The sequence below is a fragment of the Pongo pygmaeus genome, chromosome 12 (genome assembly GCF_028885625.2).
Source record: "Pongo pygmaeus isolate AG05252 chromosome 12, NHGRI_mPonPyg2-v2.0_pri, whole genome shotgun sequence".
In the NCBI taxonomy this organism is placed as follows: domain Eukaryota; kingdom Metazoa; phylum Chordata; class Mammalia; order Primates; family Hominidae; genus Pongo; species Pongo pygmaeus.
Genome location: NC_072385.2, coordinates 112,812,853 through 112,884,941, shown reverse-complemented (window position 1 = coordinate 112,884,941; position 72,089 = coordinate 112,812,853). Strand labels below are relative to the sequence as shown.

General features: G+C 37.9%; 1 protein-coding gene and 1 long non-coding RNA gene across 3 annotated transcripts in view; both read left to right on the top strand.

The window, feature by feature from the left end:
* The first annotated feature begins 12,231 nt into the window (after positions 1 to 12,231).
* On the top strand, positions 12,232 to 38,815 carry LOC129030319 (uncharacterized). Its single transcript, XR_008500618.1, has 3 exons — positions 12,232 to 12,387; positions 37,359 to 37,517; positions 38,687 to 38,815. It is a non-coding gene; the product is annotated as an uncharacterized LOC129030319 (long non-coding RNA).
* Positions 38,816 to 68,019: 29,204 nt separating this feature from the next.
* The window catches only part of TDRD15 (tudor domain containing 15), a 20,298-nt gene continuing 16,228 nt past the window's right edge, over positions 68,020 to 72,089 (top strand). For both annotated transcript variants that reach the window (XR_008500617.1, XM_054475523.1), the window contains exons 1-2: positions 68,020 to 68,165; positions 71,565 to 71,675. The gene's annotated coding sequence lies outside the window, so the exon portion shown is untranslated. The remainder of the gene's footprint in view (positions 68,166 to 71,564; positions 71,676 to 72,089) is intronic.

The following is a 72,089-nucleotide window of genomic DNA, read 5'->3' as shown; positions in this document are numbered from 1 at the left end:
ATGTTATATCTTTTTTTACTAGGTGGAATTTCACATTTTTAGTGGAAATGCTAACTTCTTATTTTATAAAAAATTTGCTTTTACTTCTCATTTGGTATCTTTATATCTTCAGTGCAGTTTCTGCAGAAACTTTGAAGCTTTCAAATTATTTTTTCAGGTAGGCTATCCTTTCATCTCTCTTTAACATCTATGTAAAACAAGTAATAATCTTCTCACATAATTTATAAAAAATCATCCAAAGCATAACTATGGGATAGCATTTGTAATCCAATCAAAAATATCCACGGTTGGGCTGAAAGTTGAGTTACCTTAGAACCTCCTGAATGGCGTGGGGGATGAGCAGGGCTGCCCTGGTCATCAGTATCCAGGACCCCAGCCTCCAATCAGGGATGGAAAGTAAACTCTCACAATAAAGTCTGTTAGAGAGTGTTCTTAGGTTAAGGAATTCAGAGCTGGAATTCATCATTTTGTGAATTGTTACGGTAGGGAAATACTTTCAATGTTTTAGTTTCATTAAAGATGAATACTACATGACAAAATGCCCCTCCCATTCACTAATCCAATCAGTTGTTCCAAACCTTCTCAAGGCTGTGACTCTCCCAGATCTAGCTGTGGCACCCTCACAAGGAAGAATGGACTTTCAGCCCTTGGGGAAGTCTCTTAGTGTCCAATAATCTTCTTTACCTCATCCCCCAAGTACAGGGGTTTAATTAAGTAAGCCAAGATTCTTTAATTTTTATTCCCCCTCCTCTCACCCTCTGAATTCTACATTAATTATTTTCTGACCGTCACAACTCTTTTAAAACCACACTATCATATCATTCAAAAGATGTCCATTATAGGGTCTGGTTTCAACTTATACATATGTTCTCAATATATATTTATGGACTGTCAAGGTTTTTGTATGCCAGGTTAAGGATTCTAGATTCCCCATAAAAAGGAAGATTCCGTGAGGGATTTTATATATGGAGAGATGAATCCTGCAGAAACAAAAACACTTAGATGTAGGACAGGGAAAACAGGAACACAGAAAAGAGAGGCCCAAGAAGTAAGAAAAGATACAGAAGAGAGTTGGTGGTGCCCATCTTGCCTACCCCAACCCTCTCTAGGTGGAGATGGCCATTGAAGGCTCAAGTCTAGGCTCTGCCCACCTGGGCTCTGAGCCCATGAGACCAAGGCTTACAGGATCTGCCCATGAGACACCTCTTCCTCACTAATCAGTCAAGCCAGTAGCGAGTCTTCCTGTCCTAAACCTGGTTCCACTGTGCACAGAGAGCCCCTGAGTCCCATGTCCTAAAACATGTGAAGGTTGATTAGACAAACTGGGTCACTCTTGTCATACTGAACCAAATAAGACTCCAGCGGCCAAGGGGAAAAAGCACTTGGGGCACAAAGCACCTGCTCCAAGAATTAAATTTTCTGCAAGCCCGGCTGCTAAAACAGCCTGGTGCAACCCTAAGACCAGTTTTGCCTAGTAGCTGCTAAAACAACCTGCCTCTAAGACTAATTTTACCTACCACTGTCACTCACCAGTCAGAGCCTGCCAGCTCCCATAAGCTTCTCTAGTGCCAAAGAGTTTTCTTTCAAAACAGTATGTGACATTTCTCTTTCTGATAAAATTTCCAATCTTCTTTTTGTTCTTCAGACCTAGGGAAGACCGGGCAGTCTGTGTGTTTGCCTTGAATTGGAATTCTTGCTTCCCAAATAAAAGGTTTTAAATTTGGAGATTTGTCTCTGTATGTTATTTGACTTCAGCGGCTACAGTCTCTGTGAAAGCAGTGGTGCAGCACAATGGTTGAGAACTGTGGCATCTGAAACTAGCTGGCTTGGGCTTGAGCCCTACTTAGGCACTTATTAGCCATGTGATTTTGAGCAAGTCACTTGACTTTCTTATGCATTAGTTTCCTCACTCTAAAGATGGGAATAAGCACAGCCCTACCTTATAAAGTTACTCTTGTGATAATAATTAAATGAGTTAACATGGCCTAACAGCATCTGGCAAAAGTAGGTAAGGACTTATACAACCATTAGCTGTATACATTGTTATCATTGTCACATTGTTACGTGTGCACAAATCATGGTTTGCAGGACATCTCCACTTACTGGAGCTCCCATGGCTGATGCGCTGCCAAGCCCTTGCTAGCTCCTCTTCTGTTGCCCTCTGCTTCAAGCAGGATGGACTTTCTCTGGAAGTAAAATGCCAGCACCTGTCTATTAGTTTGAACCATATATGACATTGCCATTTTTTATAGGTCACAAATTATTGAACATTGATGATTTTCTGTGGTTTAATCTAAAATAGGTAATGCTCTTGGCATAAACCTGCAAACAAACAACTGCACTTCACACTCTGAATTATGATCTTGACCTCCGTTTCGAGAACCAGCTTTAGTGTCAGTTCTTTGAGTCCTAGACTTGCCCATTTTGGGCTTGCTACCTCCTCTGTTAACCCTGGCTGAGGAATGATAATAATGATGATAATAATAGGGGATCCTCTATAGCTAAAGGGTATATATGATAGTTGTAAGGGGAACAGAAATCACTCCAACTTAGAATAGTGTGGCTGGTATATTTACCCTCAGATTAGAGTAGTTATAACATAAGACATAGATGGCCACATGGTAGACTTTCACCCCATCTGCCTCATAAGGATCCCTAACTTCAAAAGACTAATGTTAATTAGTAAGTGATAGTTGTCAACTTCTAGTTTAACATTAAAATATTTATATATCACGAGACTACTTCCTAGGCACACAGTAGATACTGTCACAAAAAGCTGTTCTTTCCACACCAACAGAAACATTGGCGAAGCATATAAACAGACAGTTCCCGTTAAGGGACATAACTCTTAAACCTGTGAAAAGGTGCCTATTCTATCTCATAATAAGAAAAAACGACCAGGTGCGGTGGCTCACGCTTATAATCCCAACACTTTGGGAGGCCGAGGCAGGAAGGTTGCTTGAGCCCAGGATTTCAAGACCAACCTGGATGACACAAAGTTACAAAACGAAAGTTGTTTTGTTTTTTTTTAAAAAAAAAAAACAAACAAAAACAAAACTAACTGGGCATCGTGGCACGCACCTGTGAGTCCCAGCTCCTGGGGAGACTGAGGGGCTTCAGCTGCGGATGTTGAGGCTGCAATGAGTCATAATCGTGCCACTGTACTCCAGCCTGAGTGATAGAACAAGACCCTGCCTCAAAAACAAACAAACAAACAAACCAACAAAAAATCCTGCCATAATTACACTGAGTTACACATGACAAACTTCCTCGGAGTTGGAGAGTGATACATCCCCCCAGTGAGATGTGAGGGAGGAGGGGACTGATATTCCTATTGACTCACTTCTCTGGACCAATTTCCTATTGTTTCTCCAGACTCGTTTCAGGTTTGAAGATAAAGCTTCTTTAAGAGGTCAGTTACAAAATGCAAGATCATCTTGTGTTTATGTGCCATATGCTCTCTTTTCATGACTCTCATTCATCTCATCTCATCTCGTCTCATCTCATCTCATCTCATTTCATCTCATCGGTCCTGTCCTGAGTCCTGTTGAGTCCTCGGTGCTGTGCTAGCCACACAGGAAAGACATACATGACACTATCCTTGCCCTCTGAAAAAGTCAGAAAGGAAAACAGTAAGTAGAAGACAATGTTAGGATCCCGATGCATCTTCTATGCTCCTGATTCAGGATTCAGGGGCTTATTTTCCCCCAGTTTTTGGATAAACAGCCAAACAGTTGAATCTCACATTCTAGAGGGAGTGGAGAGACATCACCTTGCCATAACACACCAGTTTTCCTGGGAGTAAAGTCAAGTTAGAATGTTATCTGTCAGCGGCAATTCCACTGGATATATCAAACCCGGCACCTCTTCTCTCTTTTTTTTGTGGTGAGGATGATGGAGTAAATATCTCCTTGGTACTCTGAGAGCCTGCAGAGAGAGGTGTTTGCATGAGGAGGCAGGAACCTATTCTATTTGGATTGAGAACTTTTTGCAGTCACAAGTGATAAGTGATAGCAAAAAAAGTTATGAATTATAGTTTATTATTTCCATTACTCTTCCCACCTCCCCCTGGGCTGAGAACTTCTTTCCTGGGCAGAGACAGATAGCTTTTACCTGTCTGGCTCTGCTTGTGGTGTGTTAAGAGGGCAGCAAGTTGGCCTCTAAGGGTTTCTTTCCATTCTGTGATTTGTATATTCCTGAATTTGCTGACATGTTTCAGACCACAGACTAATTGCTCTGCCTGTGTTGTTCTCCCTCCTGCTTTTGAAGGATCTTATTTCACATGTGGTGCCCTCTCTCTCGTATCTCCAGATTCTGCTTGTTGGCAACATGGTCGTTCCAAGCGTCGGAATTAGGCTTGGGTGTACATTCTGCTTCAGGTCTCAGTGATTGGGATGGCAATAGGCAAATTGTTTAATTTCTTAGAATCCGTTTTCTCATCTCTAAAAGGTCAATAAGAACCATCTTATTACTGCACAGATTTTGAAACCAGACCTTTGGTTCCATTTTGGCTGTTTTTGGTTCCATTTTGCTATTTCCTAGCTGTAAGCCCTTGAGATCAACTTTACTTCTCTGCCCCTCAGTTTTCTCACCTGCAAAATGGGGGTGATGATACCACTAACTTCATAACGGTTGTGAGGATTAAGTGAAGAAATAAATGTAAAGTGCTTATAACAATGTCTGGCGTACATTAAGTACCCAATAAATATTAAATATCATTATTATCTCTCAGGGTCATTCTGAGGATTAACTAGGAAAACATGTATAAAGTGATTAGAACAGTGCATATAAAGCATGCTATGTTGTTTCCATATGAATCTTGTCAAATCCCTACTACCTTAAAAATATTTTTTTCAACCTGAATCACTAGCTACTCCTCTCTTTATTCCTCCTGAATTTTCCCACAATGTACTTCTCCAAAATGTAGATCACACACGTTGTCTCCATTTTTCTCACTTCCATTCACTTCTTAGCTCAATGCAATCCAGTATAGGCCCTCTCTATCACTCAAAAACATGGAAACTGTCCTATTAATGTTGCCAGAGCTCATTGAACAAATCCAGGGCAGCATCTGAATCTTTATCCTGCTTGACCTGCCTACAGCTTTTGATGCTGATGTGCATCGCATGCTTCTCGAAGCCCTTCTCTCCTCTGGGTTTCATGTCATCACTTTCTGCCAGTCCTCCTGCCGTCTTGCATGCAGGACTTTGCAGGCTGTTTTACAACGGTTGCTCTCCTACTTCTTTAAACATCAGTCTTCTCCTGGGCTCTGTCCTTGCTACTCTTTATTTCACCTATTCTGTAGCTTCAATTTCTACCTCTATGCTGAGAGCTCCACATTTATAGCTTCAGCTCAGTTTCCTTCTCTGAGCTCCTCACCTAACAATATAATGGACAAACCCAGCCAATTGGATGTCTTGGAGGCATCTTAAATACAAAGTGTTTAAAACTGAATACGTCATCTCACCTACCCTTGACTCTTAATAAGTCTCTTCCCTGTGTTCCTTCCTTGTATTAGTAAATGGTACTGGTGTCCTTCATATGTCCAAGCCAGAAACCTAAGAGTCATCATAGTCTTTTCCATTTTTTTTTTTTTTTACTACTGCACCCCATCAATCATTAAGGCCAAGAAGTATGCTTTTTAAATATCTCCTCCAACCCTTCTCTACTGCCTCAGATCTGAACATGGCTCTCCTGTGTTATTATAATAGTCTCCTTGCACTCCAGTTGCAGCTACACAAATCATTGTGTGGTCCCCTGAATATTTCATGCTCACTCATGGCTCTGAGTCCAGGATGATGCCTATGTCTGCCTGGAATGGTTCCTTCCCATTAGTTTGAAAAACAGAATTAAAATCTTCTCTAGCATTCCCTGATGTCCCTGGCACATTTAGTTGCTGCTCTGAATGCTACCCATGGGCTTTGAATGTATTTCCAGTGTGGTAATATCTAATTTTACTATAACTGTTCACTTGGCTGTCCACCTATCCATTACTATGAACATCTTAAAAGTGAAGGCAATGCCTTTTCATTTTTGTCATCTTAGTGCCAGGCACACCAAAACCTTTCCACCTGGATGTCCCACAAACATCTCAAATACGACATGCTTGCTGAATGACTGAATGAATGAATTTGTTGAACAAATCTTTTCTATCTTCTGTGTCTTGAATGCGGAACACAACTATCTTCCTCACTTTTGGTGACAAATATTTCATCACCTCTTGGTTGATAGAGACGTTAACTAACACTAAAACATGTCAGTTCTCATCGGCCATTTATAACTTGTCTTTTTCTCAAGCCCCAGCTACCTATAAGAAGTGATAAATGAAAGTTATCCAAGGTAGTTCCATTGTTCCATAGAAAAAGCATCCTTTGAATTAAAGCACAGCATTGATAGGAGTGCTTCCTGGGTGCACAGTTGGATTTGAACACGACGTTGATATTCAGAGTATAGTTTTCTTTTTACCTGGCATGTATTTTGAAGGATTAATAAAAACACATTGGAGAATTATTTGCAGGTCACTTTTTTAAAGTTCTGTATACAAACACAAATACACACACATATATTTCATTTGCAAATCTAGAAACATTTACTGAGCTACCGTATGATCCATCAATCCTACTTCTGGGTATTCATCCAGAAGAACTAAAATCAGGATCTCAAAGAGATATCTGCATTTCTATGTTCATTGCAGCATTTTTCCCAATACCCAAGATGTAGAAACAGCCTCAGTGTTCACTGTCTTGACAGATGAATGTGGGTAAAGAAAATGTGATGTATGCAAACAATGGAATACTATTCAGCTTTAAAAAAAAGAACATTTTGCAATAGGTGACAACATGGATGAACTTTGAGGACATTAAAACCAGACACAGAAAGATAAATCCAACATGATTCTACTTTTAATAAGGGATATGAAGTAGTCAAATTCATAGATTCAGGGTGGGAAGGTGGTTGCCAGGGGCTTGGGGAAAGGAAAAATGGGGAGTTATTAATCAACAGGCACAAAGTCTCAGTAAGGCAAGATGAGTAATCTCTAGATATATGCTGTACAACGTCATACCTATTATCAGCAATAATGCATTACACACTTACAATTTGTAAGAAAATAGATTTCATGTTAAGTGTTCTTGCTACAATAAAGTAAAACAAAATACTTACTAAATATCAAAGGAAAAAATTTCACATCTTAGTGCAGTAGATGATTTTTAGCAATTTCTACTATCTGTTGGGTCACACTTAATATAGAGAATGCTCTTTCATTGTGTCTTGTGAAATTTGTTCTAGCTCTACACTTTATAAAACTGTTACATTCTGAGAAAAGGCAGAGTCCACTTTTTAATTCTTTTTTATGACTCAGTAATGAGATACAATTTTTATTTTAATGAAATTCTTTGTGATTTAGAATAATGAAGTAGTTTCAAATTGGAAATCTGAACTCTCTGGTACATGGACCACCAGCTCACTTCTTAAGCAAAAGAACCAATCAGTTAATAACAATGAAACATAAAGCTATGAAGGGTAGAATATATTTATCATTTCTCAGCTATCTGAAAAATGCCACCGTGCCAACTTTCATCATCTTTCCCATTATCATCTAAATGTATATTTGAAATACAGCATCATAAACTAAATGGTTGTTTTTAAGTTGTCATGTTAGATTTTCACTGGTCATAAAGCTGGCTGATATTATTTTCTATTATCTGAGCAGCCAATCAGGGCTTTTTAAATACAAATCTTATACAACTCTCCAAAATCAATGTTACGTAACTAAATGCACCTAGTGTGGTTAACTGTTAACTTTTCCTATCCTTTATTACTCAATGAGTAATGAATCAGTTATGATAGAGACAGTTATCAATTTCGAATATTAAAAAGAATAGAGGACAACATACTTTTTCTAAAGCCCAACTTTTTCACTTGTTGTCAGATCACTGAATTTAGTGAATGAATTAATTTTGCTAATGTTAATTATCTGTAGGAAATGTATTACCCTAAATAATCAGGATTAAAACAAGCCCATGGTGTGGCTTTCTTTTTTTTTTAAGTTGAGGTATTATTACACAAAGAAAAAGAAGCAATTCTAAATTATGTATGGAATTAACCTTGGTTGGACTTGGGTAAGCCACAAGCTGGGAAATTAGGTGACAGTTAATCTTCTGATAAATACATCTGGATTTAGACTACACAATTGTTTAGAAGTTATTTGGTAACTTAAAGGACAATTCCTCCAGGTAAACTGTTTCCCCTAAGTTCCCAGCAATGGGGTGATTCTGAGGCTAAAACAAACCCCTCAAGCCCCCCAAAACTGTCTTACCCACAACAAAAGAGGAGCACAACAGCCCAATAATTTTAAAGAATAAAGCTAGATCTGCTTAGATGCAAATTTTTAAAAATCAGATGGTATAGACACAATATGATCAAATATACAATTAGCAAAGATAAGCCTCTGAACTGCAATAAGCCAACTCAAATAAAAAAAAAAAAATACACGATGGCCCAGCCGGAGATAAAAGAGTCAGCCCAGTGTTTTCTCTCCATGTTTTTAATAGCAGCAATTATAGTGACAGAATCTACCACAGGGTGATCTATGCTCTCCACACCAATGACAGAAGTGACATTCACTGCATTGCACAACAAATTGTTTTCAGCTTACTTGTTTTTGGACATGCTGCTGCATCGGAGGGAAACTGGAATTCTTGTACACACCTTATAAGAAGTAACATATGACACTGCATTTTTCAGAAATTCCTTTGGACCTTAGATTTGGTCAAAGTACTTTTAGATCCCATTGAAGTGGTGATACTGTGATCCTGAGAATCTGCTCTGACCACTTGTTTAGTAGATATTAGGGCAGTAAACCATATGGAAGGTAGATTCTGTCACTCTAAAGATTTTCTCCTCCTTTTCATCCAGGGTTATATGACTATTTTTCTTACTACAAGAATGGCAAAATTACAGTGGAGGAAACTAATCATTAATTTTTTTTTTTTTTAACCACAGAGCTCTTTGATCATCTGGTAAGAGCTAACGACCTCTTATAGAAATCTACAAATGCCCAGAAAATTTTGCACAGAACTTCAAGAGGTTACTCAGCTGCTGAAATCCATCCATGGACCCCCAAAACTCCTTAATTAAGATGTTTACTGTGACAACTGGAGGATTAGGTTCATACCTTACTCTTCTCTGTCTGTGATATGACTTTTACCCCTGACCCAGAGCCTTCAATATTGCCCCAGAGACCCACCTTGCCTTACAGTGTCTTAATAGTAGAGCCACACCAAGTTACTCAGGCAGGATGTGTCACTGATAACTCCTCAGTGCAGATATCAAGTTTCTGTAAGAATGTCCTAGTGGCAAAAGTTCACACTAAGCACAGTACATCAAGAATACAAATACAGCAAGTCTGGGGTGACAGATTTTCTACATTGTTCTACTTTCTGCCTCTCCCTCTTTCCTGGTTTGTAGTTACCGTGCATAGTGAGAGGCCAGACAGACAGACCACACTCCCCACTTGGCTCAGACTCTGTCCTGTGCTCTGGTTCCTTCTCTTTTGTTTCTCCATGAGCCAAATTCTTTAGGAATTGCTTTGAATGAACCTCCTGGAAATCTCTAGGATCCCAGCTCCATCTCCCCTTTGTGATGTCTTTGTTACCGACGAGTAATTAATTGTTACCTGGTGTGACATTTAAATATTCTTAGTATTCTGTCATTGTTTCTGACCATCCTCCTTCTGTAGCTAGGTCCTTGAGAGCAAGATGTCTATGGATACTACTCCTTAGAGCTGAGAAATGGATCAGTTGAGATACGTTTCGATACTGGATTGAACTATCAAAGCATTAGGCAGGTAACAAGGCTGAATCAAAATAGTTTTAGGAACATTGGAATAGGAAGGGCATGCTGTCTCCTCTGCATTTTTCAAACTTTTTGAAAGTGATGCATTGTAATAAATCTTTTCCCCATTACAATAGAGTATACAAAATATGTGTAACAGAGACAAAAATTACCTGAAACAAAACTTACGCATATTACATGTGCTGCACTCTATTTTCTATTCTGTTCGATTTTATATTAAAAAAAAATAAGAAACACTGTTTACTGCCCATTACATGGATTTCATGACCCACTAATAGGTGGCGACTTGTTTGCAAAACACGGGCTTATCCCATGGGATTGGATTAAACTTGACAAGGAATTCTGCTCTGCTTTGCATTCTTCTCTAAAATCCATAAAAAGGTTTTTTTTTCCTATTTATTAATTTATATAATATTCAAAGAGAATCTTTATAACAGTTCTGAACTGGGTTTTATATTAGGTTTCACAGATAACAAGTGGCAAAACTCAGCGCCATAACCAGTCTTAGCATTTCAAATTGAGGGCTATTTCCACCTTATCATGCTGCAATCTATCATCTGATTTTTCCCTGTCTAGACTCCCCACCTTGGCTGGAAGTACCCAAAAAGCTAGCAATGTACCTTAGCCATGCTAGGTACCCAGGAGGCACTTAATGAATATATGATAAACAGAATGGAATAGCACTCTTGGTCAAAAGCCCTGTCTTGGCTTGGCATGTTTTGGGACATCTTTGTTCCAAAACCTTCTATAATTCTTTCTCTTTCTTTTTTTTATTGTACTTTAAGTTCTAAGGTACATGTGCACAACGTGCAGGTTTGTTACATAGGTATACATGTACCATGTTGGTGTGCTGCACCCGTCAACTCGTCATTTACATTATGTATTTCTCCCAATGCTATCCCTCCCCGCTACCCCACTACCTCACCACAGGCCCCGGTGTGTGATGTTCCCCGCCCTGTGTCCATGTGTTCTCGTTGTTCAACTCCCACCTGTGAGTGAGAACATGTGGCGTTTGGTTTTCTGTCCTTGTGATAGTTTGCTTAGAATGATGAAAACCTTATGTAATTCTTAATAATCATACTTTCTTCATACTCTATGTGCCATTCATTAATGGGTTGGCACTAGAAACATTTCCCAAGCTTATAAGGAATTCTTCAATGAACATAGAGGAGCTACTGAGAGCTAAACACTGTTTGATTCCTGCCTGTGGTGAGTTTTTCCCAGAGCTCAAAGAGAGAATTTCAGAAAGGCCAATAAAAGCCCCCAACAGGAGAGTTTTTGTTTTTGCTAGTTTTCCCAAACAGCTGGCTTCCCCAAGGCTGTAATTTGTAAGCCTGGTTTCTACCAGACTCTAAATCCATAATCAATGATAACCTATCAAGCATATGCCCTAATTTATGTTACTTTGGGCCTTTTCTAGCTAAAACCAACATCCCTGGGGAAATACCAAAATACATCTGTCCTAAGGCAGATACCTTATGTCTGGGGAGGTATGGGGTGGACAGCCAAGACTTGGTACTGAACAGGCACTGAGTAATCATCTAATGAATGAATGAGTGTATGGATAATCAAAGTGCGAATGCCTGCTATACATATGTAGGCATTCAGAATATTTTATATGCATTTATATGAGGCTCTTTTCCCTGATGACCTAGGAAGGGAAAAGATGGCAATAACATAGTCCTGTGGGTACTTGGGGAAGAAAAGTCAGGTGGAGAGAGAAACCGAGGGGAGCAAACGGGAGGTAAGGAGAGAAGAAAAAAAGAATGAGAGGGAAACATCTGGCTGGAAAAGCAGGAAGGCCAGCAGCACTGAATGCGGATCACAATCTTTGTTAGTCATCTTTATCTTACTGGTTACTTTGCTGGACTCAAAGTACATGTTTCCTATGGTGGAAGCTCCCTTGTTTACTTATTCTTCCTGACCCAGGTTTAAAAGGCCTGCCTAACCATCTCAGTAGGCTTTTCCTAACTGATATCCTTCTGAGCTGTGGTAGAGAAAGGGGAAGCAGTGCCCTTATGGCTCCTGGATTTACAGTTCCAGAGGAAGAACTGACAAATAGAGGAAGACTTCCCTAATATCAGATGAAGCAGAACCTTCTAGGCAGAAGGAAAACACGTGATGTTGCAATGACAGGGCTCACCTTTCCACCTTGTGTTTGATCAGGTTTTGAGAAAAGAGCCACATTCTTTCCAAAAGTCAGGTCAGAAGCCTTTCCACACTTTGGTTTCCCAATTCAGCACCTGCAATGTCAAATAAAACGAAGGCCCTTGCCCCAAGTGAAGTCATCAGCAAATATCTCTTTGCTTTCCGGGGGACTGTGCTCTCTCACAACATCTTTTGGAATTATCACTTCATACTGAAACAAGGGTTTGCTCTTTCCACGAGATGTATGGCGATGAAATTAAGGCCAGGGGCTCTGAGGGCAGAAGAGAAGGCTGGTGCCACTTGTATGCCCTGGAGAAGCAGTGAGATGAAGAGCACAGCCTCTAGAGCCAGAGTGTCTGGATCTAAAATTGGCTCTGCCAACAGGTATGTAAGTCACATACCTTTTATATGCTTCATCTGAAAATGGAATAAAAGTCTTATCTATAGGAATTAAATAAGTCGATAGAAGTGACACACTTAAAACAGTGTCTGCGTATAGTAGGCATTCAGTGAGGTGCTGGCTATTACTGGGATGTGAGAACAGAAACAGTCATTTGCTCAATCCCAAGTTTATTTTGGTACTTTGTTTCTTTCTTGTGATAAGGACCAGTGGTTTCAAGAATTCTAGAATATTAGAACTGAAAGGAACGTTCATTTTATGGCTATGTGAGGCTCAGAGGGAGTGGAGCCCTCCAAGGCCATGCAGCTACCTGGTGGCAGTTTCAAGACCAAACACCAGGCTTCCTGTTTTCTAGACCACTCTCCACTCTACCACCCTCCTTCCTTGGAGGATGATGTCCAGGACCAAGATAGTGCTGTTAGGGCAATGATAGCAACTGGAACTGTAGTAGCCCCTCCAAGGGCTCCCTTGTCACTACAAAGATAATCTTAAGCTGGTTCATTCATTCACTCACTCAGCCCTGATTTTTAAGCTATTCTCAAACAGTACAGAAAAATGAAACACAGTTCTCATTCTTAAAGAGCTTCTATTGAAATTAGAGCAATAAGATATGAAAATAAAATTATACAATAGTACAATCACTTAAACAATATTTATAAAATAATATTTTATAAATATAAATATATTTTATATTTATATTTTATATTTATAAATTATACAATAATACAATCATTTATATTGTCTAGTATTAGACAGCTTATATATATTCTATCTAATCAGTTGCCAGTAAAAGAGTTTACAATAAGGTTAATAACTTTATGAATTACTAAAATAAATGAAACCAAGCAAGATGTGCAAAGCAGTCTGGAGGTTTAATAAGACAAAAAAAGACACCTGGCTAGAAGGATCAGGAAAGTCTTCATGCAGTAAGAGTAAGTGGCATTAGATATGGGCCCTAAAACATGAATAGGTAACAGAATTAGAATGTGACCTTTTCCTCTCTCCTCCATGAATAATTACTTTCTAAATATAAATATACACAAATGTATACATATACAAAGAAATGAAATACAATTCTTCATAAATTTTCTATGGAATTTCAAAGGCAAGTAAAACATAAATCCAAAAGGCAAGAACTTCCAGAACTTCCACCCTTATTCTGTGCAAGGCAATTGAAGAATAAGAGGGCTTGTTTTAAGAATTATCATCACATATGAACTCCTAGTTCATCTGTAACAGTGGTTCCCAACCTTTTTGACACCAGGGACTGGTTTTGTGGAAGACAGTTTTTCCACGGATGGGGATCGGGAGTGAGATGGGACTGGGGTGTGGGGGTGATAGTTTCAAGATGAAACTCATCCACCTCAGATCATCAGGCATTAGATTCTCATAAGGAGTGCACAACCTAGACCCCTAGCATGAACAGTTCACAACAGGGTTCATGCTCCTATGAGAATCTAATCCGCTGCTGATCTGGCAGGGGGCAGAGTTCAGGCCATAATGCTGGCTCGCCTGCCACTTACCTCCTGCTATGTGGCCTGGAACCTAACAGACCAGAGAGTGGTACTTATCTGTGGCCTGGGCTTGGGAACCCCTGATCTATAGGATACAAGACAAGTCAGCCCTCACAAGGAAGAAGGATGGTCATGATTAGATTTGGAGAAACAAGCTGATAGACTGGATTTCTACTGCCACCATGCCTGTGTATCAGTGGAGGTCTTAAGTAAATTATTGGATAATACTGCAGGAGGACAGTCAGAGCCATTGCAGGACTCCAGGCTAGATAGGGAAGTGGGAGTAAAAATACAGATAAGGAAATTTGTTCTATAATGTAGACTGTTTTCCAAAGCAGCTACATTATCTTACATTCCCATCAGCAATGAAGCAGGGTTCCAGCTTCTCCACATCCACATTATCTGTCTTTTCAATTACAGTCATTCCAGTGAATATGAATTAATATCTCATTGTGGTTTCGATTTGTATTTTCCTGATGGTTAATGATGTCAAGCATCTTTTTGAGTGCTTATAGGCAATTTATAAATCTTCTTTGGAGAAATGTCTGTTCACATCCTTTGTCCAGTTTTAAATTGGGTTGTCATTTCATCCTTGAGTTGTAATCATTTTTTATTATGGCTACAAGTCCTTTACCAGATATATGATTTGCAAATATTTTCTTCCATTCTTTGGTTTGTCCTCTTACTTTCTTGATCATATGTTTTGAAGCACAAATGTTTTATAATTTTGATGAAGTCCTATTTATGTCGTTTTTTCTTTTGTCACTTATGCTTTTATTGTCATTTTTAGGAAACCACTAAGAAACCAAGGTTACACAGATTTACTTCTATATTTTTTTCTAAAAGCTTTCTAGTTTTAACTTTTACATGAAGGTCTATGATCCATTTCGAGTATTTTTTTTTTTTTTTTTGGCATGGTGTGAGAAAGTGGTCCAACTTTAAAAAAATAAACTTTACTTTTTAGAAATTTTAGATTTACAGAAAAAAATGAGAAAATAGTACAAAGATTTCCCATATATGCTATGTTTCCCCTGTTAGTGTGGTATACTTGTTACAACTAATGAACCAACAGTGATAAATTATTATTAACTGAAGTCCATAATTTATTCAGATTTTCCTAAGTTTTATATAATCTGCTTTTTTTTTTTTGTTCTGGGATCTCATCAAGTATACCACACTACATTTGGTCATCATGTCTCCCTAGGCTTCTTTGGCTGTGACAGTTTCTCTGGCTTTTCTTGCTTTTAATGACCTCAACAGTATTGAGGAGTAGTAGTAGGACATCGTAAAATGTCCTTCTGTTGGGATTTAACTGATGTTTTTATCATGATTAGAGTAGGGATATATGCCTTTAGACTGGGCTAGGAACATGTGTTTTGCAAATATTTTTTCCCAGTCTGTGAATGGTTCTTCATCCTCTTAAAAGGTCTTTTGCAAAGAAGAAAATTTTAATTTTAATAAAGTTCAACCTATCATTTTCTTCTATGTTTTCTTCTGGAAGTTTCATAGTTTTGTGTTTTACATTAATGTCTAATCCATATTGAGTTAATTTTTAAAAAATGTTTAAGGTCTATGTCTTGTTTTATTTTGTTTGTTTTTTTTAAGATGGAGTCTCTTTCTGCTGCCCAGGCTGGAGTGCAGTGGCATGATCTCGGCTCACTGCAACGTCCGTCTCTTGGGTTCAAGAGATTCTCCTGCCTCAGCCTCCCAAGTAGCTGGGATTATAGGCACTCACCACCACCCCTAGCTAATTTTTGTATTTTTAGTAGAGACAGTGTTTCACCATGTTGGCCAGGCTGGTCTTGAACTCCTGATCTCAAGTGATCTGCCTGCCTCAGCCTCCCAAACTGCTGAGGTTACAGCATGAGCCACTGCTCGCAGCCTATGTCTTGTTTTATATTTTTACATATAGACTTCCAATTGTTCCTGCACATTTGTTGAAAGGAAGATTCTTTCTCCATGGAATTGCCTTTGCTTCTTTGTCACAGAAGACTTGACTATTTGTGTGGGTTTATTTCTAGGCTCTGTATGCCATTCCAGTGATTTATGTGTCTATTCTTTTTCGAGTACCACACTGTTTTAATTGCTGTAGCATCATAGTAAGTCTTGAAGCTGGGAAATTTCAGTCCTTTGACTTTATTCTTCTTTATACTGTGTTTGGTATTCAGTGTCTTTTGCTTTTTCGTATAAACTTTAGAGTCAGTTTGTTGGTACCCATAATGTAGCTTGCTGTGATTTTTATTGGGTTAATATTGAATCTATAAATCAATTTATGAAAAAATGACAATATTAAGTCTGCCAATCCATAATTATGGACTATGTCTGCATTCATTTAGATCCTTGATTTTTTTAATCAGAATTCGTAGTTTTCTGCATGGCAACCCTACACATATTTTGTTAGATTTATTTCATTTTTCAGTGTTATTATAAATAGCGTTTTATCGGTATATAGAAAAAGCATCGACTTTTGTGTATCAGTCATGTAACCTGCAAACTTGATATAATCACCTTTTAGTTTCAGGAAATTGTTTTGGTGATTATTTGGGTTCTTCTACATGGATAATCATATCATCTGTGCATGCAGATAGGTTTTTTAGCTAGGACTTCCAGTACAATGTTGAGTAGGAATAGTGAGAGACATTCTTGCTGTGTACACAATTTTATGGGGAAAAAAATTCAGCTTTTCGGTATGATGTTAACTTTTTTTTTCTTTCTTTTGGTAACTGTTCTTTTTCAAGTTGAGAAAGTTCATCTTTATTTTTATTTTGTTGAGAGTTTTTATCAAGAATTGCTTTTGGATTTTGTTAAGTGCTTTTTCTGCATTAATTGATATCATCATCATTTTTCTTCCTTAGCTAGTTGAGGTGCAGGTTATATTCAGTGTTGTGATGGGTTATATTGATTTAATGTTGAATCAGATTTGAATACCTGGAATAAATCCCACTTGGTCATGATTTGTAATTCTTTTTTATACATCATTGAATTTTATTTGTTAATATTTTTAAAGGATTTTTGCTTCTATGTTCATGAGAGATATTGGTCTGTAATTTTCCGTTTTGAGTATCTTTATATTAGAGCCCTATTGATGGGCTGGTAAAGTTAGGGAGGGAAAACAGTCTATAATTTTATGGTTAAATGTCAATGTTTTAGTGTGCCTGGGTCCCTGGCATGAGAACTTCACAAGTGTTTCATAGCTCCCCTCACTTTGATAAGACATGAAAGGTATAGGGGGCTGGAGGCAGGAAAATATACTTTCCCCAGGTGGGATAAGGCTCTGGTAAAATCTTTTCCCTGCAAAGTAGGCCTTGGTTATGGAACATGTTCTAGAGTTATTTCAAAATGGGAACTTTTTCTACCACCTGCTAGAGCCATGAGAGTTTTCTTAGCTCTCACTATGAAAACCTGGTGGGATTCCTAGAGGTAAAGCCCATGAACGTGTAGTGCTCCCTTGTATGACTGAGGCCTCCATGGGTTTCTCACTCTCAGGCTAGTCCACACTTAGTGTCCAGCAATTTGTCAAAGTTACCATTTTAATTTTCCTATCAATTGATGGCACTAGTGATTCCTTCTCCAGGTAAGCAGATCTCAGTGACTCTCTGGGTTCGACTACCTGTCCAGATTTTGGAATGACTGCCCTGAAACCTCAGTTCCCTGATGGATCCAAGCAAAGTGATTGACTTTTAGTATATTCTTTTTTTTCCTCTTATTGTAAGATTGGGAGTGATGACTTCCAAGTTCTTAACATGCAGGGCTGAAACTTAAAGTTCCAGCTTCATTCTTTGCATTCAAATATGCAATTATACCAGCATCATTTGTTGAAAAGACTCTTCTTTCCCCATTGAATCTTGTGACACTCTTGTCAAAAATCACTTAACCATAAATGTGAGGGTTTATCTCTGGACTCTCATTTTATCCTGTTGATCTATGTGTCTACTCTTATGCCAATACCACACTGTCTTGATTATGATAGCTTTGTAGTAAGTTTTGAAATCAGGCAGTGTGAGTCCTCCAACTCCATTGTTCTTTTTCAAAATTGGCTATTCTGGTTTCTTTGCATTTCTATATGATTTTTAAGATCAGCTTTTAAATTCCTGCAAATAAGCAACTAAAATTTTAAAGTAGATTCCCTGGAATCTCCAGATCAGTTTGGAAAGTTTGGCTACCTTAACAGTGTTAAGTCTTGACTCATTCCATTTATTTAGGCTTCTTTAATTTCTTTCAAATATGCTTCAGAGTTTTCAATATACAAATATTATACTCCTTTTGGTAAATTTATTTCTACATATTTTATCCTTTTAGTGCTATTGCAAATAACATTTTTTAAATATCATTTTTAGATTGCTCATTGTTAGTGTCTAGAAATGAAATTGATTTTTATGTATTGACCTCCTATCCTGCAATCCTGCAAAACTTACTTATTCGGTTTTTTAATCTTTTTTTCAGGTTTGTTTTTATGGTTTTGGGTGTTTCTTTTAGGGTGATCGGTTAAAGCTTCTCTGGTTCAATAAAAGTGAATTTTAAAATGCCCACAAGAGTTATCAATTGGATCGATTATTATACTAAAAAAATACTCTAGGTAAAGTTTGGTGATAAGATGAACAGTAGCTAGAATGAGTTATGGAGTTGAGAGGGGATATTTCTGTCATGTGCCCAACTTGAGGGTGTTTATAGGCTGAAGAGAAGGAGCCAGTGGGAAGAAAGAGTTTGATATTAGAGAAAAGAAGGAGATGGTGGATGAAGAAGTGGCAAAGGAGTCAGAAGGGAGTGGGTTAGGCGTAGCTACTGGTTCTGAAATACCTTAAGGTTTACCTTGTCTTCCTAGATATTGGGGAATGAGTCCAGGGTATAGATATGAATGGACATGTGAACTGGAATGTACAATAAAAAAGCTAACAGGAAGCAAGATGCTGGTGGAGAGTATGCTTGATAACTTCAATTTCTCCATGACATAGGAGTCCAGGGGATTTGCTGAAGGGAGAGGTTTTGAGGAGAGTAGTGAGGTTTGGAATAACTATTTAGAAAACAATTTGGAATTTGAGAATTAAAGGCATCTTTTAAATAGAAAGTCTTTCTAATTAAAAATCTCTAAAGGCTTTTAATAGAAAGATATTTTTAAAGGATAGAAAATTCTCTAAAGTCTTTTTAATAGAAAGAATTCTATCAAGAAGAATAGAAAATTCTCTAAAGTCTTTTTTAATAAAATATTCTCCATATTACTAAGGCAACTGAAATCAGATCAGAATGAAGGCAGATGTCTATAAGATCCCTGCCGTGTTTCCATCTTCTGGATCGTTTGCCAAAAAAGTCTAAGAGAAATTTTAGCTAAGCATTATGTAAACTATCCTGTGACCAAGACCCACTTGGCTTTGGTCCCCATTACCCCAACCTCTTTCCTGAATTCTTTATTGTCTCTGAAATAGATCAATGAGAAAATGGTTTCTTTCCAAACCTCTGTTGGGGATAATAAACCTGCTACATGCCTGGTAGGATGATCATGCTTCTACCTCAAGGCTTATATCCTGGAATATATATATATCCTGGAATATATCCTCTGATGTAAAAATTAAATCCCAGCTTAAACATAAAATCCTGGAATCTATCCCTTAACATCTGCTCCAACAGAAACTGAAGTCTGAGCTAGTATTTTTTTCTCCCCCAGAGTTGTGCTTATGCGTGTAGAGGTGTTATGGACTGAATGTTTGTGTCTCCCCCAAAATTCATGTATTGAAACCTTAACCCCCCAATGTGATGATATTTGGATATGGGGCCTTTGGGTGGCAAAGTTAGGTGAGGCCATGAGGGTGGGGTGCTCATGATGGGATTAGCGCCCTTATAAAAAGAGATGTGAGAGAGCTTGTTCTTTCTCCTTCCACACTTGCAAAAGAGGTCATGTGAACATATAATAAGAAGGTAGCCATCTGCAAGCCAGGAAGAGAGCCCTCACTAGAACTTGACCCTGCCAGCACCTTGATCTTGGACTTTCAGCCTCCAGATTGTAAGAAAATAAATGTCTGTTGTTTGAAGCACCCAACTCATATTTTGTTATAGCAGCCCGAGCAGATTAAGACATATTTTGGTACTGAGAAGTAGGGTGCTACTGTAAGCATAACTGAACATGTGGAAGCAGCTTTGAAACTGAGCAATGGGTAATGGGTAGAGGCCAGAAAAGTTTTTTTTGTTGTTGTTTGTTTGTTTGATTATTTTTATTTTTGTAGACACAGGGTTTTGCTATGTTGCCCAAGCTAATCTTGAACTCCTGTTCTCAAGCGATCTTCCAGCCTCAGCCTCCTAAAGTGCTGGAATCGCAGGTGTAAGTGATCAAAGCGGACAAAATACCCCCCTTTTTAATTATACTTTAAGTTCTGGGATACATGTGCAGGACATGCAGGTTTGTGACATAGGTATACACGTGCCATGGTGGTTTGCTGCACCCATCAACCGGTCATCTACAGTAGGTATTTCTCCTAATGCTGTCCCTCCCTTATCCCCCAACCCCCCGACAGGCCCAGGTGTGTGATGTTCCCCTCCCTGTTTCCTGTTTTCTCACTGTTCACCTCCCACTCATCAGTGAGAATATGCAGTGTTTGGTTATCTGTTCCTGTGTTAGTTTGCTGAGAATGATTGTTTCCAGCTTCATCCATGTCCGTGCAAAGGACATGAACTCATCCTTTTTTATGGCTGCATAGTATTCCGTGGTGTATATGTGCTACATTTTCTTTATCCAGTCTATCATTGATGGGCATTTGGATTGGTTCCAAGTCTTTGCTATTGTGAACAGTGCTGCAATAAACATACATGTCCATGTGTCTTTATAGTAGAATGATTTATAATCCTTTGGGTACATACCCAGCAACGGGATTGCTGGGTCAAAAGGTATTTCTGGTTCTAGATCCTTGAGGAATCGCCACACTGTCATTCATGGCCATACTGCCCAATGTAATTTATAGATTCAATGCTATCCCCATCAAGCTACCATTGACTTTCTTCACAGAATTAGAAAAAACTACTTTAAATTTCATATGAAATCAAAAAAGAGCCAGTATAGCCAAGACAATCCTAAGCAAAAAGAACAAAGCTGGAGGTATCTTTCTACCTGACTTCAAACTATACTATAAGGCTACAGTAACCACAACAGCATGGTACTGATACCAAAACAGATATATAGACCTATGGAAGAGAACAGAGGCCTCAGATATAATGCCACACATCTACAACCATCTGGTCTTTGACAAAGCTGACAAAAACAGGCAGTGGGGAAAGGATTCCCTATTTAATAAATGGTGTTGGGAAAACTGGCTATTCATATGCAGAAAACTGAAACTGGACCCCTTCCTTACACCTTATACAAAAATTAACTCAAGATGGATTAAAGACTTAAATGTAAGACCATACATAAAAGCCATAAAAATTCTAGAAGAAAACCTGGGCAATACCATTCAGGACATAGGCATGGGCAAAGACTTCTTGACTAAAACACCAAAAGCAATGGCAACAAAAGCCAAAACTGACAAATGGAATCTAATTAAACTAAAGAGCTTCTGCACAGCAAAAGAAACTATCATCAGAATGAACAGGCAACCTACAGAATGGGAGAAAATTTTTGCAATCTATCCATCTGACAAAGGGCTAATATCCAGAATCTACAAAGAACTTAAACAAATTTACAAGAAAAAAAAAACAAACAACCCCATCAAAAAGTGGGTGAAGGATATGAACAGACACTTCTCAAAAAAAGACATTTATGCGGCCAGTAAACATGAAAAAAAGCTCATCACCATTGGTCATTAGAGAAATGCAAATCAAAACCACAGTGAGATACCATCTCACGCCAGTTAGAATGGTGATCATTAAAAAGTCAGGCAACAACAGATGCTGGAGAGGATGTGGAGAAATAGGAATGCTTTTACCCTGTTGGTGGGAGTGTAAATGAGGCCAGAAGAGTTTTGAGTTGCATGCTAGAAATATAAACACTAAGGGTGGTTCTGGCATGGAAATAAGGAACATGTTATTGGAAACTGGAAGAAAGGCAATTTTTGTTATAAAGTGGCAAAGTACTTGGCTGAACTATGTTCTGGTGTTCTGTGTGAGGTAAAACTTGTAAGCAATGAAATTGGATATTTAGCTGAGGAGATTGCTAAGCAAAGTGTTTGAAGGAGAAGCTTAGTTTATTCTGACTGCTTATAATAAAATGCAAAAGGAGAAACATGAATTGAAGAATGAATTTTTAAGCAAAACATTTTGGAAAATTCTCAACCTAACATTATTGCAAAGAAGAAGAAAGCTTGTTCTGAAGAGAACACTAAGGGTGTGGCTAAACAACCATTTGAAAAAGAGATCATGGGTGCAACTCACGGACTCAATCAGCCATCTCAGGAGAGGCTGGGAATAGAGATTGGGTTATGCCATCAGAGATACTGCCAGTTTGAAGTAAAGGAGACAGAAAAGGTAGTGGAGAATGGAGGAAGGCTGTCAGACTTTTTGGATTTTACAGGATGAAACCATAGAGTATTTCGCTTTGAATGTGTGCTACCTTTCAAGAATAGAGAAGGAACCCAAGGATGATTCAGAGGTCCTTAGGGCTGCCACTCTCACCATGGTCTGGGACCAGTGGGACAGGCTGCCTCCACCTCAGTTTCAAAGCGTAGTACTGTGCCCAGCAGATCATAGATGGGGACCTTTCTGAGAATTCACTGGATGGAGCTTCCCCCTACCCTCAGCTGAGGTAATAAGGCTACCCCCACAGAACTGAAGGGGTTGGGCCACCCACAGAGCTGGAGGGTGACACTGCCACTCCAATGTGCCTGGAGAGGGCAGAACATCAAACCAAAGCAGATAATTCTTGAACATCAAATCAAAGCAGATAATTCTTGAACTTTAAGACCTAATGGAATTTGCCTTGCTAAGTTTGGACTTGCTATTACCCCTTTCTTCTTTTGTAGTTCTCCCTTTTGGAATGGGAATGCCTATCCTATGCCTGCCCCACCATTGTATTTTGGAAGCATGTAATGTGTCTGGTTTCACAGGCTCATCGCTAGAATGGAATTTTTTTGCTTCAGGATGAATTATACCTCGAGTGTTACCCATATTTGATTTAGATACTATTTAGATGAGACTGCAGACTTAAGAACTGATGCTAAAATGAGTTAAGACTTTAGGGCTATTGGAATGGAGTGAGTATATATTTTGCATATGAGAAAAACATGAATTTTGGGAGTCCAGGGGTGGAATGTTACAGGTTCAATGTTTATGCCTCAACCCCTCTACCATTTATATATTGAGGCCCTAACTCCCAATGTGATGGAATTTGGAAAATGGGGCCTTTGGAAGGTAATTAGGATTAGATGAGGTTGTGTGGGTGGAGCCCTGTAAGAAGAGACATCAGGGAGCTTGCTTGCTGTCTCTCTCTTCTTGCACATATGTATACAAAGAAGAAGTCATGTGAGCACATGGTGAGATGGCGGCCACCTATAAGCCACAAGAGGAGAACTCAGAATGAAACCCACCTTACTAGCACCTTAATCTTGGACTTCACCAGACTCCATAACTGTGAGAAATAAACTTCTTTCTTTTAAGCCATCCAGTCTACAGTATTTTGTTATGGCATTCTGAGCTAAGACACGAGTTAATATCTATTAAATACCAACTATGTGCTAGGCACTGTGCCTCATTTAATTTTGAAACAAAACTAGGAGGTAGGTATTAGTATTTCCAATTTGCCTGTGAAGAAAATAAAGCTCAGCATCACAAAACTAGTAAGTGATGGCAGATCACATTGCCCTCCACTCCAAAGAAGCTGAACTGATTTATTCTCTCACCAACAATCCCCTCCCCATACACTTACCAAACTTGATAACTAACCCCCAATACATAGGTATGTTTTATTGTTAGGGTTTGATTTCATTTCTCCCTTTTCAAGCTAATGATTAAAAATGACTGATAACTTCTGAACTTGGTACAAAATATTGTCTTTGATATAATATGAGCAGGTATACATCTACATTACTTCTTCAATGGCTATACTTTATATTATTGCATATATATACCTCTTGTTGTATCTATTTATTTGACAAACCCCTATGCCCCATAAAACACTTTTAAGTTGTATCAAGGCCTTCTCTGTTAAAGAAAAGCAACAACAATTTTTAAAAGATGCTACAATAAACAGTCAGTATACTTATCTTTGTGGTTATGTGTAAGTTGATTGGTAGGATATAGTCCCAGGAGTAGAATTGATGTTCGGAAGACACATGAATTTTTTATCTTATGTAGTCTTCTCTACTAAAAAAATTTATTCTGTGTTTTCTTCTAGTTCTTCTATGATTTCTTTTTTTTACATTTATTTCTTGGATTCATCTGAAGTTTATTTTGGCATCAATAGTAGTGGAAGGTTGAACCTTAATAATTTTTACTAATGCCATTTATTGACAAATCAATTTTCAACATTGATTTGAAATGCTGCTTTTATTGCATAAAAAATCCTCATATATACTGATCATCTTCTGGACTATCAATTCTATTTCATTGATCTAGTTTTCTAATTTCAAATTATTTAATATTCCCATAGCAGCATGCTAAAATGCAAAGACCCTAGAATGAGGGTGCCTGAGGTCAAATCCTAACTCTACCATTTATTAAATATGTGACTTTAGCCTAGCCCCTAAAGTGTATTTGTTCTTCAGCTTCCTCATTTCTAAAAAGATAAAATGTCAAACTAGTATTGCCTAATGACTTCTTCCCTAAGCCAAAATCTTGAGATGGACAGAAGAGAGAAAGGGGTTGAAGGAACTCCCCTTAAGAAACCATATTCAGAAAGTCACACATACACACACGAACCCATGAGGATTCATGGGGAAGCAGAAGAGTGCTGGGGACTCATATAGGTAGAAAGTGGTGAATTGGAAAGGGAAGGCATCAAGGGGAACTTTTAGGAAAAACTTGAGAAAAGGAGATTCTAGTTTTACCCTGTTTTATTGCCCACATTGTTCTGGGGGAGTTGAGCTCAGGGGTGAGAGCAGGGAAACTGAAATTGGTTTGGAACTGAGTGATGTGTTCCTAATACACTGTAAAATTTGGCTGAAGCTTGCCTTTTGGGTGAATATCAGAGGATACTCAGAGCCCCACAAAATAGGAGTCTCAAAACCCAAAACAAATAATAATGCAATTGAAGGAATATACATTAATTATGAAGCTAGGACTCCCAGGTTCACCCTTTTCCTACTGCTCTCCCATGGAGGAAGGCAGTAGTACCAGCTTGAGCCTCAGGATAACATCACACACCACAGTGCTGAAAGCTGTCATGGGCGATAGCCTCCACTAAGACAGGTGAAATATCAAGGTTAGTTGGCAAGTGGCTGAGTTGGTATTTGAACGTGGTCTCTGATTACAAAACCCGTGTTCTTCCTACGAAGTAATTTTTCTCCATTGGGGGAATTCTTCAATAAGGACAACAATGACAACTTTCCTCTTGTCATTCAATATAGAACACTGTTGGATCCCAAATTTATTTTAGTATAATGATTATAATAATAACAATAAAAAACTGAACAGGAGAATCGCTTGAACCTGGGAGGTGGAGGTTGCAGTGAGCCAAGATCGCGCCATTGCACTCCAGCCTGGGCAACAAGAGCAAAACTCCATCTCAATATAAATGAATAAATAAATAAATACATACATACATACATACATACATAAAAAAAAGTGTTTTTTCAAAGGTACAGAATGTTAAGAGAGGGATATTTAGTTACTTGACATTTTCTTGTCTTGGCTTTTATTCCTAGAATCTGACAGATTACAAGAGACTTCGAACTGGCTTCAAGGATCTCCTTAGCCTTACTGATCCTAAACTCATCACAAGAGATGTGATTATGACTGTGTCATTCTTTTAATTCAATTCAGAATCCCCAATGGTTACCCACTGACTATAGGCCAGATTCTTCATTATGAATGCTATTTTGTGCTCATTATCCAGGAAGGGGTTATAAGATATTAGAAGGATTCTTGAGGCATTGTTCCTTTTAGTGTAAGGTTAAGGGATTAATTGAACATCAGATAATCTCTGAGGTCCGACTCAAACTAAACTTTTCAAGTCCCTATATCAATAGGCTTCAAATTATCTCCTAAGCCTCGTCTTCTCTAACTCCTTGATATAAACCTATCTTTATTTTTTATGTACTTATAATTTTTTCCATTAGAAATGTATTTTCATATCAGTTCAGAATGCATGAAGCTTGATATTTAAGAGCTCAAGATCAATGAAGCCTTTTCCCTCTGCTTCAATGAATTTATTAATTCAGCTCTTCATGTTCCATAAATTGTCATTGATTTAGTAATTTGATGAAAACATTTATATACAAATATTCCACTAAAATGTAAAGCCTATAGATACCAAGAAATTTACTCAGCCATAGATAGAGTCTTAGAATAAAACACTCTGAATACACACAAATGAATAAGATATAAGAATATAATAGAAAAGCACTTATACTGGAGGAGTTTGATTACATATGTCCCTGGAGATAAAATTTTATTAGAATCACCTTCTCTCCATCCTGTTTTATTTCAAAGACCTTTCATATAGTACATTACTTGTATGTTTAGAGTTTATGCCTAAATTTAATTCCATTATTCTCTTAGTTACTTTACTATTTATTTGTTTAAAAAAAGATTTGAAATGCTGGAATACAATAAACCATTGCAAAGCTTCACAAAGTTCTAAACTCTCCTGGACTCTTTAATAACTAAGTTATCCTAGATAGTTGCTTTCTATGTAGCTATTCTTTTTAAGAACAGCATTTTAAAATCATTTTTGTCATTCCAAAAGAAATTTTTCTATAATGAGGGCATCCTCATCAGAGGATAATGAACATAGTATTTTAGTTATGATTAAGAGCATCATTAATCTTTTCCCTTTCTTCAGTAGCATTTATGAAGCAGATATTGGGTGAAGTTGACTACACAGAGTCTGTATAGGACAGGAGTGCTTTCATTTTCATTCATTCCAAAATAATTTGAAACTTCAATTTTGTTATTTCCTTATCCAATGAATTATTTAGAAGTGACATAAAATATCTAGCTGTCTGGGTTCAATTTTTAAAAAATTTCTAATTTTAACATATTGTGGTTAGTTAAGTGGTTTGTATATACATATTTAAAATTTTGCTGTAATTTCCTTTGTGGCTTCTATAAGAGCATTTTCTTTGGTAAATGTTATCTAAGTAAATAAACTGTGTATTCTCAGTTAGGTGTAAGTTCTACATATATCTATTAGCATAACCTTGTTAATTTTATATTTAAATACTCTATATTTTTATTCATAGTATATCACAGTAGGAGACTGTAAGAGACCACTATGATGTGATGTGTATTTGTTAATTTTCTTTTGTGATTTTACTAACTTTTCAGGTATTTCAAATGATATTGAGGCATTTTAGGTTCATGATCATTATATCTTGCTGGTAAATTATTTGACAATATGAAATGTCCTCTTTTGATACTTTTAATGCTTTGACTTTCAATTCTATTTTGTCTGATACTGATGTTGCTGTTCCCATCCTACTGTTAGTACCTGCCAGGCGTAGGCTTTCAAACTTGGAATCATCATGGTTTTGGCGCTCTCCGGTAAGCAGCACTTAGCTGGAGTCTTACAAATCCAACCTGATATTTTACCTTTTATGAAACAAATTTACCCCATTCATATTTATTTATTTATTTATTTTGTGAGACAGAGTCTCTGTTGCCCAGGCTGGAGTGCAGTGGCACGATCTCAGCGCACTGCAGCCTCTGCCTCCTGGGTTCAAGCCATATTTATGTTTATTAAAAAATATATTTGAATCTACTCCTGCCATCTTATTTTGTGCTTTCATTTTACCTTCCTTTCTTTCTTGTTTTCTTGTTTCCCCTTCCCAGCCTTTTCAGGGATTAATGAAATTTTCTTTGTTCCACTTTTCGTGTACTGGTTTGAAAACTATATTCTATCTTTATTCTTCCAGTGGTTATATTAACTTTTTAGTCACAAGTGGTTAAATTTGTATTTTCTAATAGTATCTATAATCACTGTCCATTGTCCCCTTTTGATGAACCTTAGAATGCTTTTTTCCCTAAATTCTTCATCAGCACCTACACTTCCATCTTCCACAACCCATGTTGAAATAACCTGGAATTTTTGGCACAGAGTATTTGTTAAATATAGTTTTGCAATTATATTTCATAGAAAAATAGATTTTTGGCTTTCTTTGCTAACCACTGCAGCTCCTCGTGAGGTCCTGGATTCATTTTCTTTGTATATTCTCTAGTAGTAGTTTCAGCTTTCAGAGAGATTCTACTGTGTCATTAAAACTCTGAATCGGGGCCAGGCGCGGTGGCTCACACCTGTAATCCCAGCACTTTGGGAGGCCGAGGCGGTGGATCACGAGGTTAGGAGATCGAGACCATCCTGGCTAACATGGCAAAACCCCGTCTCTACTAAAAATACAAAAAAATTAGCCAGGTGTGGTGGTGGGTGCCTGTAGTCCCAGCTACTGGGGAGGCTGAGGCAGGGGAATGGTGTGAACCTGTGAGGCGGAGCTTGCAGTGAGCTGAGATCACGCCACTGCACTCCAGCCTGGGCAACTGAGCAAGACTCCATCTCAAAATAAAAATAAAAATAAAAAATAAAAAATAAAAACTCGAATCCCTGGATGTTTGAAAAACATCTTATTTCTTCCTAACATATTAATGATATTTTGGCTGAAAATAGAAATTTAGATTTGAACTTCTTCTTATTCAGCAAACTGAAGGTATTGCTCCAATGTCTTTTCTTCATCCAATATTATCTACGAACAATCTATGCCAAATTTGATTAGAATTACTATAAACAATCTTTTTTTTGCTCTCTCTGAAAGCTTCAATAGTTACTGTTTATACTTATAGCTTTTAACATATTGACTATATCCTTAATGCTCTGAATTTTCATTACATTTGTACAGATGTGGGGCCTTTTGTTTTTGTGATGTGTTTGTTTGTTTAAATCCTGCTCTGTTGTTGGTGAACTGTTTCCATTTGAGGGCTTATATTTTTCTTCACTTATAAGAAATTCAATCCTATTATTCAGATTTTACTTCCCTTCTATTTTATTAGCTATTAGCTAGAAGTTATAACTTACAGAACTCTCTTCCATGTCTTTTAAGTTTTCAACTTTTTTATCACCTTGTGCTACATTCCTACATTCTGTCTTCTATATATCAAATTCCCTTTTCAGCTGTTCTCATTTTTCTATTTGCATCTACTGAATTTTTTATTTTAATAATTACATTTTTTTTAAATTTCCAGGGTTTGACTTTGTTTTATTACAGATAGCTCCTTATTCATTATTTTGATGCCATACTATACTTGAAGACACTAATTAAGCTTCTTAAGAAAAGTCCTTTTCTTATTATCTATTAAAATTTTCAAAGTTGTAATTCTGTTGGGCTGTTATATATATATTTTTATAGAGGCTACATGCTAAATGTTGTTGATTCTTGACTGTGGGCTCATCTTGGTGATTTGAATTCCCTGCTAGACTCCTTACACTTTCACTCCCACAGCCAGCCTTAGGCGAGGTATAGAAACAGCTTTTGAGGTTTGTGCTCCTCACTGTTTTCAGTGAGAATGAGGGAAAGTTGGGATGGGTATTGCTGACCCTGCCCCTCATTCTTAGGCTGGCTCCTATGCAAAGACAGACTTGAACTGGTAGAGAGATAAAGAGTGGGATGTACATAGCATGACCAGTGTGGATGCCTCAACTCATTTTCTTATCATTTGCATTAGCTTCCACCTCCTGTCTAGTCCTACCTTCTACCATGTCTAAGCATGGGCACCCTTGGTGATGCTCCTGTCTTCTGTGGTAGGACTTTCTAAAAGTTTCCAGTACAGATTCCAGGCTACAATTACTCTCTGCAAACTCAGCCTGTGTACTTTTAGACTTTCTGAAATTTCTCATCATTTTGATTAGCCAAAAATCTCTCTTTGAATTTAGAAAACAAGCTATACATTCATATACTTAAAAAATAACTTAAGGCTTAGAGCGGAAGGACAGAAGCTGAGAAAGGAGAGGATATCATCGTGCAATTAGTGTTCCATCTTGAAAGTGAAAGCCTCCATTTATATTTTGTGTTGTTTCCCTTTTGTATTGATATTAGGGATACTAAGCAATTGTCACCTACTTTGCAAATACTTGTTACATGTGCCTTTAAATTTCATTTCAGGTATCTTCAGAGATACAGATGTTTTACATTTTAATGAGGACAAATCTGTTCATTTTTCACTTTAAGATTTCTGGTTGTTGTGTCATGCTCACGAGGCCTTTTTACTCCACAATTTTAAAAGTTTCCTGTATTACCTTCTGAAATTTCATGGTTCACTCTTTCATATTTAGATATTTCATGTTCAGATATAGATCTATGAGGACTTCAGTTTTTGCTTTGAGGTGAGGTTTCTTGTGTTTTCCATTCTCCCTTTTCCATGTAGGAGTTTTTATTGCAGCTGTTCTACTGCTCCACTAATTTGTTTTGGGTGGGTAGATGTAGAAGAGTATTTAACATGTTTACTTGATAGTTCATCAAATCATAACGAACCACATCCATATTTGATGTACTGGAATGTGCAGCACTGAGTTCTTGACCTCAGATGAGTTCAGTAACCGCCTGGGGTTTGGGGTCATCTCCCTTTGGGGAAAGATGAGTGTGAAGAAGAGTATGTGAAGATACATAGTAGCCAGAGAAGCTGACTGTGGCAGAGAGCACAAAGTGTCCACCAAAACAATCTTCCAGTTCTCCCTTCCGGCACACAGCTAGAGTCCATCTCCCTGCCTCCTTCAGTTAGGTAGAGCCAGGCGACTAAGTTCTTTTTGGTACAGTGTCAACAGCCATGCTTGCCATGCCCATAGAAGCCTTCATTTGTACTTCATTCTTTTTGAAGGCTGGATGTAGTTGAAAAGTTTCTAAGAGACGGGGCCAGGAGATGCCAGGGTTCTGAAAGACTTGAAAGACTGCATGGGGGACTTGAAAGCTGCCTGCTGAATGTTTTGCCTTGAACTGACACTCTAGTGAGAAAGAAGCTTCTCAAAGTGTCAGTTTGCTTTAGATTTTTTTTTTTTTTTTTGAGATGGAGTCTCGCTCTGTCACCCAGGCTGGAGTGCAGTGGTGTGATCTGGGCTCACTGCAAGCTCCGCCTCCCGAGTTCACGCCATTCTCCTGCCTCAGCCTCCCGAGGAGCCGGGACTACAGGCGCCCGCCACCAAGCCCGGCTAACTTTTTGTATTTTTAGTATAGACGGGGTTTCACCGTGTTAGCCAGGATAGTCTCGATCTCCTGACCTCGTGATCCGCCCGCCTCGGCCTGTCAAAGTGGTGGGATTACAGACGTGAGCCACTGCGCCCGGCCCGAGATACGCTTTTTGAGTTAAGAAGATTCCTTTTATTTCTAACTTACCCAGTGGCTTTGTTGTTGTTTTAATCAGAAATGAGTGTTAAATTTTATTAAAGATTTTCACACCTATTAACTATATCATATAGATGTTCCCCGTAAATCTTCCTATGTAATAAATTCCAATTATTACATTAATAGAGTTCTGAAAGTAGAACTACATTTAAATATGACCATAAGATGGTATTCTTTTAATGCGATGCTGGACTTCATTTTGTTTATAATTTTTGTGTATGTTCAAGTGTTTCATTGGTTTATAGTTTTCTTTTTTATCCTGTCTTTGTCCAATTTTGTTACTGAGTTTATGGTAGAGGCAAACTGAGAAGTTTGTCAGCTTTTTCTTTGGTCTTTAACAATTTATATATCATGAGTTATCAGGGCCTCATGCCCTTTGAAGGACATATATATATATGTATTTACTATGGTTCTAATTTCCTCTAGTGTTACTGATCTATTCATTCTTTTCATTAAAATTCGTAATATTTATGCTATGTCCCCTCTTTTGATTTAATTTTTGTTAAATTTTATTAAATTTTCATTGGTTATATCAGTTTTTAAATTCCTGCCATGCACTGCTCTTATTGATTACAGTTTCTAAGGGCTTATGTATTGTCAAAGAATGTGAGTTTTGATTTCACAATTTTACCATTTTCTAACTTATTTTTGCTTTTATTTTTATTAATTCCTTTCTTCTGCTTTCCTTGATTTTATTTTGTTGTTCCCTTTCTAATACTTTGAGGGTTGTTCATTTTTTTGTTTAATTAGAAGGCATTTGGGGCTATAAAGTTTTCTATATTTCACAAGTTTTGATTAATAATATCTTGTTCTAATGTTTTCTAAGTAGTCCATTAATTCATAAAATTCTTCATCAAATGGCTTCTACAATAAGAAACTAAAATAGCATGCCTCATGTCAGTCTCTTACAAGCAGAATATCTTTCCATTTCTCCATGGATTTTTGAAGTATTCCAGGCTATATTTTACTTTCAGTAACTCATATCAGGTGAAAGAGGAAGGAACTGAGCCAACACCACATTCCTCTGGAGTATGTTTGGTATTCTTCAGGCACAATTTTATTCATGAAAGTCTTTTTTAGAATTATAGTCTTACTGCAAACAAAAAGGAACCTGAATCTTTATAGGTGATCTGTTTCTTTTTCATTACTAATTGAGAAAACGTACATACTTAACTATGTGTTTATCAATATTAAAACTTTTGAATTCTAAAATTACCAAAAATATGAGAGCTTTAAGTAATAAAAATTGGTACATTTCATCTTTTAATGGCCATATGTATGAAATAACATATCATATTAATTGGACATGGCAATTTCTATTTCATTATCTTTATTTATTTATAGTGCTGTATAGAAACTTAATATGACCACAAAAAGCCTTTCTATTATCTGCTGTAGGGATTTAAAGATATTTTCTTTTGTCTTCTCTAATCATCTCATTTATTAAAACTAAAGTTTCACGTTTTTAGTAGAGTCCTTGAAGTAGAAATATATTTAAATAAGACCATGAAATGGTATCCTTTTAATGCAATGCTGGACTTTGCTTATAATTTTTGTAAGTATATGAAAATGTTTTATTGGTTTATAGTTTTCTTTATCATCTTATTTTTGTCCAATTTTTGCATTGTGTTTATGCTAGATGCAAACTAGGAAGTTTTCAGCTTTTTCTTTGGTCTTTAACAATTTATATATCATGACTTATTGGGGCCTGGTGCCTTTGGGACGTCTTTTTACTATGGTTCTAATCTCCTCTAATGAATTCATTCCTTAGGAGCCTATTAAATTTTCTCTCTGCTCTGCATCACTGCACCAGCAACAATAATTATTAGCTTTGTAAACTTTGGTAAATATCTTAACCTCTCTGTGCTTCAATTTCTTCAAATGTAAAGTGGGGATAACCACAGTTTCTTTCTCACAGGATTTTTCCAAAGTTAAGAGTCTATAACATAAAGTATTTACAATAGTCCTGGGGATAATGTTAGTGCTATATACGTTAGCACTATTATAATATTTTTATCATAATATAGAAATAATCACAGCTGCCTCCATTGAAAACCTTATTGCTATTTTTTTTCTCATTATTAAAGTGTCCTTTATGTGTGAAGGACATTATATAAATTGTCATCATCTTGTCCCAAACCCAGTGATGTGGGTGTTATTACTCTCCATATGAGAAGCTAAGAGATGTGAAACAACTGTCAAATTCACAAGGTAGCAAGTGATAGAAGCGACATTTGAATCCACATTTGTCTGTCACTAAATCTGTGCTCTTCCCATTATATTACCCGGTCTGATGTCACCCTGTCTACAAAAATCTACTTTCATAACCTCTTTCTGCCATCAGCAAAGCAGAGGTTCATCTTTTTTGGCACACTGAAAAGACTGTGCTTAGAGCAGCAACGTTGTACCATCGTGCCGCAGGATTCAACTGCAGGTCTTTAGTGACATTAATGATTTACTGTTGCTTATCTCAGCTTACCCCAGATAATTTGTCAATCAATACCTGGCCTTTGGATTTTCTCTATGTCATTTCTCCCAGTTCCCAATTTTAAACATGTATTTAAGACTGTCTAGCTAGAGTTTCTCTAGCTCTCTGGGCAGTCCCTTGGCATGAAGGTGTTATGCAATATAAAATGCTCATGAATCAATATTTCATAGGATCCCTGGAGTTCAAGTTGGTACTGGAGGAAAATGGCTGTTTTCCAGGGTGAAGCCCAAAGTACTAGTTGCTAGAAAAATGCTTCTGAGGCCCGAAAATAATCAAGGATTTTTGTTGTTGTTGTTGCTGAAAATAATCAAGGATTTTTGTTGTTGTTGTTGTTTTATTTTTTGTGCCTATCAAAGACCTATGTATAACCCAGGTCTGCATGTCCATGAAGCAAGCCTTCTTTTTTCACTCCAATCTAGCATGCTCACTACCCCTCCTTTCACCTCTTACAGCAGCCTTGAATCACAAAGTAGTTGTCTATCAGTCTTGATTGTTTTATGTATTTATCCAGTATCCCTAACAAAATGGTAACTCCTATATCTTTTCTTTTATATTGATATCCCCCAGTCCTCTGCCAAGTAAGGACCATGCAGTGACCATTGCTTCTTTTTAAAATTGTGGCAAAATATACATAACATAAAATTTACCCTTTAACTATTTTAAAATATCTAGTTAAGTGGCATTAAGTACATTTACATTATTGTGCAGCTACCACCCATCTCTAGAACTTTTCATCCAAACTGAAACTTTCTACTCATTAAACAATTTCTCCCCAGCCCCTGGCAAAACCACCATTTTACCTTCTGTCTCTATGAGTTCAGCTACTCTAGGTACCTTATAGGTGGAATCACACAGTCTTTGTCCTTTTGTGTCTGATTTATTTCACTTAGCATAATGTCCTCAAGGTTCATCCATGTTTTAACGTATGTCAGAACTTCATTATTTTTATAGGCTGAAGAATATTCCATTGTGTGTGTGTGTGTATAAGTGTATATGACATTTTGCTTATCTGTTTAGTCATTAATGGATATTTGGATCATTTCCACCTGTTGGCTATTGTGAATAATGTTGCTATGAGCACTGGTGTACAAATATCTGTTTGAGTCACCTCTTTTTGGGTGTATATCCAGGACTGGAATCACTGGCGATGTTTAATAACTTTGAGGAACTGCAATACTGCTTTCATAGCTGCTGTCCCATTTTACATTCCCACCAGCAATGCCCGAGTTCCAGTTTCTCCACACTTTCTCAACAATTGTTATTTCACCATGATTCTTCTGACTTAATCCTCATGACAAATTGATAATTATTACTATACCTGGTATTGGTATTATGCTTCACAATTGACCGTTTTGCATACATTATGCTTTTGAATATTTATAATAATCTTTGGTTTAAGTATTACAGCTACACTACAAAAGAATACATTGATATTTAGAGATGCTACATCACTTGCCCAAGAGCACAGAGCTAGTAGGTGGAAAAGTCAAAACCATAACTTTACCAGATTTCCTTTATTATTTGAGAATTAAACAATTCATGTTTTTGAGATTCTCCCTTGAATGTTTCGCTCACTCTGCGTTATAGTAAGGGCAGCTCACGCATTGAGAAAGATTCCTGAAAAGGAGACCTGCTGCTGTCCCATGCCTCCCAAGGTATCAAAGAAAATAAATGACTTAAATAAGTAACAGGAAGGGTTTAGGTTAGATATTAGCTAGGTGGTAGGTGTTGGTCAGACATTGGAAAGGATTACCAAAGGACTTTTTGAAATAATGCAAGTCCTGAAGAATGCGATAGAGTTCATCCTAGTACATGTCTGAAGGCAAGGAAGTAATTCAGTGCAACCTTGTTAGTTATTTGAAAGTAGGGGATAAACTAGATGAGTTCACATCCTTTCTTCAAGTTACCTGATTCTATAACATAGATTCTACCAAATGGCTTTGTACTAGTGAGGTAAATTGTTCTTTGGGGTTAGGGGATGAAGCTTGTTGTCTCAACTCCTTCATCCTCAGTCTCTGGAGAATGCAGCCCCCAACTCTCAATTCCATTTCATACCCTCAGCGTTCACGAGGTCTTCAGGGGAGGGGTCAGAGATGACCTAACTCACCTGGGGGTTCTGAGTTAACCTCACCAGTTAACTTTCTTTAATATTGTTGAGTTGTTTTTCTTCTGCTCTTCTGGGAGATTTGAAGGATTTGCAATTTTGGCCTGAAATTAAATGGGATAATTTCTTTTATTTTTTTTGAGACGGAGTCTCACTCTGTCGCCCAGGCTGGAGTGCAGTGGTGCAATCTCAGCTCACCGCAACCTCTGCCTCCCGGGTTCAAGCGATTCTCCTGCCTCAGCCTCCTGAGTAGCTGGGATTACAGGCACGTGCTACCACACCTGGCTAATTTTTGTATTTTTAGTAGAGACGGGGTTTCATCATGTTGGTCAGGCTGGTCTTGAACTCCTGACCTCGTGATCCACCCCCCTCGGCCTCCCAAGGTGCTGGGATTACAAGCGTGAGCCACTGCGCCAGCCTAAACGGGACAATTTCAATGTCCAAATGTTACGTGTTGTCAGTGGTGGGTCATAAAGTGGGGACAAGGGAGTTGACTTAAGACAAAATGGGTAGAAGGAAGATATCTGGTGAAGAAATAAAATTCTCTGGGTATTTATGTAGATGCTGCCACCAATGAGCTATCTGCCTTAGAGCAATCTGTAGGGAAATTAGATATCCATGTGACTCTATTCATGCTGGGCAGTCCCTCCTCTCTCCTTCAGAACTGTAATTGTACACCATTCAGTGACCTTGAATGCAAGACCAATTCTGCTGTCTTGAGCTGTTCAATATCCATGCATTTCACTTTCCTCACTACTCAAAAGAAGGAATTAGAGCTTTCCACCTCACAGTTGTTAGAGATTAAAATAACAAACCTTTTTGAAAATTAGTGTGCATTCCAAGCACTCTAAAGACCTTGTCAGGAGAATGTTGAAATTAAGAGAAAACTATTCTAGAAATCATTTAAGAAATTGCTAGCTGAGAAACAAAGGCAGTAAATGAAAGTGGCAATCAGTTAATAAGTGATGTGCATCTGAAATTCAAAAAGATAAAAATAAGAAGCAAATTATTGAAAACAAAAAAAAGCAAAAGTATTGCCTCTCACCCACGTCTGCTTTATTTCGTTCTCCTTTCTCTGAAGTCCCCTTGTCATAGGCCCTAGCCTCTTATACAGTAAATGACAAGTGAAGAACTGGATTTTGTGGGGCAATCACTGAAGGACTGAAGCGTCACTTTAGTAAATATTCCAGCTTTTCCAACAGGCCAGCAGTGGTGACCTGGAGTAGTGATCACACTGTTCCTGCCTGATGCAGGACATTTAGTCTTTAGAATGATGGAGCATGGAATGCAGAGCTGGGGAGACTACTCAGAGATAATTCCGTCCAACCTGTCATTGTACAGATGATGAAACTGAAGCCAGCAGAGTGCTAATTTTTTTTCTTTTAAATTTCAGAATTCAAAATTAAGGATGCCATGGAAAGCAAGGTGAAAAAGGCAGGGGTGTACACATCAATCCCAGATCCAGGGAGCCAACATCTTTAAGTAGACTTCTTCAGATGGCCCATGGGGTACCACAGAGCTTACAGAACAACTTAAGATCGCTCAAAACCAGGTAACATTTCAATAAATACATGGATTTAAGGCCAATAGAACCTGGCTTAGCACCTAGCTGATCCTCATTCTTACCAGAACTCCCGTCTAACCCCAGGTAATTTCACAAGTTGTTAGAAACCATCCTTCAAAGATCTGCCTCTTTCCTTCTGCATGGCAGCTGGAGACTCCTGGTTGGTCCTAATCAGTGCAGGATCAACAACGGAAATCCGCAAATGTCAATCATTTTTCTGTTTTCACTACCCAGTTGTTTTCTCTTGAGTTTAACTGCCTGAATTTTAGTGTCTGTGCTAAGAACTCAGGGGTAATATCATACACCTCTGGAAGCCCTCTACTGATTGTGGGCTATGATGTGCAAGTGATGAAAGCAGGATTTGGCCAATTAGGAGTACAAGAATTTCTTGGCACTGCCAGAGCTTCACAGAAGATGTGTGCTGTGCACATTCCCATGGAGCTGGCTTGATTTCACAATCTTTCACAGCCTATTGTAATATACCACCCGTCTCAAACAAGGTCCCTGTCCAAGTGTGCTTTAATGTTTTATGAAATCAGCTGCAAATGTCAGGATTTAAAAATCAAAAGTTGAAACCCACATTTTATTCTTTTTTATTCTGTAAGATTTAACATGTCAATTATATCTTTAATCATAAAAGAGCATGACAAACAAAATGTGTTGTAATGGGAATATGAAAATTTTTTTCTAATACTTTTATATTAGTATTTTATATTTATATTAAATGCCCTATGATGAAAGTATATTTGTGAACTAAAAAATATGTATGTATATTAAAGAATCCTGCCAAATATAGTGGGAATTTTTGGGGCTTTGTGATGTTGGATCTTTGTCACTCACTCAGCTCAACAATGAAATAAAGCACCAGGGTATTGGTTGGCTACTTCGACGTTTTATGAGTCTATGAAAAGTCTAAACTTACCATCATTAAAAGTGGACTTGTGGGGTCTGGGGGATGATTTTGATACTAGTTTTATTGTTCAAAACCCCAGAGTTGGAGCTAGAACTCTCAGAGAAGCTTCTCCTTGAGAAGCTAAAAGGGAAGGCAGGGTGCTTTTCCAGTGCAGGTGGGGCGGCCTCAACACACCCAGGCTTTCTGCTTCTTCAGTGTTTTCCTCACCGTGACTAACGAAAATGCTCTTTGTTCTTTGTTCCAGAGTCAAAAGACATCCCTGCCACGCAGCACATAGATTTATAACTCTGGTCAAAGGTTTCGACAAATATAGATTTCTTCAATCCGAAGTCCATCTGTGTGTATTCCCAGAAATAAAGAACAGTGCATGTCTATCTCCCTTTCTCTAATCCCTAGAGGTAGCAAGGGCAGGAGAATTGAATTCCCAAAAGGACTTCTTGTAGCTCTGGTGATAATTACCATCTCAAACAGGCTGGTGCTACCTTGGGGACACACGTGGACTTTATTTTTTGCTCTCTTTTTTCAAACTGAGGTAGTATCAGCACTGACACAGACAGTGCAGAGAAAAGAAACTGTGTCTGCTGTCATGTTTATTTAGATGGTGTAAGTGGAAAGATCATAACCTGAAGTTTTGATGAAAACACACTTCTTGCTCAGATAATCCATTATGTCATCGATTAGTTCTGCTAAGAGAAAGCGAATGGGTTAAAGAAACAAAAAAGACAACAAGATGTGGGATTAGGTCTGGGGATGTGGAGCATGTGGGGAACATCATAAAATTTCTGATTTCACATCTGGGACCTGGGTACATGATCTGAGACATAAATTTGAATGTTCAACAGCCAAATTATCCTGCCCCCTAGACATAACCTCCCATGATGCAAAGCAGCAGGGAAGGTGCATGAATTCTTTCAGGCTCTATGAATGTCCCTCAGCAATTTGTTTCTTTAGCATCTTACATAAACATGGCTGGAATAACAAAAGCTCACCAGGGTGCCTATGGGGAAGGGGTGCAGTTCTAATGCCTGAAGTCTCTGTGACAACACCAAGGGAAAAACATTGGAATGGAAGCCAATATAATATTGAACCCACTCAAGTGAGCAGTTTTGTAGAAGGCATCCATTTTGGAGCTCAGCTCAAATACTACTGGAGCTCAGTATTGTAGAACTGCCTGATTCACCACCAGGTCTGCAGCAGAGTCCAGGTATGGCATTACCCTTTGATTTACCTAATCTGGGAAGAAGCCAATTGGCCTATGGAACACCTGAAAGTAAAACACTGCCCACCAGAGATGAGAAACTTTGCCTGCCTGTAAACTCTGATAAGAGGCCCTTGATAACTGAAAACCACAGGAATGCCAACAATAAGTCTCAGTTATTGAGAAGTTCGCTTTCCAGTGGGGAAGGCAGGTAAATAACAATCCTCAAAAATAATACATTAAGTGCTATACTAAGGGTACATCCAGGGTGCTGTCAGAATGCAGAAGAGGCAGTACCTAATCCAGCCTGACAGTGAGGGTCAGGGAAGGCTGCCACTATATCTAGATTTAAGAAATTCAGAGCACAGTTGACATAGCTTGTCTTAAGGATGACACTTGGCCTTCCAAATAAATCAAACTTTTCCCAGAACCATTCCAAAGGACTTAGTTCTGTGTATCCATCTGCATCCCCAGCGAATGGAAGAAACGTCAGAAATGAGTTAATGCTCAGACACTGGCCTGTGCCACTGTTTTAAATCTATTGTCACTGCCTTTTCCGCTGAATTAGTATTCCTCCCTACCTGATTTTCTTTAACAAGCCAGTTCTTTGTGTCTTCCAAGATCCTTCTCTTCATATAATTTCAAAACAGATCTCCATCTAACCACTTAAATTGTTTAGCTTCATGTGACATTATGTCTTCTGGAGGCTAACAGCATAATTGCTTTAGATAATTTTTTTTTGTTTACATTATGTAAGATTTTACTTCACTTGACATTTGCTATTTTCCCTTCCCCACCTTCTGTATACTTCAAGGAATTCTGAACTGTCAGTGCTCACACAGCATAAGCCTGGCACTTATTTTCAGTATGATATGTCTCTTCATAACAAGAAACCTAGAAACATATTCATTTCCTGTAAAGTTGTCTGAGTTGAGTGAGTTTAAAGTTGGAGAATGGGCTCTACCTGGGGCTACACAGAGAGCTCAAGCCCCTAAAAGTGAATGTCATCCTCTCATGTCCTGATGAAGCTGTTTATTTTCCATGACGTAGCACTTTCCATCCAGGACAAGGTCTGACCAGCCTGGATCACGACAAAATTAGACTGGATATTGGCATCCTCTTATCTTTTTGTCTTTTCTCATTGGTATTGTTCACGTGTCCATTATTCCTCTGGTCTGGAGAGGCTGAAAGAACTCAGGAATTACAAGGATGGACCTTTCAGTTGCAGGTTGTGGACCTATAGTAGGTCATTTAGAGTGGGATGATTTGTTGTTGAGTAAGGGCCTTGCTCAAGCATTGTCAGCCCAAGCTTGGACACAATGCAGGGTCACTTCAGTTCTCCTGGAAATGAGAATAGTGGTAGCCAGTGGAGAGACTATTTTTGGAATAACATTTCCAAAGGCCACCTCCACTTCAAAAATAAATATTATGCATGAATTGGTATGATCATGTAGATTTTCATGTTGGATCTGTTAATATGATAGATTATACTGACAGATTTTTAAACTGCTTTATTGAGATATAATCCATGTACCCTACAATTCACACAATTAAAGGATACAATTCAATGGTTTTTAGTACAATCACAGAGTTGTGCAACTGTCACCACAATTTAATTTTAGAACATTTTCATCACCTTCAAAAGAAATGGATTTCAGTACAATTCAATGGCTTTTAGTACAATCACAGAGTTGTGCAACTGTCACCACAATTTAATTTTAGAACATTTTCATCACCTTCAAAAGAAATGCCATACCCAATAGCCATTACCACCAAATCTCCCATTTACCCAAGCCCTAGGCAATCAATAATCTACTTTCTGTCTCTATAGATTTTTCCTCATTCTGGACATTTCACATAAATGGAATTATATAATATGTAGTGGCTTGTTAGTGGCTTCTTTCACTTAGCATACTGTTTTTAAGGTTTGTCTGTGTTGTAGCATGTAAGAGAGGTAGTTCATTGTTTTTTATTGCCAAAAAATTTCCATTGTATAGATATACCACATTTTGTTTATCCATCCATCAGTTGATGGGCATTTGGGTTATCTCCTCTTTTTGGCTATTATAGAGAATGCTGCTATGAACATTGATGTACAAGTGTTTTTGTGAACATACATTTTTATGTGTCTTGAATCTATACCTAGGAGTGAAATTGCGGGTCATATGGTAATTGTATATTTAACCAGTTAAGAATTGAGAGAAAACAGGCAACAGTGAGAACTTTTCAGAAGAAAATGTTACGGACAGTAAAAGGAGATCGTGGTCAGGACTGAAAGGGGCTATCCCTAGCCAATCTGCATAATCTGGATATCAATGGTGGTAACAAAAAACATTTCCTAGGTAGCCCTTAGAAAACAAAACTGCAAGTAAACTTTCTTTTAGTTATAATGTCCTAAGATATTTTTCTTATTCATACAGGGTGGTAGGTAGATTTTCTATTCTTGTAAATTATTTGTACATGGCAGGTCTCAGAAGCACTTAGGAGGAAATTGTATCAATTTCATTGCCTACAGTCAGATCTGAATCTTGTAAAGCTGTGCTGTCCAACATTATGGCCACCAATCATGTGCTGCTTTTAAAATTAAAATAAAATAAAATTTAAAATTCAGTTCCAAATCACACTAGCCATACTTCTTTTTTTCCTTACTTTTTTCTTTTTTTTTTTTTTTGTTTTTTTTGAGAGGGGGTTTCACTCTGTCATTCAGGCTGGAGTGCAGTGGTGTAATCGTGGCTCACTATAACCTTGACCTTCAAGGCTCAAGCAATCCTCTGGCCTCAGCCTCCCTAGTAGCTGAGACTACAGGCACACACCACCATGCCCAGAAAATTGAAAAAAGAATTTTTTTTTGTAACATGGGTTCTCACTACTTTTCCCAGGCTAAACTTGAACCCCTGGATTTAAACACTTCTTCTGTCTTGGCCTCCCAAAGCCTTGGGATTATAGGTGTGAGCCACCATGCCCAGCATTAGCCACATTTCAAGGGCTCAATCACCAGATTTTGTTTATGGCTTTGGTATCAGACAGTACAGACAGAGACTGCTCCCCTTATTGCAGCAAGTTCTATCAGACAGTGTTGTGCTATAATGAAAGCAGAGGTTCTCAACTGGTGGTGATTTTTACCTCCCAAAAGAATTTGGCCATGTCTTGAGACATTTTGATTTTTATAACCTAGTATGTCCGGAATTGGTGGGTTCTTGGTCTCGCTGACTTTAAGAGTGAAGCCGCGGACCCTGGCGGTGAGTGTTACAGTTCTTAAAGGCGGCGGCGTGTCCGGAGTTTGTTCCTTCTGATGTTCAGATGTGTCCAGAGTTTCTTCCTTCTGGTGGGTTCGTGGTCTCACTGACTTCAGCAGTGAAGCTGCAGACCTTCGCGGTGAGTGTTACAGTTCATAAAGGTGGTGCATCCAGAGTTGTTCGTTCCTCCCGTCTGGAGTTGTTCGTCCCTCTCGGTGGGTCTGTGGTCTCGCTGGCTTTAGGAGTGAAACTGCAGACCTTTGTGGTGAGTGTTACAGTTCATAAAGTTGGCGCGTCTGGAGTTGTTCGTTCCTCCCGTCCGGAGTTGTTTGTCCCTCTCGGTTGGTTTGTGGTCTCACTGGCTTCGGGAGCGAAGCTGCAGACCTTCACGGTGAGTGTTGCAGCTCATAAAGGCGGCGCCGACCCAAAGGTGAGTAACAGCAAGATGGCTGCCACGGGACCTAGAAAGGGGAGAAGCCATGTTACCCAACTCCAGAGGTTGGTATGAGTCTGAAAGGCATTGTCTGATTTCAGAAGCCTTTTCCTGTAAACGCCGGGCAGCATCTCGTGCTATCCCTGACTGGTTAGTGTAAAAACAATACTCTTCCCCTAAGAAGGTGCAGAGTCCTCCTTTCTCAGCAGTGAGGAGGTCTAGGCCTCAGCGGTTCTAGGGGAGGGAGGTATCCACTGGGTGGAGGCCAGAGATGTTCCTAAACATTCTGTGAGGCACAGGGCAGCCTCCACCATGATTAGCCATCCAAATTGTCAATAGTGCTGAGATGGGAGAGTTCCCTTGACACCTTTGCAGAACTTGCGACAGGGGTGTGGCTCGTTTACTCCTCTGCCATGCTCAAACCCCTTGCGGGAGGGGGAGCACAAATGTGAGCAGATGCAGGAGCTGGGGTGAGTGCCTTTGGGTGTCCGCAGGAATGAACCATGTACTGGCCCACGGCAACATCCTCTAAAACCCCAGAGGGCATGTACTACAAACAATGGTCTTTTAGCTTTGCCATCCACGGATGGCTTAAGTGTTAAAACAGCTCAGTGAAGTGTCAGTCTTTTTGGGTTCCCACACCCGGTGTGTCCCAAATTCTTGTCCGGTGTCCAAGAAGAATCAGGTCACATGAGCAGGTTGAAGGGTGGTATATGCACAGGATTTCATTGAGCGATGGGAGTGGCTGTCAGTGGCATGGGGAGATGGAAATGGGATGGAGTGGAAAGATAATCTTCCCCTGGAGTTCAGCATGGGACGGCCAAACTCCTCTCCAACCATAGTCTCTGATGTACAGACATTCAGACGCTTCTCTTCTCTCCTTCTCTGCTGCACTGCTCTGCTCCTCTGCCAATGGAGCTTGGGCTTTTTATGGGTACAGGGTTGGGGGCGTGGTGGGCCAGGGTGGTTTTTGAAAAGGCAGAATTCAGGCGTGAAAACAGGAAGTGAAGTTCTCATTTGGGGCTGCAGGCCCAGGTTTGAGGGCGGAACGCTTGCTAGGGACCCCACCCTTTTCTACCTAGTATTTCCCTGCCTCCTGTTTGTATCAGTGCCAAGGTTGAGAAACCCTGTTCTAAAGCAATGATGTCTACACTGAGCCGGCTTTTTATCAAAAAATCCAAAGAATCACCTGGCCAGCTTTTAAAAATCCATATGCTTGAGCCCTACCCCGCAGATTTTGATTAAGAAAGAAGAGGATCTCGGGACTTGTGTTGTCCAAAAGCTTTCCAGGTGATTCTTAGGATTAGCCAGATTCAGGAACTATTGTATTAAAGTACACTGAATCTCAACTTTCAGTTTAGAAGAAAACCACCTGGTAAGCATTAGCAGTACTCTCAGAATAGGTTAATGACTCTAAGGCCATTACCTCTTCTGTTTAATTTCCCCAATTACCTCTCTCTCAATTAATGGGGTCATTAAGCACTTAAGACTTGCATTAATTTCCCTCCTCTCTTTTGTAATTCTTTCATTCTGCATAAATCTAGTTTGCAAATGATTACAACTTGTTAAATATGGTACACTTTCTGTTTACAAACAGAAAAAATGACCTAGAAAATGTTTGGCAGCTGTCTTTGTTCATTAGGGTTTAACAGGAAATAGCTGAGTAAACAAGCAGTCTAGCCCTGTAGGTGGCATGGCATGACATATTATAGTCCATTTCTTTGCTACTAAATAACTTAATGCATGCAAGTGAAATTCACTTTAAATGATTTGAAGTTGCTTACTTTAAGGTCAATATAATTCCACTGAACTTAGAAAAGTGTTTAAATGAATGAATTTTAGGTTTAAGATATTCATCTGCTTTCCACTTTCCATCATTCTGTAATAAATTACACAAAGGAAATACTCCCTGCTCTCAAGAAAGTTGAAAGGTAATACGATGTAGTTGTGGAAATGATGCATAAATACAAGTAACTACAAGAAACATGTCAAACATTCTAAGAGGAGTTATAAATTTGAGAAGAAGAGATCTTTTCAGATGAAGATCTAGGAAATTTTTATGGAAGTAGCAGCATCTTATCTCCCCCTACACCCACTCAAAAAATGTTTGCTAGTGCCTACTCCATGTGAGGTCCACCATGTTAGGAGCTAGGGATAAACAGACACAATCCCTCTACTCATGGAACTTACTTTCCTGGAGATTAGTTAGCCAGTTAATTATTTATTGTGTGCCTACTGTGTGCCAAGCATACAGACAGACAGGCAATTATGATTCAAAGTGATAAGTGCTAAGATACAGGAAAGACATGATACAATTAATTCTTGGCTGGATTTTTATCACATTGATTCTTTTCTAAGCACAGACATTTCTCTGACCTCATTTGCAAGGACAGGATCACAGGGCATTCATTCACCCTTAGCAACAATTAATCATTATATGGACTTTGATATCTGCCATTTAGTGACATATTGAAATTATCTAGTGGATACTAGTGTTAACTCTGGCCTTCTTCAGGAATCTGTAAAGAATTATAACTAAGGATCTACCAATATAATTCTCAATTTGTTAATACTTCTGATAAAGTTTACTGATAAAACTAAAATGTATTGGCTCTTGTCTATAAATCTAGTACCTATGTCAATTGTGAGATTATTCACATATATGATCACTATACATAAGTTTATAGTAATGGCTGTCTTTAATCAACCCTCAAATTATTTCAAATTATGAAACATTTAAAATATACAAAAAGCACAGAAATTTAATATAACAGACACCTACTCACCATAATTCCTAAAATATAATATTTTGCTTTTTTTTGCCTTCAGCTCTGTCTCTGTCTTTTTGCCAGTTTCTTTGTAACACAAATGAAATAAAACAATAAAGATATAGCCAAAGTTCCCTTTTGTATCCCTATCTCCCATTCCTTCAAGTTTTCTTCCTTCCAGAGGAAACCAATATCTTGAAGTTGGTAAATTGGCATTCTAAATCTCCCATATTAAATTTTTTTCTATATATGTATGCATGCATAAACAATATATACTATTGTTTGTTTAACATCTACGCAAATCAATACAATTGTGTGTATCCTTTTGCAGCTTGTTCTTTTATTTTAAAGGTATGTTTCCATTATTTTTAGATACACATAGATTCAGTTCATTCATTTTAACTGCAGAACAGCAGTCCATCATATGACTGAGCCACATGACCCTACTGAGAGGGCTTTTCCTCTTTTGTGTTCATAGCATTCACTCAACCTTATCTGTAGTTCAGGTCTCTTTTCCTTGTAATATTTTTTGTTTGCCTTTCCTTTTCTTGGTAAGTCTTGCTAGATGTTTGTCCACTTTATTAGTTTTATCAAAGATAAAACTTTCTTTTATTTTTCTATTTCATGAATTCCTGTTGTACTTTTCAATTTTATTGGTTCATCTTTATTTTTTGTCACTTTTATGGAAATATAATTTATATACAATAAAATTCACCAATTTTAAGTGTATGATTCAATGACTTTTGGCAAATGTATACAGTAGTATGATCACCAATATCATCAAGATACAGAACATTTCTATCAGCTCAGAAAGTTCGCTCACGTGTTTTTGCAGTTAATTCCCTCCTTTCTCTCCCTGAGCCCTGGCGACTACGAGTCTGCTTTCTGTTATTATAGCTTTGCTTTTTCTGAGACTTCATATAAACATAAATCAACAGTATTTTTTCTTTTGTGTATGGTTGCTTCAATTAGGATAATGCTTTTGAGTTATATCCATGTTGTTACATGTATCTGTAGTTTGGGTTTTTTTTTTCTTTTAAGTGCTAAGTAGTATTCCATTGTCAAAGTTGACTGTTCTGTTCCATGAATCTATTTGTCTCTATATAAATCACTGTGTTGATTATGTGGCTTTTGAGGATGTCTTGAAATATGGTAGGGCAAATCTTAACAATTTAGTTCTTTAAAATAGGCCGTTTGTAGCCGGGCGTGGTGGCTCATGCCTGTAATCCCAGCACTTTGGGAAGCCGAGTGGGGTGGATCATGAGGTCAGAAGTTCTAAGACCAGCTTGGCCAAGATGGTGAAACCCTGTCTCTGCTAAAAACTACAAAAATTAGCCGGTGCAGTGGCAGGCACCTGTCATCCCAGCTACTTGGGAGTCTGAGGCAGAAGAATCGCTTGAACCCGGGCAGCTGAGGTTGCAGTGAGAGATCGTGCCACTGCACTCCGGCCTGGGTGACAGAGTGAGACTCAGTCTCAAAAAAAAGAAAAAAAACTGCCGATTGTGATTTTGATTGGGATTGTGTTAACTCTGTAGATCAATTTTGGGAGAACTGACATCTTAACAGCATTAAGCTATCAGATCCATAGCACTGACTATGTCATCATCTATTTAGGTCTTTAAACATTTCCCTTAGAAACATTTTTATAATTTTCAGTGTACAGGTATTCTATATATTTTCTCTCAGTATTCCATTGTTTTTTTTTTTTTTTTCTTTCTCTCTTTCTTTCTTTTCTTGAGATGGAGTCTTGCTCTGTCACCCAGGCTGGAGTGCAGTGGCATGATCTCGGCTCACTGCAACCTCCTCTCCTCAGTTCAAGAGATTCTCCTGCCTCAGCCTCCTGAGTAGTTGGGTGAGTGCCACCACGCCAGTTAATTTTTATATTTTTAGCAGAGATAGGGTTTCACCATGTTGGCCAGGCTGGTCTCAAACTCCTGACCACAAACGATCCACCCACCTTGGCCTCCCAAAGTGCTGGGATTACAGGCGTGAGGCACCACGCCTGACCTGTATTTATGATGATATTATAGATAATTTTTAAAATTTGTTTTTCCAGTTGTTCAATGCTAACATGTAGAATTGATTTTTTAAATGTTGACTTTGTATCTTATTACCTGCTAAATTTGCTTAAAAATTCTAATAGTTCTGTGAATTCCTTAGGATTTTCTACATACAGGACCAAGTCATCTGTGAATAAAGGCAGCAGTACTTTTCCAATCTAGATGCATTTATTTCTTTTCCTTGATCTATTAAACTGGTTAGAACCTTCAGTACAATGATGAATAAAAGTGGTAAGAGTGAATATTTCTGTCTTGTTTTCTGATCTTATGAGGAAAACATTCAGGCTTTTAAGTGTGGTATTAGCTATAGGAGTTTTTAAATCAAGGTGAAATTCTCTTCTAGGTAGTTCCTAGGTAGTTTGGAGTTTACATCATGAAAGGAAGATGAAGACTGTCAAATGGATTTTCTGCCTTTATTAAGACGATTATATAACTTTCCTGTTTTAATTTCCTAAATTGATGACATATATTGACAGATTTTTAAATGTTAAGCCAACCTGCATTCCCAAATGTCACATGACATTTTCTTTCTATATTTCTGGACTTGCTAATATTCTCTTAAGGAATTTTATGTTTATGTTTGTGAAGGATACTGGTTTGTAAGTTTCCTTTCCTTTTACAGCTTTGCCTAGTTTTGGTATCAGGGTAAGGTTTGCCTCATAAAACAAGTTGTGAAGAGTATCTTTCTTTTCTATTTTTTGAAAGATTTTGCAAAGGATTGGTATGATTTCTTACTTAAATGTTTGGTATCATCCACCAGTGCAAACATCTGGGCTTAGAATGTCCTTTGTCTTTCACTCATGTCAGGTGAATGAGTAAGGAACGAAGCCAACCCCACAGTATATAAGTATTCCTTTTTCTCCACAACCTTGCCAGTATCTGTTATTTTTTGATTTTTTAATAATAGCTATTCTGACTGATATAAGATGGTATCTTATTATGGTTTTGATTTGCATTTCTCTAATGATCAATGATGTTAAGCATTTTTCTCATATGCTTGTTGGCCACATTGTTGTTTTTTTTTTTTTTTGATGGAGTCTTGCTCTGTCGCCCAGGCTGGAGTGCAGTGGTGTGATCTTGGCTCACTGCAAGCTCCGCCTCCCGGTTTCATGCAATTCTCCTGCCTCAGCTGGGACTACAGGTGCCCACCACCACGCCTGGCTAATTTTTTGTATTTTTAGTAGAGGCGGGATTTCACCGTGTTAGCCAGGATGGTTTCGATCTCCTGACCTCGTGATCCGCCCGCCTCGGCCTCCCAAAGTGCTGGGATTACAGGCGTGAATCACTGCTCCTGGTGGGCCACATGTATGTCTTCTTTTGACAAGCATCTGTTCATGTCCTTTGCCTACTTTTAATGGGTTTTTTTTTTAATTTGTTTAAGTTCCTTGTAGATGCTAAATATTAGACCTTTGTTGGATGCATAGTTTGCAAAAATTTTCTCCCATTCTGTTGGTTGTCTGTTTACTCAGTTGATAGTTTCTTTGGCTGTGCAGAAGTTCTTTAGTTTAATTAGATCCTATTTGTCAATTTTTGCTTTTGTTGCAATTGCTTTTGGCATCTTTGTCATGGAATCCTTGCCCATGCCTATGTCCTGAATGGTATTGCCTAAGTTGTCTTGCAGGGTTTTTTCAATAAGCCAGATTTTGGGTTCTTTTATTTTTTACTATTGTTTCTTTTCTATTTTATTTATTTTTTGCTTTTTTATTATTTTTCTTTATTCTTATTGATGTTTAATTTACTCTCTTAAAGTGTTTTAATGTAAAAGTTTATAACATTATTATGAGAGCACTTAATATAAATTTCCCTCAAAGCACTACTTTCTATATATTGCATGAATTTTGATACACTGCCTTTTAATTTCCATTTAGTTCAATATATTTTCTATTTCCCTTGTGATTTCTTCTTTTACCCTTAGTTATTTAGAAGTGTATGTTTAATTTTCAAATACTTAGAGTTTCTCTAGATATCTGTTTGTTACTGATTTCTAATTTAACTATTGTGTTCATAGCACATACTTTGTATGACTTGAATTCTTTTACATCTATACAGACTGGTTTTATGGTTAAGAATATGATTTATTTTGGCACATGTTTTGTGTGCAATTATAAAGATTGTTGGGTGGAATTTTTATTAAATGTCAATTTCAAGTTAATTGAAAATATTGGCCAAGTCTTTATACCTTTACTGATTTTCTTTTTACTTGGTCTACATTTAAAATCTTTAACTATAATTGTGAAATTTTCCATTTCTCTTTTCAGTTTTAACACTTTTTTGCTTCAGATGTTTAGGATCTGTTATTATTTGTGTATACATAGAAGACCATTATGTCTTCTTAATGACTGAAACTTATATCATTATATATTTACATTGTTTCACTCTGGTAATATTCCTTGCACTGAAATCTGGTTTATTTGATATTACTATGACCACTGAAAGTTTCTTTGGATTGTATGGGCATGGAATTTATTTTTCTCTCATTTTACTTCTAACCTGTCTGTGTATTTATATTTAAAGTGGGTTTCTTTTGGACAACATACAATAGATTCTTGCTTTTTAATCCAATCTGACAAACTGTGTCTTTAATTGGACTATTTATACCACTTATATTTAATGTGAGTAATATTATTAATATGGTTAGGTTTTTATCTACCATCTGCTATTTGTTTCTTATGTTCTACATCTTTTCCCTCTTCCCAATTTTCTTGCCTTCTTTTGGTTAAGCTAATTTTTTTTATAATTTCATTTTTATCTCCAGTCTTGGATATATATTAGATTTTTCTCTAGGGTTTACAATTACATTATGAACAATTTACAGTTGGACATTTAATCAAAATGTACCACTTTCCATAGAGTGTAAGAATTTTAACGCAGTATACTTTCATTTTCCTCTTCTATCCTTTGTGCTCTTGCTATTGTAAAACTTACTTCTAATACGGTATACATTCAACAAACTTTTGGTTTGGTTTTAAACAATTACTTCTTAAAGGTTTTTTTATGAGAAAAATATTTAATGGTTATTTTACATATTAATAATTTTCAAATGTCTTCTTTCTTTGTGTATATCCACATTTCCATTTGGCGTCATTTAATTTCTGCCTGAAGAACTACCCTTAGTATTTCTTGTAGTGAGAAAAAATTAAAATTCTTTCTGGATGATGAATTTTCTCAGCATTTGTCTGTCTATGAAAGTCTTTATTTAGCTATCATTTTTGAAAGACAGATATTTTTTGCTTTGTATAGAACTCTTGGTTGCCAGTTTTTTCTTTCAGTATTTTAAAGATGTCACAGCATTGTCTTAAAGTCTGTCTGGTTTCTGATGAGAAGTTGCTTTCATTCTTTCCTTTGTTCCGTTGTACATGTAACGCTCCACCCCCGATTCTGGCTTCTTTTAAGGTTTTATCTTTATCATTGTTTTTCACCAATTTGATTGTGATGTGTCTTGATGTGATTTTCTTCATGTGTCCTGCTTAGATTTCAATAAGATTTCCAGATCTGAAGTTTTATAGTTTTCATCAAGTTTTTAAAGTTTCAGACATTATTTCTCCAAATGCTTTTGTTTCCTTCGTCTTTGACATTGTCCCGCAGCTCACCGATATTCCTTCCTGTTTGTTTTTCCCATTGTTTTCACTCTTTCATTTTGGATAGTTTTTGTTGCTATGCCCTCAAGGTAATTTAATCTTTGGTTCTGCAGTGTCTAGTATGCTAATTATTTTTAGTATATTTTTCATTTCACATCTTACATTTTCACTCCTAAAATTCAAGTTGTCTTACTTCTATCTTCTTTGTGTTCATGTTTTTCTCTATCTTCTTAAAGTGTGGAGTTGATTTTGCTGTTCTAACATTCTTATTTGTTAAATTTATCATCTCTGCCATTTCTGGGATTGATTAATTGATTTTTGCCCCCTCTGGCTGTGGGTTGTATTTTCCTGCCTGCTTGCCTAACTGGTGATTTGCCATTGGATTCTGGTCACTGATGGTTGCTGGATTTTACCTCTTTAGATATTTTTGGGCTTTATTCTGAGATTCAGTTAAGTTAGTTGAAATGAATTAAATAGTTTTTAAGGCATGTTTTTAAGTGTTAGGTAAATCCAAAGCAGATTTAGTCTAGGGTTAATTTGCTCCTATTACTGGGGCAATACCTTTTTGAGGATTCTGTTTGATTCTCCCAGTATTAGGAAGTCTTTCTTTCTTGTTGGTTTGAGCATGGACTACTCCTAATGAGAAGTGAGCTGTGAGCATTGTTGCACCTGTTCCTTTCTGATAGTTCTTTCTTTGGTGTTAGGTAACTTCCTTGCATGCTTGTGTAGTTCTGCACTCATGCAAAGACATAGAGGGGAACCCTACTGCAGATCTCTGGTGCTGTCTGTGTGTATCTCCTGACCTCCTAAACTCTGAATTCTGTCTTCTCAAGTCAGCAAGGCTGCTGGACTCTGTTTTGTTTTCCCCCTTGCACTGTAGTCTGGAAATTCTCTTCAGGCAGTGAGCTGGGGCAATCACAAGGCTTACCTTATTTGTTTCCCTTCTTTTTGGGATTACTGTCCAGCACTGCCTGTTTTTTGATGTCTAAAAACCATTGTTTCATATTGTATCTGCTTTTCAAGTTATTTAAGATGTTAGGATAAATCCCATTCCTATTTGTCTGTCATGGTTGAAAGTGAAATTCTCCCTACAATTTTTTTTTCAGTTTTCCTTGTTCTTTATCTGGCTTCTTGAATTGAAAACTTAACTCATTTAATATAAATGTATGTATTTTTTTTTAAAGTGTAATTAAAAGCATATTAAATGTTATGAAGGCTAGGAATTTAAGCACTGCATTCACTGTTCCACAATTCTACATGTGTTGGTATGTTGCACTTTCAATTCAGTTTGAAATCGTTTAAAGTTTCCATTGTGACTTCGTTTCATGAGTTACGTTCCATGAGTTACTTAGGGATGTAGTTTTAGTTTCAAAATACTTTAAAAAATGCCTTTTATTATTTCTCATTTGGTAAGTTTAGATAATGTGCTGTGTGAAACTATTTTTTTCAAATTGTTGAAACTTTTGTGAACAACTATTTGATTGCTTTTTATATTGTCCCATATATATTTGAAAAGAATGCATATTCTATGTTAGGTGCAGTATTCCAGTTATATATCTAATGGACCACATTTTGTCAAATTTACTACAACCATACCAATTATTTTACCATTTAGATGTATCAATTTCTTTCATTTATTTATTTATTTATTTAGAGATGGAGTTTTGCTTTCTGCCCAGGCTGGAATGCAGTGGCACAATCTCAGCTCACTGCAACCTCTGCCTCCCAGGTTCAAGCGATTCTCCTGCCTCAGCCTCCTGAGTAGCTAGAATTACAGGCACCTGCCACCACGCCTGGGTAATTTTTGTATTTTTAGTAGAGACAGAGTTTTGTCATGTTGGCCAGGTTGGTTTGAACTACTGACCTCAGGTGATCTGCCCACCTCGGCCTCCCAAAGTGCTGGGATTATAGGCATGAGTCACCATGCCTGGCCTTTTAGATGTATCAATTTCTGATAAAGGTATGTTAATTTTTTTTTTACTGTGATCTGATTTGTCAATTTCTTAATGTAGTTTTCAGATTTTGCTTTCTGCTTAGAAGTTTTATTATTACGTTTTTGTGCTATATTAAGTTTCTGGTGCAATATGAGATAATAAACAACTCCAGAATCTCAGTGGCTTCCAAAAAGCATTTATTTCTTGCTGAAAGCTCTGTAGGTCAGCTGGGGTGGCTGTGCTTCAGGCTGCTGGGTAGGGTTAGGTTTATTCCATATTCTGTTAACTCCAGGACCAGTGACTGCTCAGGGCCTTTTCTTCTTAAGAGGGGAATTTATTAGAGAGGAAGCCACACCACAAAAGCATGTTTAAAGCTTCTGGTATATGTTACTTCTGTTTACACTCCATTGGCTGAGATAAATCACTTGGTTAAGCTCAACATCATTAGGGCTGGCAAATTAACCCTGTCCCAAGGGTGGCACTGCAAAGTTATATGGTAAAGGGGATGAATATATAATTCTCTTACATGGGGAGAGTAAAGAATTGGAAGCAATAATCTAATAAGCCACCAAAATTATATATTAATAATTTTGATATCTTCTTGGTGTATTAATTTATTCAACAAATACTTTCAGGATAACTACCACATATAAGGCACTGCCCCAGGTAGATAGGAAATACTAGTGAACAAAAAAGACAAAGATCCTGCCCTAGGGGAGCTTATATTTTTTCAGGCGAAACATACTAAAAAATAAACACAATAAGTAAATTATATTATTATAGGTGCTATGGAACAAAGAAAATGCAAAACAGTTGAAGGGTGCTTGGGAACTGCAGGAGCAGAAGACAGGCTGTGGTTTTAATACGGTGGTCAGAGTAAAGGACTGTTCCATTATCATCTTTTTTTTTTTTTGGCTGATATTAACATGGCTAAACCCACTTCATCTCCATTAGAATTAATAAAGAAGAAAAGAGAGAAGAATCAAATAGACGCAATAAAAAATGATAAAGGGGATATCACCACCGATCCCACAGAAATACAAACTACCATCAGAGAATACTACAAACACCTCTATGCAAATAAACTAGAAAATCTAGAAGAAATGGATAAATTCCTCGACACATACACCCTCCCAAGACTAAACCAGGAAGAAGTGGAATCTCTGAATAGACCAATAACAGGCTCTGAAATTGTGGCAATAATCAATAGCTTACCAACCAAAAAGAGTCCAGGACCAGATGGATTCACAGCCGAATTCTACCAGAGGTACAAGGAGGAACTGGTACCATTCCTTCTGAAGCTATCCCAATCAATAGAAAAAGAGGGAATCCTCCCTAACTCATTTTATGAGGCCAGCATCATCCTGATACCAAAGCCTGGCAGAGACACAACCAAAAAAGAGAATTTTAGACCAATATCCTTGATGAACATTGATGCAAAAATCCTCAATAAAATACTGGCAAACCAAATCCAGCAGCACATCAAAAAGCTTATCCACCATGATCAAATGGGCATCATCCCTGGGATGCAAGACTGGCTCAATATACGCAAATCAATAAATGTAATCCAGCATATGAACAGAACCAAAGACAAAAACCACATGATTATCTCAATAGATGCAGAAAAGGCCTTTGACAAAATTCAACAACTCTTCATGCTAACAACTCTCAATAAATTAGGTATTGATGGGACGTATCGCAAAATAATAAGAGCTATCTATGACAAACCCACAGCCAATATCATACTGAATGGGCAAAAGTTGGAAGCATTCCCTTTGAAAATTGGCACAAGACAGGGATGCCCTCTCTCACCACTCCTATTCAACATAGTGTTGGAAGTTCTGGCCAGGGCAGTTAGGCAGGAGAAGGAAATAAAGGGTATTCAGTTAGGAAAAGAGGAAGTCAAATTGTCCCTGTTTGCAGATGACATGATTGTATATCTAGAAAACCCCATTGTCTCAGCCCAAAATCTCCTTAAGCTGATAAGCAACTTCAGCAAAGTCTCAGGATACAAAATCAATGTACAAAAATCACAAGCATTCTTATACACCAGTAACAGAGAGCCAAATCGTGAGTGAACTCCCATTCACAATTGCTTCAAAGAGAATAAAATACCTAGGAATCCAACTTACAAGGGATGTGAAGGACCTCTTCAAGGAGAACTATAAACCACTGCTCAATGAAATAAAAGAGGATACAAACAAATGGAAGAACATTCCATGCTCATGGGTAGGAAGAATCAATATCGTGAAAATGGCCATACTGCCCAAGGTAATTTATAGATTCAATGCCATCCCCATCAAGCTACCAATGACCTTCTTCACAGAATTGGAAAAAAAACTACTTTAAAGTTCATATGGCACCAAAAAAGAGGCCACATCGCCAAGTCAATCCTAAGCCAAAAGAACAAAGCTGGAGGCATCACGCTACCTGACTTCAAACTATACTACAAGGCTGCAGTAACCAAAACAGCATGGTACTGGTACCAAAACAGAGATATAGATCAATGGAACAGAACAGAGCCCTCAGAAATAATGCCGCATATCTACAACTATCTGATCTTTGACAAACTTGAGAAAAACAAGCAATGAGGAAAGGATTCCCTATTTAATAAATGGTGCTGGGAAAACTGGCTAGCCATATGTAGAAAGCTGAAAGTGGATCCCTTCCTTACACCTTATACAAAAATTAATTCAAGATGGATTAAAGACTTAAACGTTAGACCTAAAACCATAAAAACCCTAGAAGAAAACCTAGGCAATACCATTCAGGACATAGGCATGGGCAAGGACTTCATGTCTAAAACACCAAAAGCAATGGCAACAAAAGCCAAAATTGACAAATGGGATCTAATTAAACTAAAGAGCTTCTTCACAGCAAAAGAAACTACATCAGAGTGAACAGGCAACCTACAAAATGGGAGAAAATTTTTGCAACCTACTCATCTGACAAAGGGCTAATATCCAGAATCTACAATGAACTCAAACAAATTTACAAGAAAAAAACAAACAACCCCATCAAAAAGTGGGTGAAGGCCATGAACAGACACTTCTCAAAAGAAGACATTTATGCAGCCAAAAAACATATGAAAAAATGCTCACCATCACTGGCTATCAGAGAAATGCAAATCAAAACCACAATGAGATACCATCTCACACCAGTTAGAATGGCAATCATTAAAAAGTCAGGAAACAACAGGTGCTGGAGAGGATGTGGAGAAATAGGAACACTTTTACACTGTTGGTGGGACTGTAAACTAGTTCAACCCTTGTGGAAGTCAGTGTGGCGATTCCTCATGGATCTAGAACTAGAAATACCATTTGACCCAGCCATCCCAGTACTGGGTATATACCCAAAGGACTATAAATCATGCTGCTATAAAGACACATGCACACGTATGTTTATTGCAGCACTATTCACAATAGCAAAGACTCGGAACCAACCCAAATGTCCAACAATGATAGACTGGATTAAGAAAATGTGGCACATATACACCATGGAATACTATGCAGCCATAAAAAATGATGAGTTCATGTCCTTTGTAGGGACATGGATGAAATTGGAAATCATCATTCTCAGTAAACTATCGCAAGAACAAAAAACCACTCATAGCATATTCTCACTCATAGGTGGGAACTGAACAATGAGAACACATGGACACAGGAAGGGGAACATCACACTCTGGGGACCGTTGTGGGGTGGGGGGAGAGGGGAGGGATAGCTTTAGGAGATATACCTAATGCTAAATGACGAGTTAATGGGTGCAGCACACCAGCATGGCACATGTATACATATGTAACTAACCTGCACATTGTGCACATGTACCCTAAAACTTAAAGTATAATAATAATATTAAAAAAAAAAAAGAGTTCCTACAGTATTCTCACAAAAGCAATACAAGGTAGAAGAAAGTAACCAAAATTTTCAAGTTCTAAAAAAAAAAAAAAAAAGATTAACTTTAAAAACATCTCTAATTCTTTATTCTTCCCTGTATCCACACATTTTGCAAATCACCTGCAGATTTTTACCATTAAGTATAGGAGTTTGTTTCCCTATTCCTTGAATCTGGGCTGGTCTTGTGATAGAATAGAATTTTCTGGAATGATGCTCTGCCAGTTCTGAGCCTGTCCCTCAAAAGGACTGTGCACTTACTCCTGCTCTCTCTTGGAACCTGGCTACTGCCATGTGTACAAGCCCACGCTAGCCTGCTGCATGATGAGAGAAATGTGAGGAAGAGCTGAACCAGCTAGCCACACCCCCAAATACATGAGAGAGCAAAGCTAATCCATTGATAACCCATCAGATGACCCCATCTAACCTATAGATTTGGGAATCACATAAATGCTTACTTTTTATGTGGTTGTTTGTTATACAGGATTATTGTGGCAACAGATAATGGATACATATGGTATATACTTTTTATCCCTTCATTTTCAATCTTTGCCTATGGTGCTTTCTCAGTGTATATTTTGCAAGTCACATATAGCTGAATTTTAATTTTTTTTTGCCTACAGGGTTTGTAACTTTACATTTTAAATAAACTTAATTATACTTGTCTTTTTTTTATAATGCCCAGAGTTAATAATACATAGCTTCATCACACCAAATAAGATAATTCTTGTAAGAGACTTTAACTTCATGCTTATCTGTGCTCCTGTTCCTCTAAAGTATGTTGACATCACCAAGAGTTTTAGTTCTAGATAATGATTCAATTTGTTTAAATAGTGTTCCAGTTTTCTGAGGAGTACACACTTAATTATATGTTGTTTCACAGATGTGTCGCCAGCAATTATTTAAAATTATGCTAATTGCTTAATTCTAAGAGACTCTTTTCCTTCCCATTTTAACCCTTCTGATATAAGGAGGCATCTCAAAATTAGTGGTTACATTTTATATAGTATTTCTCCTTGGTTTATATTATTCTGACATTCCTCTATGTCCTCTGTCTCTGCCTGGTCAAGTCCTCATCCTTAAAGGCTTAATTCATTGTTTCCTCCTCCAGAAAGCTATCCCTAACCTTCTGGTTCCCATCTCCGTGCCTTTAATATCAATCATGTTTTGTTACAAAATCTGTTTGAGCATCTGCATTCCTCACCAGAGAAAGCTTCTTAAGGGAGGTTCTAACTACTGTCCACTTTATATTCCCCTTGGATCTTACATATTTCTAGAGGCATACATAATTAATATATGTGTGTTAAAAGTATAAATTAAACAACAAATTGAAAGGTAGCTTACAAGAACTGTGAGGGGTCTGAGATTTTACTCTGCTGCAAGCTAACAAGTCAGCTTGCCACAATGTCATGGATGCTGACAGAAGACAGAAGACCTCCTGAGTTAGAGTCAAAAACGATTACTCACAGCAAAAGCAGTAGCTGGAGTGCAAACTTGGTTGCATTGGTTTCTGGAGCACCAGTTCTGCAGGGCAGCTCAGGTGGTCCTAGACCTATGCTTGCACAAACATGGGTTGTGTCATGGGAGACGAATGTGGAACCTAGAAAATGTACCACTGACAGCAGCCGTGGACTGAAAGGAGAGCTTACAGCATCTCTCAACGTTGCTCACTGGAAATGGCCATGAGAAATGTTCTAGATAAAGAGTGGTCAGGGCCTTCCATCCTTGGCATAACCCACCAAGACATCCAGGCATTTAAGAGACCCATGGAGTAGTGTTTCTCATTAGTAGAGAAAGCAGTTAGATGCAGATGGTGTTTTTTACTGTTATGATAACAAAACAATAAAAAACAGACATAAGAACATTTGTTACTTCCTCAGGCCACTGAGCATGGGGTTAACAGTTCCTTCCTTGGCCTCCATTGTACCATAATGGAAACTCACAATGAAGACCTTGAACTATCCAGTAAAAGTTAAAACATTTTTTTTTTTTTTTGAGATGGAGTCTTGCTCTGTTGCCCAGGCTGGAGTGCAGTGGAGTGATCTCAGCTCACTGCAACCTCCGCATCCTGGGTTCAAGTCATTCTCCTGCCTCAGCCTCCTGAGTAGCTGGGACTACAGGCACGCACCACCATGCCAAGCTAATTTTTGTACTTTTAGTAGAGACGAGGTTTCACCATGTTGGCCAAGATGGTCTTGATTTCTTGACCTTGTGATCTGCCCATCTTGGCCTCCCAAAATGCTGGGATTATAGTTGTGAGCATTTAAGAAGACAGGGTGTGTATAAAATATAATGAGTTTTACAGAAATTCTAGCGGAAATGCTTAAAATAAAGGTTTGGTTTTTAAAAAAGTAAGGTTCAGAAATCTAGAAAGTTAAGGTATATAGAACTAGTCAATCTTTGATAATGGTAGATAAAAATATTCAAAATTCTTCTTGTGAGATTTAAGGTAATGATATGTGGCCAAAGTTGATGTGTATTCATATTACTAAAAACTTTTTTTTTCACATTCTTGCCAGATGCTTATGTATATCTTTTTGGCTACTCATTGCTATATTTCAAATATATAAAATGTAGATTTTATTCAATTTACATTGACACTTTTAGAAGACTTTGAGAATAGCATGTAAGGGATTTGCTTTTCTGTTTCATCATGAATAATTTGACCCATGACTGGATGACATTAATAAATGATGTTCCATACTAAAGGCAATTCTTGATAAGAGACATTATATTGCTCTAGTACACATGAACCATGAACCAATAATTTCCAATTTCTAAAAGAATTCTCCACAAAGACCACAATGAATTTCAAGTGAGATTTAGGATCTCATTTAAATGAACTTAGAAAAACATTTACTTGTATTTTCTCTTGTTTCCCAACTACTCTCTAAATCATAGAATTCATGGGAAATATTAACTGCTTTTTAATTTCTTCTTGGGAAATTCACCAATTTTATACATTCTGAACTAGGAATTTAACTAGCTCCTATACGTTTACAGAAAGAAATTGACTGCCACATATTTGTGACTATTGTTATGAAAAGGTGAACACTTTATCCTCACTACTGAGTTGGGAATATCTCTGGATGACATTTATGATTATTTCCTAAATCAAACAAGATATTTGGGGAAGCTCTACTTGCAAAACATATTAAATGGCAAAGAAGTTTTGGTTAGAAGTGAGGAGGGCTATAAGGAAGAAAGAAATAGATAGGAGTAGAAAATAAAAGGGCCAGAATAAATAAAAGAAGTCTATTTTGTAGGCTTGGGGAAGGGAGTGCTGAAGCTAAGGGTGGAGCAATGGCATGCAGAAGAAACAGGGGACTTCTAGGGACAAAGGGGAGGCTGGAGGAGAGGAGTGAGGAGGGGCCGGCGAGGTGGCTCCCGCCTGTAATCCCAACACATTGGGAGGCTGAGGCAGGCGGATCACCTGAGATCAGGAGTTTGAGACCAGCCTGACCAACATGGAAAAACCTTGTCTCTACTAAAAATACGAAAATTAGCCGGGTGTGGTGGCAGGCGCCTGTAATACCAGCTATTGGGGAGGCTGAAGCACGAGAGTCTCTTGGACCCGGGAGGTGGAGGTTGTAGTCAGCCTAGATCACTACACTGCACTCCAGCCTGGGCAACAAAGAGCAAAACTCTATCTCAAAAAAAAAAAAAAAAAAAAAAAGCAATCAGGACAGGGATTGGCAAGGACAGGATATGGCAAGCACATCATAGGACAAGAAAGTAGACAGGAGCTTAGGGGAAGGGGCAGAGCTGGGGGTTTCAGGAAATATTAAGAAAAGGAGCTTGAGGGCAATGAGGGTGGAGCTGGCTGGCTGCCCGACCACCTGGAGGGCTGTGCTGGGGAACCAGAAAGAGCTGTGTGGGAAGGAAAGGGATTGGAGGTTAGGCACGGTGGCTCATCCCTGTAATCCCTGCACTTTGGGAGGTGGAAGCAGGAGGATCTCTTGAGCACAGGAGTTTGAGACCAGCCTGGGCAACACAGCTAGACCCCATCTCTAAAAAAATATTAAAAATTAACCAGGTGTGGTGGCACATGACTGTAGTCCTTGCTACTTGGGAGGCTGAGGTGGGAGGATCACTTGAGCCCAGGAGGTCAAAGCTACAGTGAGCCATGATCACACCACTGCACTCCAGCTGACAGAGTGAGCCCCTGTCTCAGAAAAGAAAAAGCTTATCAAAATGTGCAAAACCATTATAATAAAAGCTCCAAAATATTGCTGAGAAATCTAACAAATAAATAAATGATTATTTGGATTTGTTGTTGTCTTTAGATGGAGATGACATTCTTTTACAGCTTTCTTTATTAAAAAAAATAAATAGACAAAGGGAGTGGGATGAAACCTGGGCCTTGGAGAGGAAATAGGATAAGGAAGTCCTAGAGGAGGTTGGGGAAGAGAAGAACCTGGGTGTGTATGGGAAGCCATAGCCTTCTGCCTGTATAGGAGGGAGGCCACACGGCCGGGACACTGGAGCAGATAAGAGATACAGTGAAAAGGAAGCATGCTTCCTTTTCATGTCCCACTTACAATGGTCTTGTGGACCAGATCTGGTGATATGTATACCACATTTTCAGAAAAATTTAAATAATATCATTTTTATCAGCCTCAGAGCTACCTATTATATGACCAGAATGTGTTCTTGTTGGACATTTATGTTGTTTCTAGTTGATGTTTGTATGAGCATGCTGTACTGAATGTCCCTGTAGCTAAGTCTTTGCTTACGATGGCAATAATTTCATAAAGAGAAATTGCTGGGAATGGGAGAGTGAGTGTGGGGAAGGGGAATGCCAGAGCAAAGGACATAAACAATTTTAAGATTTCAGATAAGTAATTTTCAAATTGCCCCAATTAACATTCTAACACAAGCATATGATGATCTCTGCTTCCCCACGTCCCATTATCACCAAGTATTATTTTAAAAAAAGGTGAGATTTAATTACATCTTAAATAGAAAAGACATCTTTCTTTAAAAAGTGACAGGATGACTGCAGATGTACAGGCATCAAGAGAGATTATCAGTAGGCAAGTTCATGCTGCCTCCCGGTGGCACATAAAAAACTGACAAGATAGAAAACCAAGAAAACCAAGTCCAACCAGATAGGGACTATCTAAGCAAGTCATCAATGTTAATTTATTTAGAGCTAAAGTTTTAGAAAGTGAGTGGAAGAAACACAGAAAAAATAGACTTGATCTTAGCATATTAGAGGATATGGGAACTAGAAGAAAAACATTCTTACCAATGACTAAAACATGTGACATGATAGTGCGTGATGCACTCAGAGATGATTTATTAAACTGACTGATAACAAAAAAATTAACTTTTAGATGTCAGGCTCTGAGGAAGGATCACTCGCAACTTCCTTGAAGGGGCTATGGGACTATCTATATCTTGAGTATTTCACATCTGTTTCTTCTACAAGACAGTGAAGACAACAAGGTGCAGTCTTCTAAGATAACTATTTCCCTGAAAAGAACACTCATAAGAGTAATTATGTATTCCGTGTCTTAGACTACGTTTGGGGAAGAAAGTTTATTTTAACACTGAAATTGTTTCTGTGTGCAAAACGCTATGCTCTCTAGGCACAAAGCAGGAAAGGAAAAGGGAAAAAGTTGTGAAGACAAATGACGGTTTTTGTACTAAAAGGAGTTATCTTTTGCTGTTTTCCAGAGTTCCATCCTCTTCTCTGTTTATCTGTTTCTACATGATCTCATCTACTCCCAGGACTGCAAATACCACTTGCACAGTAATCCACTTGCTTATGGAATCTTTGACTTAGATTCACTGTGGATAAACAATATGCTTAGTATTATTTCCATGAGACTTGATGTTGGAGAAACCCACATCAAATAATCATATCAATAGGCATGTATTTCTAGATTATGATAAGTAAGGGAAAAAGTTCAGGTTACTATGAGAATGTATAACTTAGTGGTTCTTAAATATTTTGCTCTCATACCCCTAATGCTCTCATACCTGTAATGATTGATAATTAATTTACTGATAATTGGGTACTTGCCTAGATTCTTCAATCTTTTTTAAAAAAACAAAGTACTAAAATTAGAGACTACCTGACTTGAAAAATGATTTTCTACTTAGCCTTTAGAATGGTCTACAATCTTAATTCCTGGGAAGCTTAACAAAAGGACTCTAAAAAAATTATATGTGTTATTATTTCACCTAGATATGCCTTATTTAACACATATACTCAGAAAACATACTGTTAATTTTAAGATACTTTTTCAAAACTCTTTTTTCAATGAGGTATAACATATATATATAAAGTGCACTCATCTTCAGTGTACAGGTCAATGAAGTGTTTTTGTTTGTTGTTGTTTTTTTTTTTGTGTGTGTGTGTCTCACAGAAATTTGAATAATATGGAAAAAAGACACAATGGCCCTACAAAGGAAGGCTTCACGATGCTACTATTTTAAACAGCTGCTTATTTGTTCAGTTTTCAGGGGAATTTACACTTCAGGGTAACAGACAATAATAAATATAGGGGATGAAGACTTTTTTTTTTTTGAGATGGAGTCTCGCTCTGTCACCCAGGCTGGAGTGCAATGGCGTGATCTCGGCTCACTACAAACTCCACCTCCTGGGTTCAAGCGATTCTCCTGCCTCACCCTCCTGAGTAGCTGGGATTACAAGTGTGAGCCATCACGCCCAGCTAATTTTTGTATTTTTGGTAGAGACAGGGTTTCACCACTTTAGCCAGGCTGGTCTTGAACTCCTGACCTCAGGTGATTCACCCACCTTGGCCTCCCAAAATGCTGGCATTACAGGTGTTAGCTACCGCACGTGGCTAGGAGACATCTTTATTTATAAATTGGAAACTGGGCAACAGTGAAAGGGAAGGAGAAAAGGGGAACCAACCAGCTGATTCTGACTTGCAGGTGGTTTGGTTCTTAGGCAGCTCAGCCTCAGAAAAAAGTACATTTAAAAGATGAGGGGCTGAAAATTGATTCCTTTGGGACTCTTATGCCTGTATATCCCCTTGGGAAGCTTTTGGGCATTTCTACATGTATAGTACAGTATTCCAGTCATGACTACTCACCCAGACTCAGAAGTCTTCTCAGAGGAAGCAGCCTATAAGCTGAGAACTGAAGGATGAGTATAAGTTAACTGATGTATAGTTAACGTAAGACCTATATGTTCACGGAGACTTCTTCCAGCAGATTTCAAGTTAAAAAGCATGTAAGTTAGAAAGCAGTATGTGTAGCTTGTCTTTTCACTTTGTTAATGGTTTCCTTTTTGGTGAAGAAGCTTTTTAGCTTTTAGCTTGATGTAATCCAATTTGTAATCCAATTTGCCTATTTTGCTTTTCTTGCTGTGTTTTTGAGGTCTTACCTAAAAAATCTTTGCCCAGATCAGTGTCCTGTAGCATTTCCCCAATATTTTATTCTAGTAGTTCCATAGTTTCTAGTCTTAAATTTAAGTCTTTAATCCATTTTGAGTTGATTTTTGTTTATGATGAAAGATGGGGATCTGGTTTCATTCTTCTGCATATGGGTATCTAGTTCTCCCAGCACCATTTATTAAAGAGAGTGTCCTTTCCCAGTGTATGTTCTTGGTGACTTTGTCAAAAATGGGATAGCTCTAAGTGTGGAATTTATCTAGGAGGAAATATCTGCAAATCATCCCTCCAACAAGGGATTAACAACCAGAATCTATCAGGAATGGAATAACTAAATGCCAAAAAACCCCCCAAATAATCCAAATAAAGGATGGGCAAAAGACCTGAATAGATATTTTTCAAAAGAAGACACACAAATGGCCAACAGGTATATGAAAAAAAAATGTTCAACATCACTAATCATCAGGGAAATGCAAATCAAAACAGCCATGAGATATCATCTCACCCCAGCTAGAATGACTATTACTTAAAAGACAAAAAATAACAAATCCTGTTGAGGATGCAAAGAAAGGGAACATCAGTACACTCTTGGTGGGAATATAAATTAGAACAGCCACCATGGTAAATGGTATGAAAGTGTCTCAAAAAAACAAAAATAGATCTGATGGATATCACAATTAATCTGAGAGAATTGTTACACATTGCATACATGTATCAAAATATCATATGTATTCCAAAAATATGTACAACAATGATATATCAATAAAAAATACAAAAAAGAGAAAGGTGTGTATGTGTGTGTGTGTGTGTGTTAAAGTGTCCCAAGGTCCCTTGTACTGTTTAAAAAGAGGGTAAAAAGTTAACTTTAGAATTTACTCAATTAAATAAATGTTAAAAATTGTTGAGTGGCCACCAATATTTAGATAGTACCAGAAAAGATAGTACCAGAAGGTAGTAGATAGTACCAGAAAGATAGTGCCAGAAGATAGTACCAGAAAGAACTACTTCCCAAGTGGTAAAGCAGAAAATGGCAGGTGGGGGTAGGGAGTAGGAAGGAGACATGTAGGTAAAGAATAAAATTAAATCAGTTCAAGAGAAAGCCTTCCTGGAGAAACCTAGAAAAAGTAGGAAGACTTAACGCATAAAATAAAATGGTAGAAATCACAAAATATCAGAAATCATAATCAATGTCAATGGACCAAAGGTAAATGCAAGCTTCTAAGACTGACTAAACAAAGAGTAAATAAACAACACTGAGCTACATGTTCTTTACAAAGAGCCACACTAAATCATAAGGACAAGAAAGAAGGTTAGTAAATAAAAGGATATAAAAAGATACACCATGGCAAATACCAACTCAATGAATGTATTTAGCTATGCTAAATAAATGTCAGGTAAAATACCTTAAGGCAAAAAATTTCTTGACATGGAGAAAGTTATTACAAATTGATAAAACGGTCAATTCATCAGAAAGAAATCTTAAATCTTTATGTACTTTAAAAAATATATTCAAAGTATAGAAAAGACAAATAGGCAGACTTACAATATGCTGATAAAAATCACTTTCTGTAACGGATAAAGCTGACAAGCACATCAGTAACAATATAGAACACTTGAACACAATTAACAAACTTGATCTAATGGACATAAATTTTAAAAATGACTAGGTACTAGGGAAGAAGCAAGTATCAATAAATTTTAAGTAACTGGTATCATTGCAGAGCACATTTTCTGGCTGCAATGCAATTAATGCAAGTAAGTTACAAATGAATATCAAAAAGCTAATAACACATTTCCACATACTTGGAAATTAAGAAAAATTATCTTTTACCCAGATGGCAAAAGAAATCTCAGTAGGAATTAGGACAATTTTAAACTGGAAGATAAATAAATTATACCATTAAAAACTTAAGGGATACAACTAAAGTAGTAGTTGAAAGGAAATTCATAGCTTAAATATATTTTTCAGAAAATGAGAAAGGTTAACAATAGAGACAGTAAACATTAAACTGAAGAAAATGAAGTAATAAAGTCAGAGAAACAAAATACAGGGAAAGAATACAGAGAAGGAAAAAATAAAATGGAGAATAATTACAACAAGAAAAAACAATACAGATGATAAGACTTGTCAAGAGAAAAAGATATAAATAATTAACATACACAATAAAGCAGGAAATAGTCGAAAGAAACAGAAAACTTGACACCATCTGTTAGCATGAAACAACTGATGTGAGGCAAAATCTTGTCTCACCTAAAATACCTACCCAGATGACTTAATATAGTTGAGTTTCTAATTTTTCAAAGGACAGTTACTTTCTGTCCTTGTTATATAATGTCATATAAATTGCTGCAGAACACAAAAAATAGAGTTCTGTGGCTCATTTTGAGACTAGTAATTTTTCAAATACAGTGTTTCTTTTAAAATAATTACAAATTTACAGAACAGCTGCAAGAAGAGTAGAAAGAACATGTCCCCTCCCCATTTGAAAGTAAACTGCTGGCATTATGCCCAATAACCCCTGCTTACTTTGTCTATTTCCTATAAACAAGGACTTTTCCCTACATAACCCTAACATACCCACTGGGATCAGGAAATTAATATTGTATACATTAATACCATCTAATTCACGGACCCAATTCAAGATTCTCCAAAACAGAGAAATAGAATTAAATGCAATAACTTAAATATCTGATTAACTGGTGCTCAATAAATAGACATTTCTTTCACTAATTCACTGGGGACTCCTGAGTTTCTATCCTGGTAGTTGCAAGATAGACCTGTCTGCATGAACTCCAACCCTTGCACAGCCAGGAAGTGGGGTGATACCACCCCAATGGTTACACCCATATGACAAGCTACATCCTCTCCACCACATTAGCCCATCCAGAGTCTCTCCATGGCCTGTCCCTGAGAGACAAGTCTGTGAGGCTGCCCACCTGGAGCCTAATGCCAGCTTCAAGAACTCCCAGTGGGCACCACCCTTACCAGGCCGCACACAGCCTCGGTCCTCATGAAGGCAGGGACAGCGTCAGGCAGGACGCTTTGCGCAGCTGCAGGCGTCCCCCGCCGCATTCGGCCTTCAAGCTCGCACATGCTCCCTGGGACCCCATTACGAGGGGGTGGGAACAGGGCCCGAGTCTCCCGCCATCTTGGGCCCTAGCGGTGGCTTTCCAGCTCCGGGAAGAGCGGCCTGACCCGCAGCAGAGATTCTTGGTAAACCCCAGCTCGGCTTATGTATGGTTAGCCTGCTCCAGGTACTATTGGTTTCCATGGTACTTTCCCACTTTTCTCCTCTGACCCACAGGGGCTTTGGCCTCCCAGGGGCGGGCTGCGATCTGAAGTCTGTCGTGGGATCTTCAGCTGCTTCTGTTCTCCCCACCTCTAATGGCGGCGGCGGCTCAGACTCAGCCCTCTCACCCGGGAGCAGCAGCCCTTCCTCGAAAAATGCAGTTATCAGAGATGGGAGCACCCAGCATATGGGGTCAATGATGGCTGATCCTAATGCCAGGCTGTGTGTGAATGTGAGAGAGACCCTAATGCCAGGGTGTGTATGACACAGTGATCCTAATGCCAGGGTGTGTGAGTGTGAGAGAAACCCTGATGTCAGGGTGTGTGTGTGTGACTGAGTGATCCTAATGCCAGGGTGTGTGTATATGTGAGAAACCCTAATGTCAGGGTGTGAGAGTGTGAGAGAGACCCTGTCGGTGTGTGTGAGAGAGACCCTAATGCCAGGGTGTGTGAGCGTGACTGAGAGATCGTAATATTAGGATGTGTGAGTGTGAGAGAAATCCTGTCAGGGTGTGTGTGTGTGAGACCCTAATGTCAGGATGCGTGAGTGTGAGAGAGACCCTAATGTCAGGGTGTGTGAGTGTGAGACCCTAATGCCAGGGTGTGTGTGATTGTGAGAGATCCTAATGCCAGGGTGTGTGAGTGTGAGAGAGACCCTAATGTCAGGGTGTGTGAGTGTGAGAGAGACCCTAATGCCAGGGTGTGTGTGAGAGAAATCCTAATGTCAAGGTGTGTGTGTGAGAGAGAAATCCTAATGTCAGTGTGTGTGAATGTGAGAGAAATCTTAATTTTAGGATCTGTGTGTGAGGGAGAGATCCCAATGCCAGGTTGTGTATGAGAGAAATCTTAGTTCTAGCGTGTGTGTGTGAGAGAGAACGATCCTAATGCCAGGGTATGTGTCAGAAAGAGATTGTAATGCCATGGTGTGTGTTTGAATTAGATTCTAAGCCAGGGTGTGTGTGAGTGTGCGAGATATAATGCTAGGGTTGTGTTAGGAAGAGATCCTAATGGCAGGTTGTGTGTGAGAGAAATCATAGTTCTAGCGTGTGTGTGTGAGAGAGAGCGATCTTAATGCCAGGGTATGTGTGAGAAAGAGATTGTAATGCCATGGTGGGTCTTTGAATTAGATTCAAAGCCAGGGTGTGTGTGTGTGTGAGCTATAATGCTAGGGTTGTGTTAGGAAGAAATCCTAATGCCAGGGTGTGTGTGTGTGTGTGAGTGTGAGAGATCCTAATGCCAAGTTGTGTGTGAGTTGTTGTGTGGGTGTGTGTGTGTGAGAGAGAGTGAGTTAGTGTAGACCAAAAGACCTAGAGTTAAGGTGTGGAGGTGCTTTTCTGAAGAAATTATTTTTGACGAATCACTTAATTATTGTACCACTTTGGTATACATTCAATTTTTCTAACCTTTTGAAATTAAGAAGAAATATAAGCTCTTTACAGCGTGTCAGCTAAAGCAGAGGGTAAAGTGAATTACCTTTTACCCTCTGGAACTCTTTTTCCAGTTCCATTTCCTAATTTATTTGTTTGATACATACCCGTCACATTTTTCTCTATTTGTATATGAACACGTATTCATGTATACACGTAAGATATCATTTTAGTATCTTTTTTATATTACTCTGACCTCCTCCCAAATTGTACAGGATTCTTATGACCTATTCATCAGAGCCAATAGAAATTTTTTATTAGTAATTACAAATATTAAAATAAGTCCTCTATGAATTATTCTGTTCCTCCATTAATGAATATTCAGGTTGTGCATGTGTGTGTATATGTGTGTGTGTGTGTGTCTGTGTGTCTTACAGCTTTAGTGAAGTATATCTGAGATATAACAAACTACACATACTTGAAGTGTACAATTTGACATTTGACACATGTATTCTCTATGAAACCACCATAAACGACATCATAAGCATATCCATCACCTTCAAAGGTTTCCTTTGGTCCCACTCCAGCCTGCACTCCCCTTACCCAAGTCAATCACTGATATTTCTGTTACTATAGATTAAATGGCATTTTCTAGGATGTTATACAAATGGACTCATGTGTATCCTGCCTCTTTGTGTTTCAGCATAATTACTTTGAGAATCATCCATGTTTTTATGAGTATCAGTGTTTCATTCTTTTTTTTTTTTCTTTGAGATGGAGTTTCCCTCTTGTTGCCCAGGCTGGAGTGCAATGGTGGGACCTCGTCTCGCCGCAATCTCCGCCTCCCGGGTTCAAGCAGTTCTCCTTCCTCAGCCTCCCGAGTAGCTGGTATTACAGGCATGTGTCACCACGTCCGGCTAATTTTGTATTTTTAGTAGAGACGGGGTTTCTCTGTGTTGGTCAGGCTGATCTCAAACTCCCGACCTCAGGTGATCCGCCTGCCTTGGCCTCCCAAAGTGCTGGGGTTACAGCATTCCTTTTTATTGTTGGATAGTTTCCATTTTATGCGTTATGACTATTGTATTGTTCCATTGTTTATTGTGTTGACATACATTTGGGTTGTTTTGTTTTTGGCTCTTACAAGTAAACTTGCTGTGAACAGTCTCCTACAAGTTTTTGTATGGACATATACTTTCATTTATCTTGAGTAAATACTCGGAAGTGGAATGGCTGGGTCATGTGGAAGGTATATGGTATATATTTAACTTTTAAAGAAGCTTCCAAACTGTTCTCCAAGTGTTTGTATCGTTTTACAGTTCTTTCTGAAGTCTGTGACCTTTTCAGTTACTCTATACCCTCACCAGTGTTTGGTACGGTTGCCCTTTAATTTCAGCCATTCTAGTGGATGTGAAGTATTATCTTAGTGTGATTTAATTTGCATTTTCTTAGTAACAATGATATTAAGCATCTTTTTCAAATGCTAATTTTCCATCAGTAAATCTTCTTTGGTAAAGTGGCTGCTAAATCTTTTACCTATTTTTAAATTGGATTTTTTTTTTTTTTTTTACTATTGAGTTGTAGAAGTTCTTTATATATTTTAGAGACAGGTTCTAGGCTATATGTTTTGTAAGTATTTTCTTACTCTCTGTGGCTTGCCTTTAGTTTTTTTATTGTGTCTTTGGAAGAGCAAAATATTTTAATTTTGATAAACTCTGATGTATTGGTTTTGTCCCTCTTTAGCAGTTTGAATTTTTTGTGTCCTATTTAAGACGTCTTTGCCAAGTCAAGGTACCTATGATTTTCTGTTTTTTTTTTCTGTGAAGTTTTATACATTTAGTTCTTATATGTGGGTTTATATTCCATTTAGAATAAATTTGTGCATATGGTCAGTTTTTTTCCCTCTTTTAAGCGTATGGCTATCCAGCTGTTACAGCATCATTTGTCGAATTGCTGGCACCTTGGTTGAAAATCATTTTATCTTTTATTGGCTTTATCTAGGTCTTATTTCTGCATTCTGATCTGTTCCAGTGAATTATATTTCCACACCAGTACTACACCAGTACCACAGTGTCTTGAGTGCTGTAACTTTATAATTAGTCTTAAACTCAGGTAAGCATAAGTTCTCAAATTTTAATCTTTTTCAGTTTATTTATTTATAACCTATTTAGACCATTCTGTTCCTTTGCATTTCCATAAAAGGTTTAGAATCGTGTTTGAATTTCTACCAAAATGCATCCCAGGATTTTGATTGGGATTATGTCAGTTCTGTAGGTGACTTTGGGGAGAGTTGATACCTTAAAATTAATTTACATCATCTTTAATTTCTCTTAGCAGTGTTTTAGAGTTTTAATTTTATAAGTGTTTCAACAAACATCTTTCAATATGTATTCTTATATTCATAAGGATAGATTACCAAGAGTAATCTTGGTATCAAAAGATGTGAGGATTTTAATATTAATGGTACTATAAGTTTACATGACAAAAATATTATAAGAATTTATTCTCTTACCTGGAACCTGTGAA